This window comes from Salvia splendens, chromosome 19 (assembly GCF_004379255.2).
Source record: "Salvia splendens isolate huo1 chromosome 19, SspV2, whole genome shotgun sequence".
NCBI classification, from domain to species: Eukaryota; Viridiplantae; Streptophyta; class Magnoliopsida; order Lamiales; family Lamiaceae; genus Salvia; species Salvia splendens.
The window spans coordinates 657,092-724,638 of NC_056050.1; the positions used below are offsets into that span (position 1 = coordinate 657,092).

The 67,547-nt window shown below is 36.2% G+C and overlaps 7 protein-coding genes, 1 long non-coding RNA gene and 3 pseudogenes across 8 annotated transcripts; 5 read left to right on the plus strand and 6 right to left on the minus strand.

The window, feature by feature from the left end:
* Positions 1–1,717: 1,717 nt before the first annotated feature.
* LOC121778310 lies at positions 1,718–6,193 on the plus strand (annotated as a pseudogene).
* On the minus strand, positions 6,160–8,075 carry LOC121778311 (annotated as a pseudogene).
* Positions 8,076–9,996: 1,921 nt separating this feature from the next.
* Positions 9,997–11,940, minus strand: LOC121778439 (F-box protein At5g49610-like). Its single transcript, XM_042175792.1, has 2 exons — positions 11,816–11,940; positions 9,997–11,308 (listed from the first exon to the last, which is right to left on the minus strand). The coding sequence occupies exon 2, from the start codon at positions 11,304–11,306 to the stop codon at positions 10,044–10,046; it is 1,263 nt and encodes a 420-aa protein (XP_042031726.1). The 5' UTR covers positions 11,307–11,308; positions 11,816–11,940; the 3' UTR covers positions 9,997–10,043.
* Positions 11,941–13,174: 1,234 nt separating this feature from the next.
* LOC121779629 (tRNA nucleotidyltransferase cca2-like) lies at positions 13,175–17,933 on the minus strand. The gene is made up of 15 exons (XM_042176978.1): positions 17,347–17,933; positions 16,913–17,043; positions 16,500–16,617; positions 16,368–16,420; positions 16,209–16,258; positions 15,847–15,945; positions 15,656–15,765; positions 15,442–15,569; positions 14,990–15,056; positions 14,762–14,845; positions 14,613–14,675; positions 14,388–14,532; positions 14,075–14,242; positions 13,872–13,969; positions 13,175–13,562 (listed from the first exon to the last, which is right to left on the minus strand). The coding sequence occupies exons 1-15, from the start codon at positions 17,686–17,688 to the stop codon at positions 13,458–13,460; spliced, it is 1,761 nt and encodes a 586-aa protein (XP_042032912.1). The 5' UTR covers positions 17,689–17,933; the 3' UTR covers positions 13,175–13,457.
* Positions 17,934–19,369, plus strand: LOC121779630. Its single transcript, XR_006045862.1, has 4 exons — positions 17,934–17,961; positions 18,403–18,512; positions 19,058–19,154; positions 19,310–19,369. It is a non-coding gene; the product is annotated as an uncharacterized LOC121779630 (long non-coding RNA).
* LOC121779628 lies at positions 19,364–22,202 on the plus strand. The gene is made up of 2 exons (XM_042176977.1): positions 19,364–21,944; positions 22,040–22,202. Exon 1 carries the CDS (start codon positions 19,711–19,713, stop codon positions 21,904–21,906), a length of 2,196 nt encoding a protein of 731 aa, XP_042032911.1. The 5' UTR covers positions 19,364–19,710; the 3' UTR covers positions 21,907–21,944; positions 22,040–22,202.
* Positions 22,203–22,637: 435 nt separating this feature from the next.
* LOC121780078 (protein MAIN-LIKE 1-like) lies at positions 22,638–25,303 on the minus strand. Its single transcript, XM_042177601.1, has 4 exons — positions 24,114–25,303; positions 23,959–24,046; positions 23,432–23,878; positions 22,638–23,351 (listed from the first exon to the last, which is right to left on the minus strand). The coding sequence occupies exons 1-4, from the start codon at positions 24,968–24,970 to the stop codon at positions 22,638–22,640; spliced, it is 2,106 nt and encodes a 701-aa protein (XP_042033535.1). The 5' UTR covers positions 24,971–25,303.
* Positions 25,304–28,291: 2,988 nt separating this feature from the next.
* On the plus strand, positions 28,292–31,641 carry LOC121778284 (protein disulfide isomerase-like 5-2). The gene is made up of 5 exons (XM_042175602.1): positions 28,292–28,582; positions 29,546–29,649; positions 29,780–30,150; positions 30,566–30,873; positions 31,104–31,641. Exons 1-5 carry the CDS (start codon positions 28,352–28,354, stop codon positions 31,416–31,418), a joined length of 1,329 nt encoding a protein of 442 aa, XP_042031536.1. The 5' UTR covers positions 28,292–28,351; the 3' UTR covers positions 31,419–31,641.
* Positions 31,642–31,987: 346 nt separating this feature from the next.
* Positions 31,988–34,902, minus strand: LOC121779913 (receptor homology region, transmembrane domain- and RING domain-containing protein 2-like). Its single transcript, XM_042177379.1, has 4 exons — positions 34,519–34,902; positions 33,653–33,883; positions 32,825–33,229; positions 31,988–32,738 (listed from the first exon to the last, which is right to left on the minus strand). Exons 1-4 carry the CDS (start codon positions 34,649–34,651, stop codon positions 32,134–32,136), a joined length of 1,374 nt encoding a protein of 457 aa, XP_042033313.1. The 5' UTR covers positions 34,652–34,902; the 3' UTR covers positions 31,988–32,133.
* Positions 34,903–36,628: 1,726 nt separating this feature from the next.
* Positions 36,629–41,789, minus strand: LOC121779965. Its single transcript, XM_042177456.1, has 13 exons — positions 41,374–41,789; positions 40,616–40,693; positions 39,790–39,947; positions 39,279–39,354; positions 39,075–39,139; positions 38,674–38,929; positions 38,376–38,474; positions 38,181–38,287; positions 38,044–38,097; positions 37,865–37,948; positions 37,456–37,619; positions 37,080–37,228; positions 36,629–36,895 (listed from the first exon to the last, which is right to left on the minus strand). The coding sequence occupies exons 1-12, from the start codon at positions 41,666–41,668 to the stop codon at positions 37,081–37,083; spliced, it is 1,584 nt and encodes a 527-aa protein (XP_042033390.1). The 5' UTR covers positions 41,669–41,789; the 3' UTR covers positions 36,629–36,895; position 37,080.
* Positions 41,790–42,901: 1,112 nt separating this feature from the next.
* Positions 42,902–44,696, plus strand: LOC121778564 (annotated as a pseudogene).
* Positions 44,697–67,547: the final 22,851 nt, after the last annotated feature.

The following is a 67,547-nucleotide window of genomic DNA, read 5'->3' on the forward strand; positions in this document are numbered from 1 at the left end:
GACGAGTCGGTGATTCATCGATTTAGTCGCTCGATTATTCTGTAAGCGGTTATTTTGTGATTATGATTGTTGGAAATGTTGTAAAATCTACTGGAAATTCGATTGGAATACGAAGATTTGATTTGATTTGATTGATTATTGCATCTAATGGGAAAATTTGGAGGCGATTGCTCTGTTAATTAGGGTTTACTGTTTGGATGAATTTCAAAGTTTAGTATGATCTCACAGCTCAATTGATGAATTTCCTATGTGTTATTTTTCCATTTAATGCCCTCAACATTGATCTCTGCTGCTAAATTGATGAATTTCAAGGTTTAGGACTTGAGTGATTGTTTTAGGATAATGAGAATTGAAAATGAGCAGTAGTTTGCTGGGGAAAATAGGTTGGAACATAGCTGAGGTTGCTTTTCGAGTTTTCGACTCCCTATGGTTTCTGCACATGCTCGATTAATATGCTGCCTTTAAATTTAGTTTTTGATTCTTGAGAAGCTCTGTTCCTGCTTGCCACAGCCACCGGGCCAGATTAATCTCGTGTGGCCAAATTGTATCGAGTATCTTGAGTTAGCATAGGGAATATAACCTTCTTAGTATTAGTACATAAAGTTGGAACTTGAACTGATATGAAGATGATGAACTGATACCCTACAGCATAAGATGATGATGTTTGGGGGTTGTAGAAGAAAACCGAATCTCTGAAACTTGTGTGAATGAATTTTGTGAATTGTTTAGTAAGAAAATCATATCACACAAAAAATCATATCTGATCATAGTGAGTGTTGTTGGTATGTGGATATAAGTTTGGTTTCCCTAAGAAATCAGATTTTTGTTATAATTTGTTGACTCGAATACTAGCACTGTCAAAAAATCTGAAATAAACGGCAGTAGTGAGTGTTTGAAGTTCGATTAGTATTAGTATGAAGCAACATAAGTGGTGATGATGTAGCTGGAAAAGAATTGAAGTAGCTCGTATGTACCTTGTGATTTTGATGGTCTTTCTCCATCTGCTGTGAGATAAAGTTGTTGCACGGGAGTGTGGTGTTGGGGCGCCGTGAGCCTCTTTATCTCCCTCTCAGCCCACTCTATCACATCATGTATTTGTTTTGATTTAAAGTTTTATTTTGATGAATTGTTTCCAAATTTGTTCCTTGTCGGCAGAAGCAACCCCAACAACTTTGCCGTTGGCCGTAGGATTAGATGTCGAAGGCAGCTGCATATGGTTAGGGAGACGCCGGGTGGCTGTGTAGGGTTAGGGGGGGAGAGAGGAGTTATGAAGATGAATATGAATATGTTCCACTTTTTAGGTTTAGGGTAGGGAGATGTTGGTGGTAGCTTGCATAGGGATTGAAGGAGGAAGGAGGATCAGTACGTGCCATTTTTTCCGTAAAATCATCAAACGATGCCATTTAGTTTACGTTCGTGCCCCTTAGTCAGCCATATCATCTAAAGTGATGCATGTATGCGTTATCTCATTAATACTAACAGCAAAATTTTGTTGTTGGACTATTGTGAAAACGGGAACTTCGTGATTTTAAGTTCTATTATAAAAAGTTGTGGGACTGACCAGAAATCGAGACAACTAATTGATTTAAGCGACGATTTTCCCATAGGAACCATGTTTGATGATTTTGATTTCTTTAGCTCTATGATTGATCCTATATTTAGATGAAATCCATGTGATTTTCTAGACCCTAATAAACATTACAAAAACACTAACGAGTTATAGCTACTATGTACATGTTTCAAGTATTATGTGAAGGTTAATTAATGTACCTAACCATATTGATTGCATGTTTGAGGAAATAAATGGACCCAAATACATATCCCTTGGCTATAAATACATATGGAGTATGCATGTGAAACCACAACTTGCACAAGCAAGAGCCAAATTCGTGGTGAAGATTGTGGCATCTATCAAAATGGAGAAAAATGAGAGCAAAAGCAAAATCCTCATAGTTGGAGGGAGTGGTTATGTAGGGGGTTACATTGTAAGAGCAAGCCTCAAATTAGGGCACCCTACTTACGTTTTTCTCAAGGCCTAATTCCTCCAAAACAAACCTCCTCACCCACTTCCAATCCTTGGGAGCAATCATTGTCAAGGTCTCCCTCTCTCCCTCTCTCTCGATCGAAACTTAGAATGTGTTTGCAGGTAGTGACGGATTCAGGAACCAGAAAAAAAATCCGTTGGCCAAGGAGGTGCTAGGTTGTCCCCTTTAAGCACCCCTAATCGCCGTCGGGAAAAACTTGATTTAATTAGTAGAGTTGAAAATAATTTTCTGCGTCCACCCCTTTTGTAGGGAATGCTTGACGAGCATGAGAAGCTTGTTTCAGTGATAAAGGAGGTTGATGTTGTGATATCTGCAGTTGCATATCCTCAAATTCTTGACCAGCTCAAGATTTTGGAGGCTATCAAGCTTGCTGGAAATATTAAGGTATTTCGTGTGTGTGTGTGTAAACTCGAGATGATGATCATCGAGTTAGATCATGTACTTGCTACGAACTTAATCCACATAATGCGTATAATGAAATAATCTACTTGACACTTGGATCATGAACATTATCCAATAATCAGACGTGGATAAGGTTGATTTTGTGGGATTTTGGAAGAATTATTTCCTTTTCTTTACAAAAATATCTTTATATGTATGTGTGGATAGAGTTTATCGGCCAGCTTGATTTTTTTTTATTTCATGACAAATAAACGTTGGACTTTGATAAATAGAGAGAAAATACACGAGGTAATTATTGTTGTATTATCTTAAAAAAATATGGCTGATATCAGTCGACATAGACTGTCTGTAGGGATATGTCGGTACATATGTTTTACTCCCTCTGTAGCATAGAAATAGGCCATTTGAATTTGGCACGAGTTTTAACGTGTAATTAGTAAAGTAAGAGAGAAGGAGAAAAAATTATTGAAATTGTGTAGTTGATGGTGGGGCTCATAAATGATAAAGTAAAAGAGAATGAGAAAAAGATTACCATTAATGGATATGGACTATTTGTATGGGACGGGCGAAAACGGAAATATGACCTATTTCTATGGGACGAATGGAATATATACTTTAATTCGTAAAAAAATTAATAAAATTTCATATAAAAATCATATACAATGATGGACCTTAGAGTCAATATTTGAGGCAAGTTTTTATTTTTAAGTACTACTCCTCCGTCCACAAAAGAAAATGTATTTTAGGTTCGGCACAGATTTTAATGTAAAAAATTGGTAAAGTAAGAGAGATGTAGAGAAAAAAAAGGTATTAAAGTATTTATTGGGAAATAGGTTCCATCTCATTAGAGAGGAAAAAAAGTTTTCAAAATTGGAAAATGCATATTCTTGTGGGACGGACTAAAAATGAAAGAGTGCATATTTTTAAAGGACGGAGGGAGTATTAAGTTATAATCATTATTACTATGGTTTTGCAATTTTCAATGTTTTAATCACGGTTAAATTAAACTAGACCCTCAATGAATACTTAATTTAGTTAAACTAATACTGATAGATAGTTAAAAAAAATTAAATTTCTTACTATATGTGTATAGGTAGATAGTGCTAAAGAATTTTATTGTTTTAAATGTAGTACTATAAAATTTAATTATACTTTTCAGATTTTCATGTGAGATTTGCGTCATGCCATGATGACATTCAATAGTCGACAAATGATATAAGGCCATCCACAATAGGAATAGCCCAGCAATAGCCCAGCCATAGCCTAGCCACTGCCACATCATCAGCACTAAAAATCCTTCTGCCACATCATAAATAGCCCAGCCATAGCCTAGCCACATCATAAATAGCCCAGCCACATCAATAGCCACATCACTAATAACAATTATATAAAATGACATAATTAACAATCACACAATATACGGAATTTAATTTACGAGACATATACGGGAAACATTAATAATACTATCCACATCACTATTAACAAATATATACAAAATGAAATAATTAACAATCACACAATATGCGAAATTTAATTTACGACACATACACGGGAAAAGTTTAATAATACTATTAAAATTTAAAAAAGTACAATAATTTAAGATAGAGAGAGTACTCGTTAAAACAAGTGGTGCGAATGAAAATGACGAGCAAAGCGAGTATATATAGTGTTTCGGAAAAAAAAAATTAATTTTCGCGCTAGGCGGTGCGCTGGGCGATCCGGGCGCTGCAATAGCGTCGAACGGACCGCCCAGCGCCACATAACCGCCCAGCGCTGCGCGGTTTCTCTCTCCACTCAGCCGCTGGGCGGCTGCAATAGACCGCCCAGCGAACCGCCCAGCGCCGGCGCTCGGCTGGGCGGTCGCTGGGCGCCTATTGTGGATGGTCTAACCATATGGAATATTCTTTGCAAAAATTAGATAGGTTACTAGTTGTACTACTAGAGATGCCCCAAGGTTTTCGGTTCCGGCAGTTAACCGCGGAACCGTAACCGCCGGTTCCGGTTTCGAACCGGAACCGTGATTTTTTTATTAAATCAGAACCACCATATTTTGAACCGCGGACCGGTTCCGGTTCCAAATTTTACGAACCGAAGAATTTGAATCAAGTAAAATCATAAATTTACTTAAAAGAGAGTAATCCATAAATTAAATCAAGTAAAATCATAAATTTACTTAAACGTCATCAAATGAATAACATTTCTTACAACCTAAGAATTTGAAGATTTAATTCAATAATTCTTTTGGACTAAAAATATGTTCCGGCTTCATTGATTTATTTGTGTTTAATGTAAAAAAAAATGTATGTTATCATTAATCAAATAGTTATCAATCCTAGATAGTAGATACATTAGTCTAACAATCAAAATTACACATGACACACATAAATTTATAACCTTTTGTACTTATTTCATCTCAATTTTACTATACATACAATCAATAATATATACTATATTTTTAATTTGGTAGAGATTTGTGCCGTCCGGTTATGGGGTGGATGAAGATAAAGAAGTTAGTGTATTGCCGGCATTCGAATCAGTGCTTGAGAAGAAGAGGAGAATCAGAAGAGCCATTGAAGAAGCAAAAATTCCTTATACTTATGTGTGTGTGAATTGCTGTGGAGCTTACTTCATCAACTATTTGCTCCACCCTTACCATCCCAACAACCAGGAGATGGAGATCACTGTCTATGGCGACGGCGAAGCTAAATGTAAGAACTCGTGCTGCTTAATCCCATCCCGTTTTGTGTCCCCAATTTTGAGTGTTTTTTCTGAAAAATATCTTCGTCTTATCTTATGTATTTTTCCTTTTAAGACCCACAATTTTGCAAAATATTTATTTATATATGCTTTAACATATTTTTACATTAACTGAGTCAGCTCGCTAGATTCTTAGATGGATTATAGTTGAGCAGGGGTAAAAAGAAATTTGGGTTGATCCACCTAAGAATATGACTGAGTTAACTTATAACTGAAGCCAGATATAAATAAAACATTTTACAAAGTTTTAACAATTTTTTTACGAGTACATTGAAAGTTGGTGTGTTTTTTTCTCACCTTTTTTTTGCTGTGCTAGTTGTGATGACCTATGAAGACGACATCGGGCTTTGCACGATCAAAGCTGCGAACGATCCAAGAGCGTGCAACCGCACCTTGATATACAAACCTCCAACAAACATACTAACACAAATGGAATTAATTTCAATGTGGGAGAAGAAATCAGGAAGGAATTTCAAAAAGATTCACATCCATGAAGAAGAAGTCGTGGCCCTTTCACAAAGTAAGCCTATTAATAAATGAATTAATCGTCGTGTTGCTTTGAGTATTTTGGTGGCATGCACATATCAAAAACAAAAAAAAAAATAGGCTTAATGTGATACGTTTTCTCTGTTACATTTACTGCAGAGCTGCCGGAACCTGAGAACATACCGGTGGCCATCCTTCACGGCATCTTCATAAAAGGCGCGACGACAAGCCATGATTTTGCAGAGAATGACGCGGAGGCTTCCGCACTATATCCAGACATGAAATTCACTACGGTCGATGAGCTTCTCGACATTTTTATCGAAGGCGATGCGCCCAAGCCGGCCTCAGCTGCATTTTAATGAATGAGAAGGCCACATTTGATTCTTGATTGCCGTTTGTTTTGAATAAATTGTCCAATTATAATTAATGTTATTTTTCGATTCAGAATTTTCATTGTTGTAAATCAAGATTTATGTGTGAAATTTTAGCAACTCGATATTAAAGCTCGTGTTTCACTTCATCAATACACATTTTACACCCGAACACGTGCGGATGGTGGGATTCGAACACGTGCCACTCAGTCATGAGTTCGTCACTCCAATTTTGTTTTCGTCTTGTAAGATCTTCCAAGAGACGAGACTATTCACATGAGGAAAATAGCAGCCGGGCTGGGGAGACACGAATCCAAGACTCCCACCTATTTCAAGAACGCGATCGTGAATCCCACCGGTGCTGGGGAGAGGTATCTTGACAAACTTCTCATCCTTCAACGGCATCGACACGATGTGCTCGTTATGATCAACATTGGGCAGAGCTCCTGTGGCGGAAACCGGGGGATATCCTAACCAGCCCATGAATCCATGAGGGGGTCCTTCGACGACTCTCCATGTCCTGCTCCGAATGTGCATAATCTCACACCCGATGCACTGTGAGGCATCCTGAAACAGGTGCACGAGTTTATACCTGCTCGACTCACGGTGAGGGTCACACATAGTCCCCAAAGGAACCTCTTCCACCTCCCTCGTGACAGGGTTCATCACGATTAGCCCTCTTCCCTTCACAACCTTTTCAAGAATGATCAAGCCATTGCACGTCGCCTTGATGTGGCCAGTGCAAGTCACGTTGTACTCCTTTATCGTGCTTTTGTCACCTCCGATCTCCAAATACTTGATCTGAAACCGTGTACGTGGGCTGAAAAGGTGCCAGTGAAGTACAGCAACAGAGTCTAACCCTAGAACATTGGCATCGACATTAAACTCATTTTTTTTCACGGCTGATGAGCTCCCAACATTAGAAGACGAGGCAACCCTCGCAGCCGGGGTCAAATATATCAATCCAACGCTTGATCGCTGAAGATGGGGAATCAACAAAATCAGGACGATTGACAATCCGGTACCAGGCCTTACAAACAAACCTCGATGATAGTAGCGATTCAAGAGGAAGCCGGACAATGATGTGGAAAATGCAGTCATCAGGGAGATAAGGCACAGCAACCAGACTACTATCTCGTGGCTCCTTGCTCGTCTGCTGCTTTCTCTTCTCTTCTTCAAGCTCCGGTTTCAACTTCATTCTTTCTTCCGCCCACTTCAGCAAGCTAGTCTTTTCGCCCGTGGCGGATTTCTTCATCGTGTCACTTTAACTGACAGAAGAAACTAAACATCACTATATAAGCATAACAATGTAACAATCTAAGATGAAGGAGAAACCATCTTTTAATAAGCTTAGATTACACTCTACTTTGCTATTTCTTGATTTATGACTTCATCTTTTGATTCTGACAAAATAAATTTTAAAAATAAATAAAGATGAGATCATATTAAACAATACCAAAATCAAGGTCATACATAGATTCATTATTCGTAGACAATCAACTAGAACTAGGCCACCAAAATAGGCATATTTATGAAGTAGAAGTAGAGTAGTATTCCACTTTCTAAATTCAGCTCAAAATAAATGAAGAAAATACGACATAACAAAACATATCTTTTGATCGCAGCAGATACATCTGTGACCTAATTTCGGTTCACTATCAGAATTGGGGGGAAAAGGAAAAGAAGACAACTGATGAAAATTCAAGCTAAGCAAATGAGATCAAGCTTAAAAGAAAACATTATATCGCCATAATCATCGGATAAAACTGAAGTAACTGAAGGCCCAATTTCCGAAATCGTCTCAGTTAATGAAAAGCAAAAAATTTCATAGCCGATTACGAACAAAATTTACCTGTTTAAAGTAAATTGGAGCTCAGTGAGTTGTATGAAACTATCGATGTAATTCACTCTCCTCGATCGACCGCCGGTGAGAGTAAATCACCGGCTTTGATTTCTCAGAGGCGTAATGGCGATTGCTTATGAACGAAGATCGCTACAACATTGTTGACTTGAGACGTCAATTTTATGGTCTTATTATACTCTTTATTTTTCTCCATTTGGAGTTAGGGATGCCAATGCGGTCGGCCAGACGTGCTTCGGGTCACCCCTATTCGGGTTACGATTATTCGGCTGGGGACTAATTGAGTTGTAATTTTTTTAAGGATTACAAGCGTTTAACCCTAAATATATTTTGATGCAATCTCTATGATCTATTTTAAGGGCATCCACAGTGGTGCAGATATCCCGGCGGGCATCTAAAAAACACATCATGTCACGTCATAAGGACATCCCACTGCACTGTCACGTCATAAGGACATCCCACTGCACAGTGGCGGACATCCCCAATGACATCCCGACGGACTTCCCACAAAAAAAATTCATAAATTCACCAAATTAAACAATTTACGGAAATTAAAATTTTGACACGAATACGGAGAAAATGCAAACATTTTATTTATAAAAAAATTACATAATTTGTAAAAAAATACATAGTTAAAACAAAAATATATAGTTCAACGAGCCGTATATATTGTTGGTTATTTCAGTGTAATTGGATTAACTTGATTGATCAATATTGTCATAATGAGACATCATGTAAGTTTGGAAGTGCGGAGTGCACGCTTGTTTGAATTCATTATGATTAGACGGGGGTTCGGGGGCAGCGCCCCCGAGTAGCAGGGTCCAAGGGGCGGGAGCCTCTGAAATTTTTATTTTCCATTAAAGTTGTTGTGTAGAAAATTCATCCGGAAATATAATTTCTGATAGTCGAAGGACTGATTTACAATGTTCAAAACTTCTTAAAAATATCCCTAACATATATAGAGTTTTTTAAAAAATAAAAAAAAATAAAATAAAAATCAGGACGTCCGGGCTGATGTCCCCGGAACACCGCGGAACTCCGGTGTCCGCAACGGACGTCCGTATCCGTCCCTCCCTCGCCTAATGGCGGACGTCCCGCGCGGACGTCTAGCACGCCGGTCAGACGTCCGCCGGGACGGCCGCCATTGTAGATGCTCTAGCAACACGAGTGTTTATTTTAACTTAAGATTAGTGTTTGTTTGCATATTTAAACACAGGATGTCCACAAAGATGACTGAAATGCCCTTAGTAAATTTTTAATTTTACAATTGTATCCTATTCAAAACCCTACATTAGAGTGTCCGGTGTCCCGTCGTGTAACTAACACTAATGTTTTAGGAAGAACTTAGCCGATTAATTGAATTTGTTTTGATGTTAGGTGGGGCAATATTTTGATAGGATGTTATCACATAATTTAGGATATCAATATGAGTTTATCAATATTTCGATGAGGGTATTTTCGACCAAAAAAAATTCCAAATATTGAAAAAGTAATTCATAATTTATATAAATTATGATATTAAATCGAAGTTAAAAGACCTCAGATGATATTTTTAAACATTTAGTTCGTGAGTTGATACCAATCCATTGTTTTTTACTAAAAAGATGTTTTCTTCAAAGGAAAATATGATATCTACTTTGGAACGTAAGAAGTACTCAACGGTAGTAATTTGTAACTAAGAGTGTTTAGGGTAGTGAATCACGACAAAAGAAATAAGCACAACTTAGTGTATTCTTGGTAGAATTATAAAAAGGATTATAATGACTAAATTGTAATTTTGCAATTATAAAAAAAATAATGCTACTTTTTTCTTTTAGTTAGTTAACCTTTTTATCTTTTCTTTTCACAAGTAAAGAGAATTTTAAAGAGTATATTTAGGTGGATTCGACTCTATATCTTTGGCCTTGATCATTAAACACTTTACTGTTAGATCAACTCACAAACTGTTTTTACATTTGTTCAATTGTTATATAATAATATTGGATAGTTTTAGTGATTTAATATGTCATGGTATAATAATATAGGATAGTTTTAGTGATTTTATAACTATAAAATCGATTTTGACACCCCTATCTAGAATAAAAAGAATAACATTAAAACTATTGATACATATTTACAGAATTAGGTGATCACACTTTGATCACCACATGATACAAGAGTGTTCCAATGAGGAATATAACGCCTATTTATCTTCCCAAACCATGGCTCTTCACCACCACCATCACCACCGCAACCATCGGATGATCCCGAACTCACGAGCCTCAATTCTTCCCTACCAAAGTCGTAAACACACAAGCGACCCTTCACGCACTCAAGCACAATCTCCTTCCCGTCTCTCCGGCTACAAACCGGGACGCAGTGGACAAAATCCACCCTCAAATCGATCCTGCATCTCTTAATCCAACATTCCCCTCCCAACTCACTCAGAATCCACACTTCCAACGCATTAACCTCTGCACGGCTCACAAATCCAAGACCCCCCGCGATCTCAACCAACCTATCTCCCCACGCCCTCTTCACGGGCAATTGCTTGGTGACAAACTTCTCGTCACACACATCCAAGGAAACGAAGCAATCACGCCCCCGCCTAGCTCCTAGCCAGTGCAGTGATCCCCCCACAGATACCGGGTTTTGCCTAATCCGAACCAATTCAAGTGGCTCCTCGATTCTCCTCCATTTCCTCGTCTCAACGCTCAAGATCTCGCAACCAACACCACCCAACACCTCACGGAACAAGTGCACGACTTTGTACGTTTTCGCCTCACTACAAAAGGCAATACCAAATGATTCACATAGATGATGACACGAAACAGCTAACGGAAGATCAACATACTTCCCGGTTATAGGATTCATGAGCACCAATCTCTTCCTCCTCGAATTAAATCCGAGAATCAAGCCATCATAGCTTGCTCGAACGCTACCTAAATCATCCACGCTCGACTCCACAAAACTACTCCTCAAACCATCCAAACTCAAGAAATGGAAGTAGGCCTTTGGCATCCCCACACACCCTCTAGGCCAAAAGGCCATCTGCTGAGATACCAAGACCGTCTCCGACTTCCGAGCATGACTCGACACAAAAACCGAGCTATTGATCACACCAAACCACTGCTTGCACACAAACTGCAGCCTAAAGAGGGATTCAGCAGGGAGCAACATGAAAATCTGGTAGAGCAAATCATGTGAAAGATTTGCTTGAATCTCAACCTCTATGTTCGGATCCCGAGACGCGGTCTCTCCTCGAGCATCAGCCTGCTTCGAGGAAGCGTTTCTCCGGAGAAACTCAGCCACGAGGCGGCTTTGCTTCCGGGCTAAGGCTTCTCTCCAGGTGGCGCCTCGTAGGCGCGGCCTGGGGAGCCGTCGGCGCCCCGTGTCAGCATCCATTGCTGTGAGTAATGCTTTGAAGTATCAAACAACACATGTATAGATAGCTAGAGGTGATGGAAACAGAGTTTCTTGTTGGTGTTTGGACAAGAAAATATGAGTATATGCTTTTGCAATTGTCCTAAACTCTGTCATCGATGTAATGACAATAGCAATTGACCATTTTGGTGAATTTTAGTCAAAATTTATCACAAAAATAACCTTTTCTCCAAAACAAACACCCAATCAAGAATCATCATGAGATATCCATCGAGAATTTTGGATTTTGGTGGGAGAACAGTATCAAGATTCAACATTTTCCCTTTGCTGTGTGTGAACAGAAGAAATGAATTTAAATGGATAAATCAATATAATTCCGAATTTGACATATAAAGCGATAATCGGCAAAGATGGAAAAACAGTCATTTCTTGATTTACATCCAATTATATGCAATAAATTTTAAACAGCAGTTGTAATAAAATAGAGAGATTACGGCATCCCCCTATTTTTGGAAGCTTGTAAATAATACCTGAGAATTAATCTTGAAAAGCAGAACTTCTCGAGCTGGAAATTTATGAAAGTGTGATTGGAGATGGAGAAAAGAAGAAAAAGTAAATTCAATTGTGCCATTTGACAAAAAAAATTGAGTGTTCCATTTGGAATGATATTATAAAAATAGGTACTTGGACTTTTAATTAACGTTTTTTATGAGGTTGCTTGAAAGGACATTACGTGTTCGATGATACTCCCTCCGTCTCAGTTTAAGAGTCACATTTTACCATTTAAGTCTGTTTCAGTTTAAGAGTCACATTTAAAATTTATCATATTTGAACATAAAATTTAACCTCATGTTGCATCAAATTTACACTCAAATATCATTACTTTCATAAAAATAAAATAAAACAAAATTCTAAACATACAAAAAGTCAAAAGGGTCATACTTTCCACTATCTCACTCCAATTATTACACACTCCAACAACCACTACCTCACTTCAATTATTACAAACTCTAACAATTTCTTAAAATTTGTGTTATAATGATAGCATATGAAAAATGATAGAGGGAGTATGTCTTAATGTGAAAATGATAGCATATGAAAAATGAAACCACTCCCATGATAAAACCATATTATCTCGATGACTATTTCATGCCAACAATACCTCTTTCTCTCTTACTCAATGTAAAGAAAAGGAGAGAAGAAATCTGCAGTATGTCATTCTTACAAAAATATGATGAATATACTTTTACCTGGTAGTACTTATATTCAATATCAAACCTTAAGGTATACATTTTTGTTTCTCGTGGGTATAAATTTATAGTTCATTCTAAAATTTTAAAACCAATCAAAAAAATCATAGAGTTTGGATTTGTGCACTACTATTCAAAGACAAAAATATTTGATTGTCTACGTGTAATATATTGCTAGTGTTTTTTTAAATAAACGATATCATTTTCTTCATTCGTGTGTTTATTGTGGAGAAAAGATTATTTTATGATTAATTTCAAATAAAATTCACTAAAAGTTTTAGGTTTGAGTCCATCATGATATGTCCTAGATTTATGTTTATTTGCCTAGTAGTAGAGTGGTTAATATTCAAAGCCGAAGGTTCTGAAGACATCTCTCAATGTGTGTGTGTGTGTGTGTGTTGAACCTAGTTGAGTGAATGCCGAAAGCCAAAGGCAGTCCAAGTCAATTATGACACGACCTTTAAGAATGACTCCCTCAGTTCCATTCCAAGGTTGATGGCACACTTTATTTTTTAGTTTTCCAAGTCATAGGATCCATTTATTTGTTGAACTATTTACTCCATTGCATACATGACACTTCTAACGGAGGGACAGTCAATTTTGGAAAAGTTTATTGTCAACCTCTGTCACACATGAATCTATCAAATTCAGAAGAGAAAAACTTGCATCAATATCACAATTTCTCAGATCATCTCCACATAATACACAATTTCCAATTTCCGTCAAGAAAGGAAATAAAATGTCACTTCCAAAATTCCCCTGTTTCATAGGTTCTATCTAATCTAGATTTGTCATATTGATAATTTATCTAAAACAGTTAGTTACTGTCTTCTTCAGCCAACCTTCTATACATAAACTCTAATACCATCTGCTTCATTTAAAAAAATGCATGCTTTAAACTCTAAGGTAATCGCATAACGAGTTACTCTGTTCTTGCACGCTTCGATTGGGCTTCCTTCATCCAATCCACACATTCTTCTGTAGATCCGGAAGGATGTGCGAGCTGCCACTGGAGCAGTTTTTGTTGCTGACGAGAAGGGAACATGAAAAAAAGAGTCATTAACTTGTATCATATGCCGCAAGGAATTGGATAAAAAAAATCAATTTTAAACTAAACTAGGAAACATTTCAGTCCTTAGATCGTGAAAGATCATCTTCAATAATGAATTCACCACTTCGCTGAATGAATTCGTGGTATTGGGTTCAATATCTCATAGGGGAGGAAAATCCATATTCTTGAGTTCTATCATTTTCCGTAGCGAAGTCATCGTGTTTCACAGTTTGTAGTTATACTGACTTAACAAATCAAAAAACAAAGGTGCAAAGGCGTTTTTACCCATTCTTTAATGATAGGCCCTCCCGATTTTATCTGCAATATATCCATGATTCGTTTACCATCCACTAGTGGCTTCAGCTCCCAAACTTTGTCGAGTCCTGCATCGAAAGATGAAAAAAATTGAGAATAATTCCAACTTTTTCAATGAAGGGACGAAAAATTTATCAACGAATGGATAAAATAGTTTGAAGAAAAGAATTTACCCATGTCAAGAATTGCATTCTCAACCCTGCTATATAGTGCCCTTCTATCGTTCAATTCTGCATCCTTGTTTGAAGAATTTTCAATCAAACCGATATCTTGGGGGTGTAAGAGCAACGAAAGCACCAGAGAAGGACGCCAAAATTCCTTGATCTCGCGAAGTAGCAACCCTATGCATCATAAATTTGATCATGTGATTGAAATCCACATAATTAGATGCTTATCCCTCCATTTGGATTATTTCAAACACATGCACCATGGATAAATCTAGAGAATGAAAAAAACGAGGCTTAAAAATGAGAGAGATCATCTCACCGGTCAATATCCTGCGTTTTGATGGGAGTGGAACGTTGATAGTAACGCTTTTCTTGTCTCCTTCAAGAGTTTGTAAATTCTCATCAGATATGATCAAAGGGATCAAGGACAAGAAATTTTCTGCTGCGAGATGCATGCTCAAAACCTGCATCGAGACGATTTCTATTCATGTAATGTTGAAAATCTTTAAATGATTCAAAATAATTAAAGAAAAAAACACCATACCGTTTCCGCATCACTAGCCTTCAGCTTGAGAGAACTGCGAAAAATGTAGCTAACAACGGGAATCTGTTTAAAAGAGGGAAAATTTATTAGATATACAGCACCCAACCCAATTAAGAAGCAAGTTATACACACTAGTTAACTTATTTTACCTTCTTCCCTTTCTTTTCCTCGTAAACAGCCTTTCTCAATGGCAGAAGCAATGCAGCATACAAGCACAGCCGCAACTGGTTGTCCTAAAACATTATAAAAAGACATCAAATACATAAGGGGAAAATGATTAATTGTTTGACTATCATCCCTCACTTCTTAGAAGCTTAGCAGTTCCAACAAATTTTAACAATAATGTAAATTCATCTTCTTATAAATTGGATACTTACAATGATCGAAGAGGGCCCTATTAATTGCAAAAGCCTCCACGCCGAATCCATGTAATCAACACAAAGCCTAGTCATGTAACATAAACCAATAAATACAAGTCCAAGGGATAATAAATCATAAATGAATAACATGTACGATGCCCCACCACAAAATTAATAATTTTATAACTTAATTACGATATAATCTATCATAATTCGACAAAGTTTGAATTTTATACAATAATAATGTACTCTAATTTTTAATTTATCAATCCTAATAATCAACTTTTATAATAATAAAAGTGGCATTAAATTCTAAAAATAATCCTTGATAATAAGTAGTACAAAATTCAACCAAACAAAATTGAAACTAAAGAAAAAAATTTTTAATTAATATATGAAAAAAATGAAAGTTGTATAGGAGTGGGACACAAAAAGTGGAGCACTTAGAAGGCTGTGATTAAGGAGATTACCTCTCGCATCCTTCTGGGGCCGGAGGCTCCGCTTTAAGCGGAAGACTAAACACAGCCCAAAACAGCTGCAGCTCGGAAATATGGAGCATCGCCTTCAGAGGTTCGTTGCCAGACATCATGAGATCAATCTGTGTAATGCGAAAGAAGAGAGACAATAATAGAGCTTTAGTTCTGAACTTCTGATAAGCAATAAAAGATGCATGTTAAAGTATACCTCATGGCCAACTCGCTCTCGGCTAATTTTGTCAGCAATGGCAGCTATGACATCATCGTCTGCAGCAGCTTTTTTCAGTTCTTCATCGAGCAAGAATCCAAACCGTGCACCTAAAATCAGGGCAAATCCTGACATATTAAGTGCTGATAATGTAAGAAAGAGGAGATGAGCAGAAGTTTTCTTTGGCCTACCAAACCGTATAGCTCGTAGAACTCGTAGGGGATCATCTAAAAACGTTTGCTTTGGAGGCAACGGGGTTACTATCTTCCCAGATTTCAAGTGTTCGATGCCTACAAATGGTAAATGAAAGAAACACTTAATCAACGAGACATCAGTGATAGCAGTCATACTAACAACATCAGGTTGGAAGAATATATTCGTACGCTCCAATATAACTTTTGGGCACACATATTAAGGAAATAGTGTTTTGCATGTAAAATAGTATGGTACACTAGATCCAAGTAACTTTTTTGTGTGTAACAAAGTTTCCTTTTTAGAATGAGCTATTTTTAGTGGGACGGACTAAAAGGCCAAACATAACTTGTAGTATTACCTTTCTCCGTAAAATCTTCAACCGAACTTGTATTGATGTTGTAGAACAAGCTGTTATATAGAAGGTCGGGAAACCAAAAAAATCAAGAGGGAAACATTATACAGATATCATAGGAATACACACGAGATGCAATTGAAATGGGAGTGTTTGGACAAGTACCTATTGATCGTTAAATCCCTGCGATAAGCATCCTCTTTAGCACTGCCAAACCTCTGTAAGAACAATACGATTTATTTACAAATTTCATCTTTGATACTACACTAAACACCTCCCTACAGATAAAGCACGTACCATTGTTGGGATACGGCTATTCTCACTGTAGTCTTCAGCTCTCAAGTTGACAAAGTCGATCCACACATCAAAAAGACGCATCCTTGCTGTTTCCAAATGTTTCGACTGATCAGGATTGCTGCCATTATCGTGGAAATACAACATTAGGCTAACTTGCGCAATACCAAACTTTTTCATGTGGGGGTTTCGATGTGAAAGAAAAGGAAAAAGGTTTTGAGCCATATGATTGCGTATTCCAAGTATCATATGAACAAATGAGTTCTAAATTAATCATCCAATCAAATTAAATGGCAGATTAGCCAATATTATTTCTATCTATCATGTTAGTCAATGTAGACACTCCATTTACACATAAAATCGAAATTAAGCGAATGTGTGAAGAACTTAGCAAGATGAAAAGCAGAGAAATTTACCATTGAATCACACCAATTCCATGAGTCTCTACGCCTTCAGACGACAAGTACTCGTTCACTTTTTCACAAAACTCACGCCCCAGCATATCATCCAATGCAATATCAATATCATAGCAATCTTTCCCCAAGAGCTACATCATCACAAAAAAAAAGACTCATTGAAGCATAAATCAAACATAAAGCGAGCAAAAAACCCAAAAGTCGCCTTTTCACATTCTTAATGGAAATTATCAGAATTGCAGCTGCAATTTCTTTCTCACTGACGATCAATCCGCTCATAGACTAACTAACAAGTAATCACACAAAAACAAATTATCGATTCATCTCCCTCATATTTCACCAACGCGAAGAAACTGTGACAGCGTCCAACCCTAGCAATATAAAGGGAAACAAAAATAGGAAAAGAAATAAGTGAAATCGAGTGACTGAGAGACCTTATCGCGAACCCAGCCGCCGGCGACGCGGAGCTGGGTTTGTAGTTTGAAGTGGCGGAGGACCTGCAGGAGACGGTCGAATATCTCCCTCTCCTTCGGTGTCAGATCAATTCGGTCCTTCACGTGAACGGACGGCGGCGATGTGCACATTGTTGCTGCTCCCGCGCTCCTCGAGGAGCTTAGAGTAACGCGGAATTGACTAAGACGCAGCTGCTGGAGCTGTGGATTAGGGCGCCGGAGCAGGGAATGGGCGAAGAGAGGCGGGAATTTGAAGCGGTTTAAGGAGAGAGAGAAAAGGGCTGCGGAAGAGGAATTGAGAAAACGGGGGTTTAGCAGTTTCATTGCATTCGAATAAATATATTGTCTTTTTATTCTTCTTCACTCAAATAAACTGTACTCTCTTCTCTTTCTCTCTCTAAAACAGAAAAAAATCTCCATAAATTGATCCACGTCTCGGATTCGGAATCAAAGCTCCAATTTTAAAATTCGATCAAATTAGCATCCAGTTCATTTGGAATCTGGTGTTATAGGTTAATTTTTGGGATCGATCGAGGTTGAAGAAAAGCGATAAGCAGATTCCAGGGAAGTGCTCAAATTGATTGGATCGAATTGCAGGTGATTTCACTCTCTCTTTTTCTTAATCATCGTGACTGAATACCCTTAGTGATAGTTGAATCATCTGTTGAATTAGTTAAATTGATGAGGGAAATAATTGAGGCTTTGTTAAGCTGTTTTGTTTTGAAGATCATTGTGTTGCGCCCACATGTTTGTAAATTTTCCTCTGTGAGGAAATTGGCAGATTTTGTAATCTACTTTGAATTTCTCCTGTTTTTGTTGACAAACTGCAAAATGCTGAGATTGTTTAGCAAATTAAGCATATATTAGTCACCAGTTGAACACCAGATTTGGATTTGCTACTTGAAAATTCGTCAAATTTCTATGTAGTTTGTTTGTACAAATTGTTGTTCAAAAGGCTCTACCATCGAACTGTTAAACTAGCATATCGAACGGTGTGCATCGCATATATAACAAAATTGCACTATCATTTTGTCTTAGGTTTGAAGAGGCTATGATGGGAGTAGTGAACAAGTTTGTGATTGCATCAATGTGCATGTTTGCAGCTCCTCTCGCGATTCTATATGGATTCAAACACAATTTCTTACCCGGTAAGGCTCCCTTACTCGCTACTTGTATCATTGTTACATGCTGCAGTTGTAATTGTTATAGGCCTAAAGTTGTGAATATAATCATACTATCGGTTAGCATTTATCTTCTATAGATTCATATTCCTGAAGTTCCAGTTTTACCATGGTTGTAAATTGATGACAACAATGTTTGATAGTTACAGTTAAGCAGTTGGTGTATATTGGTATGGGTTTTTTCTATTTTTGTTCTAATATAGAACTTAGATTCCTCGTTTGTTCTAGCGTTTTTTTTTGTTCCGGATTTGGGAGAGACGCATGACCCTCATGCGTCTCTTTTTAATGAGACGCATGATCGTCATGCGTCTTTCATAGAGACGCATGAGGGTCATGCGTCTCTATTTTTTTTCGTTTTTTTTTAACGACGCATGAGGGACATGCGTCTTAGGTATAGACGCATCTCCCTCATGCGTCTGTTGTTTTTTAAAATATAATAGACGACGCATGAGCGTCATGCGTCTTAGGTAGAGACGCATGAGCCTCATGCGTTTCTAACTTGCTTAAATCAGTTCCCACGGCAGAATAGGCAGAATACGCGAGAGAAAGAGAGGAAGACAACCCGTGCGATTTCCTTGGCGATTTCTTGGCGATTCCCTTCATATTTCGGTAAGTTTCCTTCAATTTTTCAACATTGTTCTCGTATTTGTTGTTTATTTGCATATTATTAGGGTTTTGATAAATCTTTTGTATACTTACTATATTAGGGTTTAATGAAAAAAATTGTCTTTAATTGTTGTTGGTTTGTATATATATTTTTGCAGAAATCATGCAAGTATACGTGAGTTTATATTGGGGTGGTAGAATATATCAACTTCCTCAAGTGGGTATTTGTTATGATCCTCCTCGTGCGAGAGCTTCCATCGTATTGGATTCATGTGTCTCATTATCTGAATTAGTTGCAATGATATGTGTTAAGATAAGAATAGATTCAAACCAACACTTCATCGAAATATCTTGGAGGCATTGTTTCTTGGGTACCGGTACGAGTTATGTATGTACTGCGGTTGACAGTGATCAAAGTGTGTTTTATATGTTCAATGCGGCTCTAAATTCTACTCGGCATATTGAATTATTTGTTTAGTATTCGTATGTTGGAAATGCCTTCATCCCACCAATTGTTGATCATGGTGTTTGATCATCTACGAGGTTTGAACCTTTGAGCATGGATTGCGGTATGAATGAGCAAACAGATGTTGCAGATGCTGCTGATGTTGGATTGAATACTCAAGAGAATGTAGAAGAGCATGATGATGTTCATGTTGTACGAAGAGACCTTGATGATCCAGAATTGTCGTCATCCTCGTCTGATGAGATTTTAAGTGATGATTCTGGTGCTGACTCTAGTGATGAGGAGGTAGTGTATAAACCCGTCGTGCAAGGTGAACAACCACTTCCAGAATACGTTCACACCGGGTTGAAATATTTTCGCAGACTGCCTAGTGGTCCTTCTGAGGTACCTGAAGTTGGTAATGAACGCAGTACCATGTACTGGGATGAAGAACACCCATATCGGATTAATGCGGGAACAAAATTTGATAGCAAACTGCATGTGAAGACTGCTATTACTATGTGGAGTCTGAGGCAACACCGGCAATTTAGGGTGGTTGAGAGCAAAGTAAGAAGGTGGCATGCCGTGTGCAAATATCCAGCAGGGAGGACAGAAGATGGGACAGCTATTATCAGCGAGACCGACGCTGATAAAGCGAATGAATGTCGGTGGAAAGTTTCTGTTACACACATGGCCCATGATGATATGTGGGAGATTAGGAAGTGGTGTGGACGACATAGTTGTGAAGGCCATCGTAATGATAGAGGACATGCTAACTTTTCATCACCAATGATTGCTTTGTGTATTCGACATCAGTTGCTTAAAAATGCCGAGTTCAGTGCCGCAGCCGTAAGAAATTTTGTTCATGACAAATTTCATGTGGTAATCAGTTATAAGAAGGCATGGTATGCACGGAGAAGGGCTTTAGAGATTGTATTTGGTGGATGGGAGGAGTCATTTAGGGATTTGCCAGGCTACATGCTTGAACTGCAGTATAGGAATCCAGGCACAATCGTTGAGTGGAGGCACAACGAGTTGTTGAGCCAGGGCCGTACTAAAGTCTTCTATTATGTGTTCTGGGCACTTGGGCCTGCTATACATGCTTTCCAGGAGTGTCAACCCGTTTTAACAATAGACGGGACTCACCTTCGAGGAAGATTTAAAGGTAAGCTTCTTGTTGCTTGTGGTGTTGATGCTAACAAGAGATGTCTGCCTGTTGCATATGCTGTTGTCGATGAAGAAACTGGCGACAGCTGGGAGTGGTTTTTGGATCATGTCAGAATCCATGTGGTGAAGTACGAAAGGGAGGTGTGCATCATTTCGGATAGGCATAAAGGAATCCTAAAGGCTATGCGTTCTGATGAATGGAAAAAGCCGCCGATATGTCACCACAAATTTTGTTTGATCCATGTGAGGAAAAATATCTTGACTAAACTTAAGGGTAAGGGAGGTAAAGCGAAAGGCATGATATGGGCATTGGGTGTCACAACTCAAGTACGCAAGTACGTGCGACGGCGACGTGCACTACGGGAGGAAAGTCTTGTTGCGATACACGAGCTCAACAAAGCCAAACAAGAGAACTGGTCTCTTTGTTACGATGATGAACTGGGATGGGGGGTGCCCTCAACAAACATGTCAGAGAGCTACAACAACGTGTTGAGAGGTATAAGAGAGCTACCTATTAGAGCTTTGGTTGATCTGACATTTTGGAGAACAGTGGAATGGTGGGCAGAGAGAAAGACAGAAATACAACATACCGAAGGTCGGTTGACCCCGTGGGCGAGGGACAAACTTGCTGCGTATGATGCAAAGGGGCAAATGCATTACTGTTCAGTACTTGACCGAGAAAAAGGTCATTACCAAGTTCGAAGTCGGCCCCGTGTTGAAAAGGGACAGGCAAAGGGCAATAACAGACAAGACGTCGAGTTTATGGATTCAAAGTGCAGTTGTGGGAAGTGGCAGATGTGGAGAGTTCCTTGTTCCCATGCGTGCACCGTTGCCAGAGATCGAGATAACTCTATGTTTGAACTCATTGATAAACACAACCACAAAGCTACGTGGGAAGCACAGTACTATGGTGTCTCATTTCAAGCACCAAGACACGAAGACTATTGGGCAAATCCTGGATGGAAATTACGTATCACACTAGAGCAGTTGCTTCCGCGAAAGCGTGGACGAGGCAGAACAAGGAAGATTCCTAATCAAATGGATGTCCGCGAGGAAGATGAACCGAGAGCTCCCCGCAAGTGCAGGAATTGCGGTGTAGAGGGCCATGACCGTAGAAATTGCACAGTTGGTCGTGTTATGTAGGATCCTCACCGACTAAATTGTTGACATTTGCAGTGCAGGTATTTTTCCTTCTCAATTATTGATTTTATATATTTAATTTACCTTTGTATGCATGGAGTAAGAAGATACCTTTCTTTGTTTTTATTTTGTTTAGGACCTTGAGACAAAGAGGACTTAGCAGGAGAAGAGATGTGTTATGATGAATTGTAGTTTGTTCTATATGTCACTAGCACTGTAGTTAATTTGTTTTGTGTAGTTTCTATGAAACGTTGTTTCTGTGTATCTGCCAATTAAATCTAAACTTGTGTTTCGGACTATTGGAAAATGGAAATTATTTGTCTCAACTCCACTGAATAATTAAAGTAGGTAAATGTGAAAATAATCCGAAAACGCCCGATCGGGCGAAATTAGTAAAATAGAATCGCCCGAGCGGGCGAACTCTCTGTATTCTGCCAGCCTGCAAGTTAGAGACGCATGAGCCTCATGCATCAGACGCTCGGGCGATTCTATTTTACTAATTTCGCCCGATCGGGCGTTTTCGGATTATTTTCACATTTACCTACTTTAATTATATTTATAACACATAATTAAGACTTTTCAATAGAATAGAAACATGATTAATTCACCAACATAGAAACATTAACATGAATTTGAGCACCAAACAATAACGTAGATATCCAAATATCATATCATATGCAACAATGTTGCAATCAGTTCAATCAATCCGAGCAATTCTACCCTCATTCTTCATGCTACTTATACGACGACGGAGTGTACTTAGCCGGTTCAATCCCCTTGTTCTTCCTCGAAGATAGTCTCTTGTACACTTTGCTCACGAGCTTCCCAACCCCGCTGCGTGATGAACCCTCCGCAGCTGGACGAGGTTGGCCATGGATGCTATGAACAACGTCTTCTTCCTCATGTGCCTCGACAATGTTGTCATCTTCTTCTTCATCATCGTCTTCTTCTTCAGCTTGTACAGGAGGCATGACCTGATAATTCTGGAAGAATGAATCGACCGACGCTCGGGCCCCACTCCATTGCGACATGTCTTGGCTTTGTGAATATGGGCGACGATTCCAATCGGGCTCAGGCTGGCTTGGAGAATGCAGTGGACGGTCCCACTGCGACTGAGACTCATGCGTCGGGTGTGAATACCACTGGGGTGGGTCATGCTCTTGATACTGCGCCTCTGGTGCTACATAATCGGGAGGCGCCTGAGACATCCTAAACTGCTTTGTGTAACCGTGTCCCCCAGTCCGAACACCACACGCTCCACGACGCCGTGGAACTACTTCTTCTTGGTACGGCATGACCACATCCTGATGATGAGAAGCGGGGTACTCCATGACATCACCGTTGTTCGTATCTTCGAGGGTAGTCCTAACAATTTCTCGAATCTGGCGCACTCGGGGGTCCATTTCGTCTTCCGTAGTTAAATGGAAAACCCTCTGAAAAGCCTCAACCTAGACAAAAAATGATACCAATATCAATAAGAAACAATCTATATCACATGAAAGCATATAGTTTAATATAACAAACTTACAAATAGTCGCATCGAAGCAGCCGACTCATTCATCCCAGCAGTGGCCCGTGCCCCAGGCCGAGTCATGTACGTCACTGTAATTCTGTTATACCACGCCATATAACCCGGGCTCATGGGAATATCCAAAGACATTGGTGCGGCGTATTCGGCAGCTTGGAACCTTTCGTACCTCATGTCCCACTCCCCAATGTAGAACTGATGCGTGGTTGCCCAGTTGTTGCCCTTCTTACCACGCCGATCATTTTTGCCTAAATGATCGGCGTTCCTTAGCATCCTGTCTACATTCTGCGGTATATTCTGGTACCGATTGAACTGTCGTCGCACTCGTCCAGGCTCATGGGCCTCGACATAGGCCCAACATACCAAGTAGGTCTCGCACAGAGAGCATCCAGTCACATCATTGCAGTAGTCAGGCAGTATGCAATGTGCGTATGGCGTCCAGATAAACTACAAAACAGCAATGCAAATGCCACTGAATAATTCCGTAATAAGTTCATAAATGAAGTCTAAACCGAAATAATACTCACCTGGCCAGGTCTAATCAGAGATATTTGGTCACGATAATGCTCAACCGAATGTCTAGGAGCATTTCCTATCTGCGTTGTTCCTTTCCACCTGTACATATATTTGATGTAAGCAAATAATCCAATATAAATTAATAAATAAATATTTAGACATATACCTGGCGCCACATGGTGTATATGGCTCGTGTACAACTGGTCCAATGAACGCAGGCCTCAATGTGGGCATTCTTTCCCACGCCCATAGCTGCAGAAGCATCATAGGCCCGCCCAACTCTTTTCTCTTATCCATGGAAGCCTCGCACAGATAATGATAAAGGTAGGCCAATGCCGCACTTCCCCAACTAATATTCTTCACATCTTCTGGATCCCCAAGCCCATTCAACCACATAAATGGCACCTTACACCCCGTGGTGTCCGGTAGAATGAGACCTCCTAATAAAATTAGGGCATGGATACGTGCCCTTTGGATGTATACGTACATAGGTAGGTCATCACCCAGAGGCATCCTTGTCTGGTTGATCAGTGCGGTCATCAGCAAACCGCCTTGCTTTGTCTCTGTGGAAGTATCTGGTATCCATCCCAACAGATCGCGGCACTTGCTGGTCCAGTCTGAAAAGTTGTCATGATAGTCACGCCCTGTGAAAACGCGACCATCCGCCCTCAAGCCCCAAATGGCTTGCACATCTTCCAAGGTGATCGTCGCCTCACCGATCGGTAGATGGAAAGTGTGCGTCTCCGGTCTCCAACGCTCAATCAACGCCGTGATCAGCTCGTTGTCCACCTTCATGGGCTTCCCACAATCGATCACGCCTTTGAAACCAAAGACGTCAAGCCAATATCTAACATTCTCGTGAATTTCGACGTCCCAAGTCTTGCTTTCTGTCCTTCGGACTTTAAATACTTGGGTTGTGCCCTCTTTCATGAGTTTATGTGAAATGTGATGTTTCTGTAAATTTAGCAAGGACGGGTCTTCGGGTCCATATAATAATTGCTCACTAGAACTTGAAGTCTCCATCTAATCTAAGTACAAATTCACGAAACAACAATTACAAATTACAACACAAATTACATATCCATTCAAATTCATCTTCAAAATAACAACAAATCATAAATCAAATGATTGATTCACTCCAATTCAACACCATTCATGCTTTATAAGGCCTAATTTACATATAGCTACTAAATTAGAAGGTTAAATTAAAATATGCAATTCAACCTATACTTTATTCTTCAATATCAACCAAAATCACAACACCAAGCATCTCTAATATATGAATAACTATACAATAGAATGAATTTAGCCACTAAAATCCATTACAATTAACTAAACACCAAAAAATCGGACAAAATTGAGCAATTTGTTATAAACCCTAATTTACAAAAATTAGGGGAAATCTAAACAAACTATGCAAATTAACAACAAATAAGGAAGGAATGTTGAAGGATTGAATGAAACTTACCGAAAAACGAGAGGAAATCGTCGGATTCGCCAAGAAATCGCCAAGGAATCGCCGGAAGTCGCCTATCAGAATTCTCTCTCGCGTGTATTCTGCCTTCTGTCTCTCGCGGAACTGATTTAATTCGAAATAGAGACGCATGAGCCTCATGCGTCTCTACCTAAGACGCATGACGCTCATGCGTCGTCTATTATATTTTAAAAAACAACAGACGCATGAGAGAGATGCGTCTATACCTAAGACGCATGACCTTCATGAGTCGTTAAAAAAAACGAAAAAAAAATAAAGACGCATGACCCTCATGCGTCTCTATGAAAGACGCATGATCGTCATGCGTCTCATTAAAAAGAGACGCATGAGGGTCATGCGTCTCTCCCAAATCCGGAACAAAAAAAAACGCTAGAACAAACGAGGAATCTAAGTTCTATTTTAGAACAAAAATAGAAAAAACCCATATTGGTATAAAATCCTTGATTTCAAGTTGTAGAAGGAGCTAGCATTTGCGCGTAATTAGGATTTCGGGCTGCGTTGTGCAACTACATTCCTTGCATTAAACATTTGAAGAGAAAGATTGTGTGAGATTATCTCATGGGATCAAAATTAGATTACTTTTGCTGAATTAGGAGACCTAATCGGTCAATTTCATCGTATGTGGTGGATAATCTTGTCGTATTATCTTTTATCTACCTAAGCTATACCTTCGAATCCCATCTCGTGTCAAGACATCCAAAGCGTGCATCCAACCTAGCGCATGAAAAATGCCTCATATTTACTTGCTGCAAAATCTGCAGGATCGACTCACATAAGCATAATATTTCTTCATTACATGGATGAATTTACAAGTAGATGAGTTTATTATCACTTTCATGGTTGTTACTGATGTAAATATCTGCCTGTGCACACAGGTTCTACTGAGCTCCCCTCGGAGTCTGTGACTCTGTGGAGCGGAATCCTCGCTGTCTTCTTCCTCAACGTGGTTATAGCATTCTACATCTACATGGCCCTAAAAGAGCCCTCAAGCAAACCCGAGCCAGATCTTAAGTTTGTTGCAGAGGCGGAGGCCAGCATGAAGCAATCGCAACCAAGCGAAGCATCAGATCGTTCCAAACACGAGTAGCCTGTCTTAGTCGGGGTTGGCCGCATAGTTTCTAGAAGCTTCCATGTCAATTTTGTTACTGAATTTTTAGGTCTTAATTATTGTGAATTTTAGGGTATCAATTAGGTCAATGTAATACACTCTTTGTCCCACTATAGTTGATTTGTATTCCTTTTTGAGTTGTTTTACTCTAGTTAAGTCGTTTCATTTTTTGCCAAAACACTATCACATCTCCTCTCTATTCATCTCTCTACTTTATTCTGTCATCCACTTATCTCATTAACACTATTTTCCTTAAATCTCATGCTCATAAGAATCTCTCTACTATAGAGGAACTAGAGAGTAGATTAAATGTTAAAGCTATAAAAAACTAGTACTCCCTCCGTCTCATAATAGATGGCACACTTGGGGAATGACACGAAATTTTAGGAGATATTGTTTTGTGTGTTGAGTGGAAAGAGAAAATAGTATTTCCTCCGTCCCACTTTAGGAGCCCCGGTCACTTTTGCACACCCGTTTTGTAAAAATCATAATAAATAGTTAAAGTGGAGAAATGATAAAGTAAGTGAGAGAATAATGTAGAGAAAACTATTTATTAATTTTTACAAAACGGGTGTGCTAAAGTGATCGGGACTCCTAAAGTGGGACGGAGGGAGTATATTTTTATTAATGTGAGAGAAAAAATTTTCTAAAAAAGGAAATGTAACATCTTTTATGGGACAAACTAAAAAGGAAAGTGTGACATCTATTATGGGACGGAGTGAGTACTTCCTAAGTTGGATGTCACACTTTCTATATTAGTTTGTTTTCAGAAAAGATTTCACATTTCCGTTTTTAGAAACAAGTCTTTCATATTAATGTATAAAAATACTCCCTACGTCCCACAAAGATTGTCTCATTTTGACCGGGCATGAGTTTTAAGAAATGTAATGAAAAGTAAGTTGAAAAAATTAGTGAAATGTGAGTATGAATGAGTTAGTGGAATATGAGGTCTACACCAAAAATGGTAAAAAAGTAAAATGGGACAAATTTTGTGGGACGGACGGAAATGGAAAAATGGGACAATCTTTGTGGGACGGAGGGGAGGGAGTATATTTTTTTTATCCACGTACACACAAAATAACATCTTCTAAAATTTTGTATCATCGCTCAACTATAACATCTACCTTGGTACAGAAGGGATTACATAAAAATGGTAAATTCATTGTTTAAAAGGTTTAGAACTTAAAACGAAGCAAAATAGATTGAGAAATCAAAACTTGAAAGTAATGCAGTAAAGGGAAGAACTACTTCTAATTTGTTGTGGTAGCTACTATCATGTTTTCAATTTACTTACTCATTGAGTTTGTGAGTTATTAGGGATATCACGTTGTTTTACGCTCTCCTTGGCTTTAGTCACTAATCTATTATCCCCTCTAAGTAGCGCAATAAACATACAATTAGCTTCTAACCCGATTCAATGATCCAACTATAACCTCTTACACTTCCACTTCTTAAAGATTCCAAACTACATTATGCTCCTAAATTTATGTTAAATCTTGCTTAATAACATAGATTAAATCAAGCTTAATAAAATGAAAATAACTCATGAAAAACTTAATCATTCAATAAATAAAAACATGTTTTAAGCTACTTAACAACAAATTATAAGTTATTAATAGTAGTAATTATTTACTTATTTATATAACGCGACCCTCATAAATTAAACATAATTGAAATTATAAATAAGAAATTTTTAAAAATAGGAAAAATAGATAGTGCTAAGAGCTTGACTTTTATTCGTGAAAATAATCCCTACAAAAACCAAAGCTAATCACCATTTCCAAATCCATCAAACTCTTGAATGGCGTCTTCTCCTCTAACGATCTACTCTTCTCTCCAACTACTCTCTCTTTTCTCCATAGCTCTACTCTCTTCGGAGATCGGCGGCGCATCGGCAAATCAGTTCAAGTTGGACGGCAAAGTATTGGAGCTCACCGACTCCAATTTCGATGCGGCAATTTCGAATTTCGATTACGTTTTCGTCGATTTCTACGCTCCTTGGTGCGGCCACTGCAAGCGTCTCGCGCCTGAGGTTCTCACTATTCAATGTCGCTTGCTTTTTGCTACTGTTTTTTCATGGATCGTATGTGATTTGTTTTGTGGTTTCAAATTTTTTGAAAAATAATGACTAGTTTGAGCTGCAAGTATCGATTTTGTGACTGTAGCTCACGGTTATGAAGACTGTGACTGTGACTGGAGTTGATGGAGTACGGCAAGTTTATTTACTTGGGTAGAGTGTGATTTTTTGCCTTATTGTATGAATTAAATTTCAATAGCATGGAAAAAAATGGTGCTGAAGCATAAATTTGCATCTTTTTCCTTTTTTAGGAAGTTACAGATAGTTTTCAGATTTAATGATGTGTGTGTTTATTGTTCTTGCATATTTTTCAATATCTAGCATTAGTAAATTCTGGTTTCATTTGCTGTAATGTAAGGATGCATTCAGTTTTATTGCATTCTTTGAAATCGCAATCGAGTCGATAGTCTATACAGCTGATTTCGTTTTCATCCTTGCTTGGTGGTGCATTATGGCCCTTGGAAATTACTCCTATTAAATAGGAATTGGGGAGAATTAGAACCCAAAAATTAGGCTTAAGTATGTGGATTGAGTTGAGGAATAATGAATCTTTTACTGGTGGATCTGGAGAGCTGTAGATTAGACGCTGGGATAGCAGTGTTTTCCTATTATGAGTAGAACTTATTGATTTCATTGGCAGTACTAGAGATTTTTTTTTAAGAAATTATGAATCTTGTTCATGTCAGATAGAAGTTTTATAGGACCTTGAATAGTTCTTTTTTCACTTGGGACATCATCGAGTTGGAGCAAGAAGGCTTTGCAGATTAGAGGGAGCAATTTACATCCTTTATATCCAGTTTCTGAGTGAATGTTGGTCGATTCCTACAGTAGTGCAAGCCTCATTCACCATTTATTTAGGACTCATCCCCAATACTCTATATAGTAATTGGACTGACAAATTTGAATGCTGCATTGCAGTTAGATAAAGCAGCCCGTGTTCTAGCTGGATTGAAGCCTCCCGTGGTTGTAGCAAAGGTAGATGCTGACAAGTACAGAAAGCTTGGATCTAAGCATGACGTTGAGTATGTTGTCTCATTCTCCTGGAATAGTAGTGTTTTGGGCAGTCTAAACCTGCTTCCGTTGTTTCCTGTCGATGAGGTGTATATAATATGCATGGTTAGTAACCACTAAACTTTCTTGTTATTGATGCAGCGGATACCCGACTCTAAAGGTTTTCATACATGGAGTTCCTACCGAATATTTTGGACCACGGAAAGCAGATTTGCTTGTTCAACATTTGACAAAATTTGTTGCTCCTGATGTTACTTCTCTTAATTCCGACTCTGCCATTAGAGACTTTATTAAGGAAGCGGGCACAAATTTTCCTATTTTTATAGGCTTTGGATTGAATGAGTCTTCTATATCAGAAATCGCTATCAAGTATAAGAAGAAAGCATGGTTTTCTGTGGCCAAAGACTTCTCAGAGGATATCATGTCCTTTTACGATTTTGATAAGGAGCCTGCTTTGGTTGCGATTCATCCAGCCTACAATGAGAAGAGCATTTCCTATGGACCATTTGAAGGTTAGCTTGTTACTGATTGTCATTACAGTATCTTGTTGTTAACTTGAACACACACATAGCACATCCACAGATATGTGTGCACGTGTTTGTAGTTTCAAAAGTAGCTAGTGAAGCAGAGCTTACCATCTATGATTATCAAACAGTTCTGTGTTCAGTTATTTCTCAATCAGCTCAACTACAGTCAGAATCTGTTTTACATGAAGATTTCTCAAGGCTGATATTCATTTACTTTATTTTGATCTCAATCAATTCTGATTGTGTTAACAGTAGCCCAAAGATATGGTGTTCGACAAGATATTAGCCTATATTTATATTTTCTGAAGGAGCTTTCCATCAACCAGAACTGTTAAAATGGTTAACCACTTCTCATTTTCCGTCTTATATATGTTTTCTATTTTATTGCCCTGAATTGCAGAAGGTTTTGTTGAAGAATACGTAAAACAAAGTATGATCCCTTTGATATTGCCGATAAACCAAGATTCATTGAAGTCGCTCAGAGATGATGATAGGAAAGTTGTTTTAACAATCTTGGAGAATGAAGTAGACGACAAGTCCAAGGAAGTAATAAAAGTTTTAAAGGCTGCTGCTTCTGCTAATCGTGATCTTGTCTTTGGTTACGTTGGGCTGAAGCAGTGGGGGGATTTTGTTGAATCGTTTGAAGTTTACAAGAAAACCCCACTTCCTAAGATGGTCGTCTGGGATGGCGACGAGGAGTACTATACTGTAAGTGATGGTTTTACTTTCTCAACAAATTTTCGACAACTGTTACTGCTCATGTTTAATCTAAAGGGGTCCAATTACATTTACGAGTTAGAATCTTTGTGTGTATTATTAAGTTCCATTGTTCGATCATCTAGGTTAATCCCCTTGCTGACTCCTTATTTTCTCTCTACTTTTATTACTTGTTTATTCCGAATGATGTTCGCCAATGGTACATCTTTCGTGTTGAACAGGTTGTTGGTTCAGAAAGCTTGGATGACACCAATTTGGGCAACCAAGTCTCGAAATTTCTTGAAGGCTATAGAGAAGGAAGCGTCATACAAAAGAGCATCAACGGTCCATCCTTGGCGGGATTCATAAAATCACAGATTGGAGTCAGACTGTTCCTCATGATATTATTTGTGATTTTGGTAGTCGTGTTGATCTTGATGATGGCCAAAGAAGAACCTCTTACCGTTGGCACTCGAGACCACGCCACTGGCGAAAGAAGCTCTGCCTCTCAGCCAGAAACCAGAGAATCGCGTCGGGATGCTGTCAAGGAAGATTGATTTCTTGCTCTACTGACTGCAGATTCTACGAAAAACTCATCTCGAATTCATATTTGACAACGGATAAAAGGTTAGAAGATCTTCGAAACTTATGCACTAGTTTGGGGAAGATGTTGTATTCTCAGAGTCGTCACGTTTGTCTCAGTTGTTGTTTCGCAAATTAAACTAAGTCAAATGATACACCTATTTATTTTTTGTATAGGATGGTTATGGTGTACTGCTATGAGGGGTCTTTGCTTATCTTGCACTTGATATGCTTGATTTTCCGAGCTCGTTATTTCAAATCTCGAGTTTCGTTCTAGTTTTCGATGTAGCCTGCATATCACGTTGAATAAAATACGAGATTGAAACACCAGATGGTTCAGTTGAAAGTGAGTTTCTTCGTGATCTTGATTTTTCAAGCTCGTCAAATCTCGACTTTTGAAGCTCGATCTTTCAAATTTTGAATTTTGTATCTACGAACGTGAAATAAAATACGAGATTGAAACATGAAATCAGTTGAACTCACTCTCCAATTGGAAATAAAACCAACAAACCTGAATATACAAGCCAAGATCAAAACCCACAAATTAAAAAATAAAATCGAAATAATTGAAAAAAGGCACATGCTTTTTTACAAAATGAAGCACCAAAAACCTTAGCAAATAAAGATCTTCGACTTAAATAGCAAAATTTATCAGTAAAATTTCAAACTGTGGCAAATTTACAAGCTTCGCTAACAATCCGGCAGCGACTGCGCCGAGGTGAACGGCGAGAAGCTCGTGGCTGACTCGCTATAGCGCAAAAGGTTAGCTTGACGGCTCGAAGACCCCTCATGGAAGCTCGTGGTCGACTCGCTATAATGCAGCAGGTTAACATGACGGCTCGAGGAGCCGACGCCAGGGCTCGGGATGTAAGGGGAGATGTATCTTGAGTTGAGAGATGACAAGGAGGGGTAACCTAACGAGTGGGGTGAGACTAAATAAGCTCCGAGAGATCGCTGCGACGACATGTTCCGGAGGTCGGCCGAGCTCCGGCTAGAGTTCAGGTGGGGGGATTGGTTATGGGAGACGAGCGAATGCGGGTTGTAAGGGGTCGAGGAAATGGACTGGGCCCGAGAAGAAGGTCGACCTATTTGGATGGCCGATGACGATGCTAGCGATGACCGAAAAGACGACAAGAGCGAGGAGGTGGTGGCGAAGGAACCTGGGGCGGACGAGAGAAGTGGCGTGGATTCGTTCGCTGGTGGTTCGCCGTTGCTGGTCCTGGCATCGCGCTTGCATACCGGGCAGAACGTTCTCCACGACGTCAGCCACGCATCGACGCACATCGTGTGGAACTCTGCGAGAAGGACACGAAATTCATCAACGAGAGTGCAATTTATACATTAGAACGACTGCTATAAGCCGAAAGAGAGGAACGCTTACTATGTCGACACGGAAGTATCCGTAGCTTCTCGCCCATGGTGTAGTCTTCAAGACATATGGCGCACGTTGCAGAAGTGCAGTTGTCCTCGAGAACGGCCGTGAAAACAAGGGATGGCATGGCTTTCACCAGGCGGCTGCTCATCCCGTGGAATTCTCGTACATGTGGAGCTAGAGGCTGTTCTCTTCTAATCCGATGCCTTCGGATGAAGAAGCAGGTGGCCAACACAGCAGACATGGCGAGCAACGAGATGAAGGAGATAGCCATTATAGCCCACACCGAGTCTTCAAAGCTCGGAACTATCCACACCTCCATATCGCTAGCATTGGCATGCTTCTTTAGCGTCTCGCCAGCGGCTTTGCTAACGAACACAGCATGAATCTTTATACCCACAGAATTTCCAGCCACTGTGTTTTCATACATCGAAAACTAATGCTCTTTAGCGCATAATCAAATCGAAGAGACATGAATTAAACACTACAAATAAGCAATGAATATTTCATAAGGATGCAAGTATATCATGTTTGATAAAATAGAAAGAGACCATTTCCATTTCGAAGCTAAAAGTAGCAAACATGGAGGGACCAACGACGAGGCAATATATATGATCGAGTATTTGAATTGAATGATTACATGATCAAACAAGCTCTAAATTGTCCGATCCATCAAAATACAACGTATATTAAGGGATGCATAAATGCTTATATGATCGTTATAGCATTATGCTCGGCCCTAAAGGTAAAACTTTGAGAACGAACATATTCAGTATACGAAGCAATGCATCTAAGAACTCAGAGGTATGAAGCTGAGGCAGACAAAAGAAGACATACTTGCCGTCAAATCACCAAATTTGTCATCATAGACAATGGCCGCACTAAACCCTGCAGCCTGCGCTCTTCTGACTTTCTCGTCAAAGCTACACCCTCCTCGGACAATCAACACAAACGGAGACGTGGTGTTACTCACTGCTGGAACGACTTTATTAGTCAGTGGCGAGCAGGCATCCAAAGGCTCGGCCATATAAACTATCCCACATATCCCAGGTTCTTTAACAGACGGAGCTGAAATCACCACAAACTACATCAGTGAGAGACCATCGATAGATATCAACAAAAAAAAAACACTAGATTTTTCCAAGTAATTGAGTTTCACTAAATAAACTAGAGGGGGCTTAAGCCCCCACTATTTCTTTTTCTATATTTTATTTTAAAATCATTGTACAAGAGCTCCCATCATCGTTTCAAATACTAAAAAAATTGTCTTTTCGAAATCTCAAACTCGAAATTCAGAAAATTTAGCCCCGACTGGAGATTTTTCTGCGCCTGCCCCATTTTCTAAACAGTCCATCACAGTTTTACACAAACAAGACAACAACCAATAACCATTGAAATTAGCTAACAAATTAGATTTCAAACACTAAATTGACTCAATCAACTCTACTAACAAATCTATAGCACCAGTTATAGATTCATAAACCTCTGTTTGATGTTAATATTTAAAAAAGATCAGATTTTTCCACCTAAAAATACTTCAAAAAAAGGTTTCAAACACTGCAGAAGCTAAACACCATTCAAGCACTTCATCAAACAGTAAATAATCATAACCTATTCAAAATCAATTCCTAAAAGGGAACACAAATTCAATCAAACAAAAATCACACAGCCCCAGAAATAAATAAATAAATGAATAAACTCACCAAAACTAGCTCCAATGTCTTCAAACGAGAGAGTAACATTGTTGCCTATCAAAACCACATTGCCATAAGCCGCGAAAGGGCCCATTAAACAAAAAAAGCAGCAGATTAATACCCAGGAATCAGACATCTTCATCCAACCGTAAAAATCCAAACTTGATCCGATATCACACAAAACACTCTTCTTGTTTTCTTGATCAATAAATCTATCAAAAAGCGGTTTCAAACTATGGTGATATCAATACATCAGCTTCCATGCTGCAGTGGGCTTTTGGGATTAATCGCGTTATAATTGAGGTCAAATTTATTTGAGAGATAGAGATTTGTATCAATCAAAAGTCGATTTGCTATTTTTGTGGGTGTGCTGTAATAATAATGAATATCATCTCAATTAATTTATCAGTATATGTAATTTAGTGGTTTTTTTGTAAGTTGGCCCTCCAAAATGAAACTAATTGTATTACTTACATGCTAGATTTAAGGTAATTTATATGTAAAATTTTAAACTTTCCAACATATTCTGATTTTATATAGTATTAAATTTTAAAATTTATTTATAAATTATTAAACTATTTATACTAATAGATTTTGCATTCAATAAGATTTTAACGCCTTACGTAGTTTAATGACTTATGAGTCATTATCAAATACTATCAGTTAAAAAAACATTATTAGGTAGTGAATTAACACCATAATATATCAAACGAAATAATTTAATTTGTTGAATTAGGATTTATATTAAGTCAAAGTACTTGAATGAGTATGCTAAATCAGAATTTGACTAAAGTTTTCTAGTTTTTTTTTATAACTATTCATGATTTATCTTGTAATCGTGATGACTTGAATTTTCAATCCATTAGGTCCTCTACTTTCTCAAAAATATTGTTCGTGAAATGGGGATACAGAATAAATAAATTTATATATTTATTTTAGTATAATCTCGAAATATAGGCAATTTTTAGTATGTAAATTCAAGAAATGGCAGACTATTTAATATAATCGAATACATACACACTATTAGTACTAATATTCTTAATCTGAACCTGCCCAACATTTCGTCAACTATAGCGTTTACTAATATTTTAAAATAAAGTATTTACAAAATTTAAATAAGAAAAGCAGAGTATAATCTAGATAATATCGATGCATAATAAAAGAGAATTAATTCACGTAGTTATAATAATAATAATAATAACAATAATATAATAATAATAATAATAATAATAATAATAATAATAATAATAATAATAATAATAATAATAATAATAATAATAATAATAATAATAATAATAATAATAATAATAATAATAATAATAATAATTTTCACCTAGTACACTATTCCTACCGTGATGATGACATGTTACAACATTTGAAGATATTGTGAACTAACAACAAACAAAAATATAGAGCAAGTTAATTGGATTGATTGAGATATCATATATTATCATCATCCATCAACTCCAAAAGGTAGTAGATTAATCTAATCAATCGAAACTACAAGACAATAATTAAATAAGCAATTTTCAAATATTAATATGACAAGGTGTTCCAAGTGGGGGGTGGGTTGGCACAAGATATTCATCGACTTCCAAACAATTAATTGGGCAAATGGTATTGTCAAAATACAATGAATTAAAAACTCACAATACAATTAACAATTGTAAGTTGTGGGCTGTTTCTTCTGTAATGAGTGAACAAGATAGCAACTTCAAACCGTGGGCCCGTCAAGTGTTTAAATTTGGTGTGATCTTGATTTTTTTTTTGTCCAACAAATGATTAGAGTATGTTTATTAAATAAAGTAGTGAGCATAGATGTAACAATCTTGTGTGGACCAATTTCAACCTAATAAGTTACTATCTCCGTCCCACATTAAACGACACATTTAGTGTAAGCACGGATTTTAAAAAATGCAAAGAAGAGTGGATTGAATAAGTTAATGGATTATTGATTTTGTAATAAAATATGAGTAGAATTAGTTATTAGAATATGAGGTCTACTTACCATTTATGGTAAAAGTGAAATGTGACTTTTACTGTTTGACAGACTGAAATGACAAAACTTATTACAAAAGCAAGGAATATTTAAAGGATATACTGGAAAGAAAATGCAGCATAACAACAGAAAAAAAAATCTAAAATAATATAGTTGCAGAAGGAGACAATGTATAACATTCTGTCGTTTTCAGGCGTGTGAAATTACTACATACTTATATCTAAAAGGGGGCAGCTCAAGAACTCATTTACTCAGGGAGTGAGAAAGCAGAAACATTGGATCAAACATTATATTTTAAGGTCCTATTATGATCTTTTGAAGAACACAATCGCAGAAGAAAAAACTCCACTATTTTCGATGTTTGAATGCAGAACAAAAGCATCCCACCTGCAAAATTGTTCAAACGCAGCATCGAGTAAATATTTCAAAGAAGGAATATGTGTCAGGATTCGTGATGCTTATCTAAATTCTCATAAAGCTCAATTTTCACTGATACGAGAGCGTGTGTGCGTGCAAGCAATGATCTCCTATAAAGGACTGGGGGAAAAAAATAGACCAAATATCAGTTTACCTCATGTCCGAACCCACAAGGGGTCCAAAGTGACAGCCCTCTCGTTTCTGTTTTGCGCTGATGCTGTTCGTGAGGGAGGTGCATGCACAGTAATTGGAAGAATCCACTCACATTTATCCCTCCCCTCTATCATAAGAGGATGCTCGTACCTAACCATGAATAATGCAGAATTGATCGAGACACCATAAAGTGTGATTAGAAACTTGTCATCATGTCAAGGTCGAAATGAAGACAAATGTTGATTCGTGTCAAACTTAATAATAGGATATGTAAAGTGGTGCAAATCGAAAAGAGACCGTAGCGATCCAAGATGATGTTTACGTTCAACCTGGATATTTCCAGGTCTGATCAACTCTCATCGGTAAAAGAATTGTACCTTGTCAAGTCCACATTCTTAGGATTTGTAAGAAATTCAAATCGCAGAGCCCATTGCACAGAGACATAGCGGGTGGTAAAAGTCATGGGCCCATCCACTGGAACGGAAAAGAGAAAGCTTGTCTGGACCAAATCAGCCACAACCTCATGGTGATCGCTAAAAACCTGCAGCATACAAGGTAGAGACAGCGGCTGTCAGTTGTTGCTATTAAACATGAAATCGTGATTCTTATTTTCATAATCACTGTACTATTGTTTATTATTACTACACCGTGCGTGTCAGAAATAATGCCTTTCTGTCGCCACATTTAGAAAATACTGCACTAGAATATTATAAAAAATTTGGGTAGTAATGTAAAATCTCGAAAGAGAACAATGTTATGCAATCAATTAGCAAAATAAGTATGCACCTTGGTTATTGTGGGAGTATGCCTTCGAGAATGATGTACATAATTCCGACTTATAGTTTCTGTCATCTCCAGGGATACTGAGAGCTAAAAGTGGCATAAAAATTCCCAGTAAACTTCATAATCGATAAATATTAACTAAAGGCTGTTTACACTCTATATTACTGAAAATGTACCAATACCTCAAGGCATTTTCTAGCCCCTTCCTCATGAAAGAAAGTAAGGGTTCCACCGATCTGCACATTACAGAGGGAGACGGTGATGACTAAAGAATGAAGAGTGCAATTTGGAGAAGGAAAACAATTCTCTCACGCTTTACCATATCACAGAAGTAGTAAGTTGACTCGGAGTTCTTAGGTGAAAATCTCAGCAATACTTGATCATCCAGTCTGATATTATACGACCTCCCTCTAACAAAACCTTCTGCTGCAGAAAATGTTAACAGAAAAATTAGTCTTAAATAATCAACGTCTTACTCACATATAAGGAAATAGGAATGCCGAGAACAAAATACATGTTCCAGAAGCAGATGGCGCGGTTGAGTCATCTTCTGCAGAAAAAGCTTTAAGATGTCTTGGCGGTTGACTGGGAGATAAAGTGGTCGGAGACCTGTCTGGCAACAGTATCCAAATTAATCAACACCTAAAAGTGAAAACAACACAAATAACTGCCTAGTACTGGGAACTTTCGCACAGGTAACAGTTCAGAATTTGTTATAGGTGGCTAAACTATCAGGTTTAGTATATCCATCACAATCATTAACATGCATAATAGTAAGCAATAAAAATGCAAATGAGCGAGAGAGCATTTACCAGAAGCTGGATCATTTAAGACCTCAGCTACAGACAGCCTAGGAGGTCCTACATTTGAGGCTATGCTAGCACGTCCCTCAGCATAGAGAGAACCTCGATTTGAAGACCTCCCAGAAAATGACTGCAGTGATAATGAACTTCCAAAAGTTCTGCTTAAATCTTCCTTCATAGGGTTATAGGAAGAGACGGATAAGATTTCATCTCTTGAACTTTCATACCCCTCTTCAACTTCATCAGAAGACTCAGCCGCTTTAACCTATAAAGAAAGAAGAAAACAATCCATAATGATGATATCGGAGCTGGAGTTAATAACTGCCTAGTTCTCTGAGGATTACGGAGAACAGATTTTAACAGTTAAGTCAAGGAACGGACATATGTGGAAGAGAGGGAGTAGTTTTTACCCACTCATCACCACCAAGTTCTTTCCAGTATACGTCCAAGAGAGCTGGCATTACAGGAACTATTCCTGACAAAGTTAAACAACGTAAAACAAAACTATTTCATTAAAGGAAAGAGAAATACTATCTGAAGCCAAATGGTATGAGTCGAAGACAATTTGTTTAGTGCAATTAAGCTCTTAGAATAGGAAACGAGAGAAACATTACCATCAGTGTGACCTTCGTCACCGACCATGCCATTGGATTTCTGAGTAACCCATATTTGAAGGGGTAGACGTTCGTCCTGATTCAAAAGGTATCAAAACATGACCAAAGTAGTTAAAACAAGAAATGGAAGACATCAGTTAGAAGGAAACAGCATGATATGGTATTACCAAGAGCCCAATGTCAACAAATTAAACCAAGTTCGGTTAATGGAGAAAATGATAACTACAGTCTACAATATACATGAACCATAAGACCTTAAGAAGACAGCATTTTGGTTTCTTAATGTGCAGTCTGAGTAAGGGTGAACAAATCAGTTAGTGAGTTAAATGTAGCATACAGGACAAAACAATAAAGGAGGGTCCAATTAACAACATATGTCAAAAAGGACTTATGGCTACATTATGCAAGAACTGACAGCATAAACATCCACCAGAAAATTTGCAGTAAATGCCAGTACAATAGAGCAACTAGTTCAGTAGCAAGCATAAATGGTGTGAAATAAGAAACTAACCAGTTCAGGAACTTCTTGTCTTGACTCTACTCGAGAGGTTCCATTTTCAAAAACCAGATATTGACCAGTCAATGAAGCCTTAATGTAGTACAAATAACGTATTGTTGCACCTCTGTATGATGGAGGTATAAGGCTTGGTAGAAGGGTCCGTACCACATCTACGAGTAAAAAAACAAACATTATAGCAAGCTAGAACTAAGAACTACAATCAGATATGATACCAACAGGAACATCGTACATGATTACACCACAAGCCTTGCAATAAATTTAAAGCATGCATTTAGCTGCTCTGACAAAGTACGAAAATAAATGTAGAAGAAAGTAATTTCTAGATATAATCTAGTAATTGATTTGAATGAAAGATTGTTAAACCTAGGTCAAGCCACAAACAGTAAACCCTTGACTAAGTGGAGTTGATGGGTAGTTTTGCACAAACGAGTATATCATGAAGCATAATATCTTGATTTGAGATTGGCATCACCAATGGATTCTTTAACTGGTTGCCTAATAACCGGAGAAGCACCAAATACATAATTTAACAAGGCCTCTGATGTTGCCTAATATGGACAACAGATGATGAGTTTTTATGTTTATTACAAACCACAGTTAGCATACATGTATTACTGGAAGTCTGAAAGTGTGAAACAATGACAATATCATATAAGTTTACAATACACTGAGAAGCATACATCAATACAAGTGGAGCAGTGTGGAAGCAAATCAAATCCAGTTTACAAATTCTGAATGCGTTGAAGCTCAATTTCTAGGATTCTATCAATGCAAATAAGTAATATACAACATGACTATTAATTTTAATCAGACTTACAAGTTCTGGTCGCCCCGCTGGATATGATTTGATTTGAAACTATAGTTGGGCTTGAGCTATCCATGAATGCATACTCACCTGATGAGAAAAGGATAACAAAGAATTACACATAAAAGAGAATAACGCACTGGAAGTGGTTTTCCCATCTCTCTCCTCTTCTTCTTTGGATTTTTCCGTTTTATTCATGTAAAATTCATTTAGTCTCATCTATTTTTGGAAAGAAGAAATGCAACATTGAGCATTACATATCAAGTTCGGCATGTAACTGAATTAGGCATTTGAGTAAACATTCTACTTGATAAACAGAATCATCTGCAGCTTGTATACTGATTAAAGCTCCATGATCACAATGATCACCCCCCCCCCCACCCCACACACACACACACACTGTCATTTATACTCTTCTCTCCAATCCTCACATTTCTGACTTACTTGCATTTCCCTCATATCTTCTTTGGATTTTCCCCTTTTATTAATGTAAATTTATTCAGTCTCATCTCATTTTAGAAAGAAGAAATGCAATATTCAGCATCATAGCAAGTTCCACGTGTAATTGAATCAGGCATTGAGTAAACATTTCACTAAATAGAATCATTACAATTTTATACTCTTCTCTTCATTCGTCACAGTCCTAACTTGCATTTCTCTCTACCAATCCTAATTCTTACGCATCATTACACCTACATTTCAAAGCTGAAAAAAAAATCACACACACATCAATGAGAAGATAAATTGAATTGAAAAAAGAAAATAATTACCTCGGCGCTGCCTAGAATCAGGAGTAGGCTTCGGAGTCGTGAACCACTGCGTATCCAATTTTTCGATCCCTTTGATTTCAAAGTAGAGCTTCTCGATCAAAAGCGACCAGGAACTGCTGACATTTTTAATCTCGATATTGACGGTGATCAAATCGCCGGGTCTGTACACTTCCTTGTCCGCTTCCAACTTCAACTGCGGTACCTTCACATTCGCGTCGCCGCTGAGGGCGGAGTAGGCGGTCGAATTGAGGCCGAAGAATGAGAATCTACGAGCAGGTTTACCAGGTGGCGGCATCTCTGGAAGAAATTCGATTTCAGTTCATCAATCTAACGAGGATCGATGGGCTTGAGTGCGTGTTTGGAATTGGGAGAGAGAGATCAGATCTCATATTTTTCCAAAGCTTCTGAAATAATTATATTCCCTTTATTATTAATCTGTGGGTTTTAGACTTATAGCTTGGGTAAAAGAGATCAAATTTTTTTATTAGTGTACTAAAATTTTCGGTAAAAATAAGTATTAGTACTCTTCCTATAATTTCATTTCATGTTCAATAACACACTCAGTCATTTTTACCTTTACTAATATTTAAAATTGTTTTCTTCTAGACCAATTTACCCAATTGATCTCAAATATAAAAAAAGTATATTCAATTTAAGTATTATTAGGAGAATCTAGATTCATTTTTTACATGCTATATAATGGATAAAACTAGTTTTTATTTGTTTGAGGTCAATTAGATAGTAGTATAAAATTGTGGAAAAAATACAATTTTAAAAACATTTATTAGAGTAAAAAGATAAAAGAAAGTTTAATAATTACTAGACTCGAGGTGTGATCCGTTGCTAACTCATTACTGCATTGTATTAAAAATATCAAACGGTGACATTGAAATGTCAACATAAACTTAGTTGATATGGGTTGACATTAATATTTAAAATATCAACACAAATTTGTGTTGATATTTTAATGTGATCGTGTTATATTTTTAATACAATGCGCTGATGAGTTAACAAATTAGCAATTTAAGAATGTTGGCATTATAACACACTCCGACTACTATACTCTCTCTACTTTATTGGTGAAACCAATAATTACGATCGTGGTTACGGTTAAACTGTCAACGAGCATTCCCAAAATCTAAATCTCACAATTTCCAATTTTTGCATCTCACGAGATAAGGGGAAAAAGTTCAAAATTTTAAAATCACTCTCCGACCCAAAATAAGCGAGAGTGATTTATTTTTATGTTACTCCTACGATATAAAAAAAAATGTCATTATATCACAAAATTTTTCTGTCGTCACTTAACCATTTGAAGATCATTTTCTTCATTCTCATATCTAATTAATTAACTTATAACACATGCATTATTATCTCCACATAAAAATAATTTCATTTTTCAATTTCTGAGTATTTTTTATGGACGGATTATCAAACAAACAGCGTCCAATTAGTCAGCACTGTAGAGTTTCTTTCCTATTTAAATAGTCAAACTAGTGTATACATCATTCTTGTCCATTCCCTTTTCTCTCTAAAATGGAAGCCACAAAATCAAAGATAGTAGTCCACGACGTCCCACCCTACCTCCGCGTCTACCACGACGGCACCATCGAGCGCCTCCTCGGCACCGGCTTCGCCCCCGCATCCCTCCACCCCGAAACCAGCCTCTCCGCCCGCCTTTACCTCCCCACCACCAAACTCCCCCTCGTCCTCTACTTCCACGGCGGCGCCTTCTGCATCTCCTCCTCCGCCGACCCCTTATATCACTCAATGCTCAACTCCCTCGTCTCCGTCGACTACCGCCTCGCCCCCTCCCCGCCGCCTACCTCGACTCCTGGTCCGCCCTCCTCTCCCTCTCCTCCTCCCCCGACCCCTGGATCGCCCAACACGCCGACTTCGATAGAGTGTTTTTGGCCGGAGACAGCGCCGGCGCCAACATCGCCCACCACCTCGCGATCAGGGCCGGTAGTACGGATATCTTTTCCACTTCATCTAATTTTCTCCCAAATATATTATTTTTATTACTCCATCTTTTAAAAGTAGAAACTTTATACTCTCAGTCCCACTTTAGCAGTCTCCTTGACTTTTTAGCACTCGTTTTATAAAAATAATAGGAGTAATAAATAGTTAAAGTGGATAAATGGTAAAGTAAGAGAGAGGTAGAGAGAAAAAAATAAATAAAGTATTGTTAGTGGAGAATAGGTTTCATCTCATTAGAGAGAAAAGAGTTCCAAAATTAGAAAGTGCATATTCACGTGGGATGGACTAAAAAGAAAAGAGTGCATATTCTTATGGGACGAAGGAGTACATGTTAAGAGACATGATTAGTTACTAACTAGCTTAATTTGGTAACTTTTGCTAACTTGTTAATGCTGAATATTATAAATATCAACACGATGTCATTAGCATGTCAACATAAATTTAGTTAATATAATTAAATTTGTATTGACATATTTAATGTCATCGTGTTGACAAAATTAATAAACAGAGTTGAAAAGTTAGCAGCCTAATAGGACCCTACATATTAATTCCTGACCATTATTTATCAGCGGGTCGGGAGCTGGGCTTCGGGATCAGCGGGGTGCTGATGGTGCAGCCGTACTTCTGGGGGGAGGAGGCGATCGGGGCGGAGAGGGAGAATCCGATGTTCAAGGCGGTGGTGGACGGGTGGTGGAGGTTCGTGTGCCCGTCCGACAAAGGGTGCGACGACCCGATGATCAACCCGTTCGTGGACGAGGCACCAGGGATGGACGGGTCGGGTTGCGGGGGGTGCTAGTGTGCGTGGCGGGGAATGGTATTTTGAGGGAGAGAGGGAGGCTTTATTACAAGGCGTTGTGCGAGAGCAAAAGGGAGGGGAAGGCGGAGTTGTTTGAGACGGAATGGGAGGATCATGTGTTTCATATATCGACCCCACGTCGAAAAATTCGACAGATTTGTTGCAGAGATGTGCGGAATTCATCAACCAATAATGATTTTTGATTTTTGTGTTTTTGCTCTTTGTTGTTGCGTGAAATATTGAAATGAGAATGTAATTAAATGCAAACTTTAAATATTGTACAAATTTCAAATTATGATCTGGACCGCTAGAAAATGTCAACATATGAGAAAATAATAGCAACAAAAATGTCAGCACTGTGTCAACAGTTGATGTTGTGTTGCTATTATGTTGACATTTTCTATTACTACTATTTTATCATCTGTTGATATTTTTTAACGGTACAGATCAAAGTTTGGAGTTTGTACAATATATTAATTTGCATTTTATCACTGACCGATTGAAATAAGTAAGTCTGATGGGGTTGACTAAAGCAAAGTTTTTTTAATGACGAGTTGTGAAAATTGAATATATTAATTGGTTTTATAAAAATGTACTAAAAGAAGGGATAATAGTTTAATTACGAGTTGAGATATTAAATCAAATTTTCTCAATTGTTTTATTTTTATATATACAAAACTATGTCTTTTGAAATGCTTTAAATACACGTTTGGTAAAAATTAGAAATTTAAAAGAAGAGATATTTATTCAATGAAAAATGTTGTTTTGACTTTTGAGTATTGCCGAAAGGCATCTAGCAATGGAGGCTTAAAAATGTAAGAAAATGCAAAAATTTGGTTCAAAGGTACTTTGTGGTCTAAAGTAGCATTAGTGCTTATCTTTTTTTTTTAATGACATATGCAATGAATAGGAATTATTAATATTGTAAAACTTGAAAAGTGAAATATAACAAGCTAAAAATAATAATATGGAGTAATTAACAAAATAAATTAAGAGCATAAATTATTGAGTTGATAAAAATTGAGAGAAAACAATGGTAGTTCACATAAATGACACTGCATCAACGAGAGGGAAAAAAAATTCTGCATTTTATTGGATATTGCATATTGGTCCCAAATTAGTATTTGGATTTTAATTTATCGAGTGGTCTAATATTTCGTACCAAAATGATAATCATGTAAATGTATGAAAACTATCCTCTGATAGATTTTGAAACAAACATTATAATTTCGTAAATATTGAGAAATTGACCCTTTTTTAGTTTTAAAGGACCCAATTGATTTGCTGATTATTAGTAATATATTCACCTAATTAAAGAGTTGTTTGATTATTAATTTATAGTAATATTATTTGTAGGTCCACGGATTGTAATGTCTGTAGTTTTAAAAGAAAGTGCATTCTTCGAGCACGGCTAGATAGCAATAATAATAATAATAATAATTATTATTATTATTACTATTATTATTATTATTATTTATGTGTTACACACAAAAATACATGGAACAAAATCTTAGAATAAAATAAAAAAAGTCAAATATTTAATCAAAAGAAAATTGAATTAGAAGGGCAAGAATATTTGCTAACACTGCTACGGTTAATTGGGCTTAAGTCAATCTTGAACAAGAAATTAAGTAAACCAAAGTTGGCCTATTTTAAAGAAGTAATTCTACAAGGTCCAGCCCAAATGGCTCATCTATATCTTCACTCACAATTATAATAGGAGTATAAAATATTTATCCTTATAAATCAAATTGTTTATTATATACATAAAATGGGGAAAGTTCTCAAGAGAACAAGTCTAAACTTTGTGATGTTTTTAGCTAATTTTCAAATTTACGAAACTGACCAAAAATTGATCACACTTCATGATTTTTCCAATAATTTGTTCTAAATAAAGTTATCAATACATAAATGTACTTAATTGTATAAGCATTGCGAAGTTTAGATTATTAGCAAGCATTTGGTTTGAGTGTTTTTTCTTTTTAAAAAATATTACAAAATTTTAAATATCCGTGATTTCAAATTAATTATTATCGTGAATAATTAATTCCGACCTTAAATATATACTAGTTAAGGCCATCCACAATGGGGCGGACGATAGCGCGTCCGATGCATCGGGTGCGCTATCGTCCGCCACTGTAGCTCCGCGGACGACGGACGATGCGTCGTCCGTGGACGAAGCGCGGATGATAGGGCATCGTCCGCTTCATCTTCCGCCCACTGTGGGAGGCGCGGACGATGCAACGCGTTTTTATTTTGTTTTATTTTATTTTTAATTCGAAATTTGTCTATTTAAACCTCGATTGTCATTCCATTTTTCATACGAACATTTCTCGCATCAATTCTCTCATATCTCCAAATCTCACAAGCCAAAATTAACCACGACGACGACCGGAGTTCCTCGGAGGACGGTAGTCCTACCTTGACTCGAGCCTTAAATGCAGCCGTGCACGACGCAATGGCAGAATGCTTAGCCATAATTCAACACGATGAGGCATCAATGCGCAACCAACACGACCATGCGCAGCTCATGAACGACATGATTGAAGAAGTGTGGGCCCGTAACCGCTGTCGCTGAGTTTGCATATTTTTTTATAATCTGTATTGTAATGTATTAATTTTATAAATGAAATGAAGATTTTTCCCAATTTTTGTAATTATTTAAATTATTTAAATATTTAAATAGAAGAAAATGCTTATGACGCCACATTACAGGTGGAAGAGCATGGGGATAAAATACAGACGTGGCAGTGCATAGGGTGGGCTTTAGGGCATGCCTTAGGACGCTCCATTGTAAATGGCCTAATAAGTCCCCACCGCTTTGAAGTGCCGCACCAAACAATTAATGTATTATTAAAAGGTTGCTTTCACAGCCAAAAAACAGAAGCAATTAAAAGTCAACAAGAATCTGGAATATAGGTGAGGCATTATATTCTGGAAATGACATTGAAAGAGATTATTTGAATAATATTGCATGTTGTCAAATTCAGACTATTTTTATTATCTCGTCTTATATTTTTTGATGTATAAGTTATAATAACTTCTTTGCACTAATTACAATAGTTTTAATTGATTAACTTTTTATATGATGCATAAATAGTCCAATTTCTACATATTCATGACTTTTGAAACATTTGTTGGATCTGCCTCATCCTATATTTATTTGATGTATTTGTCAATTGTAATTAATCTATAAATAGAAATGAAATAGGTGCATGTGCATTATTGATATGTTAGAGCATCTCCAATGCACGGATGTCCCACTCGGACATCCACTAGGACTTTTCAAAAACACCTCATGCCACGTCACTAGGACTTCTCATTCCACTGCCACGTCACTAGGACTTCCCCTTCACAATCCGCCCTTCCCACTAGGACTTCCCGCAATAAAAAAAATCACAAATTCACAAATAAAGCAATTTACGTTTACGGAAATAAAATTTCAACAAGTGGTGCGAATGAAATGAAGTTCAACGAGCCGTATATATAGAGTTTTAAAAAAAATTAAATACCCGACGTCCGACCCGGACGTCCGACCCACGCCACAATGTCGGACGTCCGCCCGCCCGTCGCCCGCATGTCCGAGGACATCCGACGTCCTTACGGGACGTCCGTATACGAGTTGAAACACCACAATGGCGGACGTCCCGGTCGCCCGTCGCGGATGTCCGACCGGACGTCCGCCATTGGAGATGCTCTTATGTCTGTTAAATCTATACATTTGTAAAAAGCTAAATTATTACTATAAATAGTTTGTTGTCTAGACCTATTCCTATTAATAGTAATAATAACTTTTTATCTTTTTTCTTAGTCTAGAGAATAATTAGGTACAGAGATTTTTTTACATTTATTCAATTAAAAAACTTTATTTAGGTGTTTTTCACTTTTGTGATTATATTTATTTTGTTAGCTTTCTTATAGTATGCAATATATTCTGTATATATATATATTTTATTATATACATATATATTTAATTTAACATATAATTAAAATTATGGTACATAATTTAATTAAATTTTAATTTTAATTATATTAACTCAATTAAATACTTATTATTTGCATGTCAGGGAAGACAAAGCTAGTACAGTAATACGCAAAATCACGAATCTGTTACACAATAAATATTTATATATATATTTTTGAAAATGGAGATCTTGAATAAAAATTAGAGAACTTGATTAGCATAATAACCAGAACAATATATTTGGCACCGACGTATATATTTTCCTTTGAATATTCGCCAACCAATTTACTTCAGAAAAAAGTTATGATCAATATTCTAAGATAGAACAAGCATTAAATATGAAATGACACTATGGAGCTAAAATTGTGGATCCTTGTCACCAAAAAACCATTTTGATTTAATTCCAAATTCCCAGTCATTTTAATTTTAATTCAATATTTTATTAAATTAGTAAACATGGATATTAAACTAAATGATTTGAAGCTCAATCCGTGATCACTACTCAAACATTAATTTGAACATTGTTTGGTAAATAAGTTTGTTATGAGCGATCATTTATTTATAATCATATTTAGACTACACATCTTAATTTTATGCACGACTTCCCGAATTCTATGTTGTTTGTTAGTTAATTTTTGTTAATTTATATGTTTTTGGTATTATTTTGTTACTGTTTCTGTGAATTGTTACCGCTCTTGAGTCCTGATGAATTTTGTGGATTAGCATCTAATTTGGAGCATTTTTAGATTCATCGCAAAAATTACTCATTTATTCTCAAGTTACTATAATTAATTGCGGTAAAAGTAGATGAGTCTCATATTTCGTATATACTATCTTCAAATATTTTAATTATGTTCAAATTTCATGAAATTTCTTTTTATCAAGTAGAAATATCAAAGTTAAACTAAATAAGAATAGTATTTACAAAAATCTAAGACATTAATGCATGGAACATCATTCACTAGTTGTCTAGTTCAGTGCCTTCCGACCTAACAATCATAAATTATTTCTCTCTTACTTGTATTTCTGTTTAACATCTAATGAGATATTTTTCTTTTTTTTCTGGATGCATCTTATAATCATTTTGAATTAAAAAAAAGAATTCTTTTAATGTTCATCGAAAATTATAATTTATTTGGAAATGTTTTATATTTCCCTTTTTATTGCTTTATAGGAGTACATTACTCCATTAAAACAAGATTATTTTAGTAAAAGAAAATTTAAAAATAGATAAAATTATAAATGAATTATGATTAGGACATTTTGAAAAGAATAATGACTAGTTTAATGGGATGGATAGACTACATGATTAATTAACCATAATTCGTTGTTAGTTTGTACAATTAAACCCCACTACCTCATAATTCGTTATTATAGTAGTTATGTCTTATTCCAATAGACAAAATTTCCCAAACTCACAAGTTACAAAAACCTCTTTTTAGTTACCAAGAAAAGTCAAAACCTAGAAGCTTGGGTTAAAGCGAATAGGGGGAGTACGATAACCTTGACTTTCACAAAACAAACATTAATTAATTTAATCCCAACTGAATATTATGCACAAAACTCACCTAATTCCTACTAATAGTGCCCTTATGAAAAGAGTTGCATAATTGCTATGTTATATTAAATACTAATTAATGTAAGTAATAATGGATCTGTGGTCCAGTTTTCACATGCAACTTATATCTTCTAAATATCCTCCACATGCGTTCCAGAAAGGATGACATAATTTCCAATAAATTTGCAATTTAGCATAACATTTACAAATAAGACAAACATTTAATTAAATTAAAAATTAAAATACTAAGTAATGTTCAAAACGATAAATAAGTTACTAATTCTTTTTTACTACTACATCATATATGTATGATCTAGGACAAGTGGGAGTGTACTTGTCCTTAATCAATTTAACATACAAGAAATTAAACATTTCGATCAAATAAAGAGAGATTTGAACATGACTTATCTACGGTCGATAAAGTAATGAGCTTTGTCTAGGCAGATTGACGATCGATTCCGAAACCGCACATGTTTTCTTGCAAGAAGAAGTGTACATATTTATCAATCCAAAACGATCACTCAAAGTCCTAGTGATTTTGGAGCTTCCCTTCCCAATGGCGCCGGAATTCAAGCAACGATCGTCGTCGTTGTCGTCGCCATTGCCACCGTCTTTCGAGCATTCAACGAGGGCCGCGAAGAACGGATCATCACTTTGGAACCTATTGCTTTTCTTGGGAGAAATTTCCTCTTGTTTTTTGACGGCGGCGGAGGTGGCGGCTCCGGCGGGAGGGAGGGGGAGGAGGTGGCCGGAGGAGTCCTTCTTCTTTGAGGAATGGTGTTTAGGGATTCCCGGAATTTGCTCCCAAGAAAATGGGACACCTTTGAATTTGATTAAAGGAGTGCTAATTGGGCTAAATGTGGGGGAATCATCATTGAAGGAGAATGAGGATGATCTAAAGGAGGAGTCGAAGGAGCCCGAGGGCGACGACGACGAGAACGAGGGCGTTCGCCTCCCCGTCCACCGGAACGCCGGGGTGGAATGCGGCGGCTCCGCCTCCTTAGGGAGGAGTGGGGTGGGGTGGGCATTGGGACAAGTTGGAGAGGTGGGCATATTTTTGGATAGGGAGAAGTGTGAGTACTAATTTGGTGTGGCTAGCTAAGATATATGAATAATTGTTATTTTTAAATTTTAATACTATCATACACTAATGAATTTAAGAGTTTTAAATAGTGGGACTTGGGTGTATGGATGAGAAAATGATGTGTACAAGAGTAGTGAAATGACAAAAAGGGCATCAACTCATTGTGATGTGTGGAAGGGACGAAATGGGAATTTAAATAATAAGAAGTGGGTATGATGTGGATATTTCATTATTGGCCATATTATGAATGGTTATTGGATAAATTATTATTTATGTTGAGTGGTTGTGATGCATTATATGGACATGGCATAGGGTGGTCAAATTTTTTCCACTAATAATAATGTATAAGCATCATTCTTTAGTTCTACTATTTTTTGATCAAGAAAGAAAAAACTTGTAGAATGATTGATGACTTGGGGATATGAGGAGATGGTTAGAACTCAAAGATTTTGATGACATGGTGGTCATTGCAATGTGGGTATATGTGTGTCCGTCTCTACTTTTTTTTGGGTGTTTGGGCTATAACTGATTCGACCTTATAAATTATATAATACGAATTGTGGACTTATTTTGTTTTTGGCTTTCTCGTTGTTTAGTGTTGTAGAATATTATGTTTTGTGTGCGATGGTGTGTAGTATTGCGGAGTACTCATGCTCACCATTTATTACTTATGCATTTATTTTAAGCGAAACAAGTAATTAACTTGTAAATTTGACTAGATTTACTATAAGATGAAATATACTAGTACTAATGGAAGATGAGAATGAGGAATGTAATACGATTATAAAGTTGGAAGTATTGCTTGATCTCTACTATACTTAGTAGTGACTTCTAAGTCCAAGTACGTCTCTACAAGTATAGTGTACGTATTTTATTAGTTGATGTTTAATATTCAAGGTCCACCTAGATTATTTATTGAGTTGAAATTTTGAGTTAAGTTTGGTAAGATTGATGTTTTCAAGAAAAACAATTTCAAAAAATTGTTTCATTTAATTAATACTTAAGACACTTTTAATGGTATTATTATTATTATTATTATTATTATTATTATAATTATATGTATAGAGCATGTTAATAGGCATATACAGTATTTGATAGTCAACATGTGACATTTAAAAATAGTAGCATTACTATTTCACAATATTATAGTATGTTCACAAATAATTCAGTAATTTACAACATTAATTTACTAGTGACTCAATATACAGCTAGTAGTTATTTTAAACTGTACATGCACATGCAACCGATAATGATTGATAAAATAAAAATAAGATTCAAATACTGTACGTATGAGAGTGACATTATTTGCTCAAATTGTGTTTTAAGTACCAAAATTATAACCATTAATATATACATGTCCAAAATAAGATTGAGATTTCAATTTTTTAAATAGTTAAACAGACTACTTTGTTATAGCAAATAAAAATAAGTTCCCTCTGCATACAACAAAGGGTAAGAAAAATTTTAGGCACTAAATTCTTGATTTTTACTATACTAAATTATGAGTAGCTTCTAAGACTGGTATCATATTTGTTTAATAATTTTATCCCACTGTAATAAGAGTATAGTTTAAGACTTTAATCTGTGGTCGTGATGCATGCCAGTTAGGTTACTTTGTCCAATTTTTTTCATCTTAAAAATTAAACAGTCAATCTTCTATTATAATTCCCACAATATTCTAATGATGATTAATTCATTGAGTTGGGGGACTATTTTATTAATAATTTATTATTAGGTGAATCTTGAGACATGTCTAGCACATTCATTTTATACGTCTCTTAATTTATTAATTTTTTATTGAATCATGTAGTAGTATATACTAATAATAGAGGTAGGTATGTCGAATCTCTTTTTGTAAATTGTTTCTGACCATGCAACGCAGAAATAAGTTTTTTAAGAGCTACATATATTCCAAAATTTTGTGTTTCAAGTTTTAAATATAAAAAATTTCATATGTTTTTATGATATATATATACCACGATTTACACAAAATACCAATCATTCAACAATGCTATATCTATGTGATTAATAAATGAAAATTTTCAGCGATTTAGCTCTCTATCTGCTCCCATTTGTATCTGCCAATGAAAATACTACTATTCATTTTGTTTTATTTGCGCATGGTAAAATCATTTATATTTTTATTATGAAAATACGATGTGATTATTAGCATTTGCATATGCAGTTGTTGTTATGATAATATTGTAAAGCAATTGATGAATTAAATACATAAATTCCTTATATTATAAATGGCCCACAAAAATATTAATATCACAAGGCCCTGTTATGCAAATAATAGTATTTTATAAAAATAACAATATAATGATAAAAATCTTAACAATTCATAAGATATTTTGCATTGACCTTTGTTGTCTGTTTGGTCTGTGCTCACATGTATGATAATAATCTTACTATAGTTATTTCAAAAAGCACCTTCCATTCCATAATAATCTTACTATAGTTATTTCAAAAAATATAGTTCTACAATAGTTTCATCAAATCAAACTAATTTTAGTGAAGTGATAATATCATGAGTTGGAATCCTAAAAATGGGAGTATATTTAAGAGCATTAGCAATGGGGCGCCCTAAGGCGCGCCTTATGGCGCGCCACGTCAGCAATTTTATCCTCCTACCTCCCCACCTGCAGTGGGGCGCCCTAAGGCGCGCCCTAAGGTGCGCCCTATGGCGCGCCACATCATCATTTTATTGTTTTGTTTAATTAATTTAACTGTTTTCAAATAACAAGTAACGAGTAAATAAAAAACGGTCTAAATAACAAACGACGCAGTTTTAATAAAAAAAAGTTACATCATTGAACTAATAAAAAAAAAACTAAGTCGGACCAATTCCCAACTTCTGACGCAGCTCATCGAGTAATGCCCGGAGATATTCGGCTTCGTCGGGGTCGGTACACTTCTTGAGGGCCCTGTGCGTCTGCAACATCGTCCTTGCCATCGACGCTGTTGCTAACGACTCAAACGCGGTGGCCGTCTGGGTCGGGAGCTCTACCGGGACCGGAGCTTGGGTTGCAGCGGTCGGCGATGAGATCGCGGTTCGCCTTCCCCTTGGCCTTCGCAGCCTTGACGTCGGGAGGACGCCGGACGGACACCGGTGTGCCGGAACTCCCTTCATCCACGTACGTCCGGTTGAGGTCAACAGGGTGATTGCCGCTGCCGCTGCTCGTGTAATCACCAGCTTCAGTGGTTTTCGTCCTCTTCGGCATACCAGTGTGCAGAATTCCACCTTGGAACTTCTGCTTGTCCCTCAAGAGCGCCCAGATGGCCTCGTGCTTGAAGTCGCCGTACATCGACCGGTACGACAACAGCGCTATAGCGCGCACGTCGCTCAAGCTCTCACCGCTCCCCTGTGACCGCGTGAACTTCTCGAACTCCGCCGCGTACAAGTTCACTTGCTTCTTAACTTGATCCCAGTGCTTGCGGAGTTGCTCACGCTTGCGCTTGTACGAGGTCGACGGCTTGACCGAATTGTAGAGGTCCGCGATGCGTTCCCAGTACGCGATCTGTCGCTGGTTGTTCGCGAATATCGGATCTTCCGATATATCTACCCAACACCGGGCCAAAGTGAGAGTTTCGTCGTCGTTGTAGTTCGTACGGCCGGGGGCGTACTCATCGCAATCACCGAGAGGCGGCAACTTCTGCGCCCGCTGCCGGTTCCGCTTCTTTCTGGCTGGGGCGGAAGCGGTCGCGGCGGGGTCGGGATCGGCCGCTGCGGTTGGGGGGTGCGGAGACGGCTCCATGTCAGACAACCCATACGATTCCGTACTGAAATCGGGATCGTAATGGGTGTTGGTGTCGAACGAACGATAATCGCCGGGTTCTGTACCCGGCCAATGCGCCCCTGCGCTAAACGTAGGACTATTGGGGCTTGAATTCATTTCGTAGTAATTATGTAAATGTAAGTTTCGAAAATGAAATCGAGTGAAATGAAATGTTACAAATGAACGGTATTTATAAAAAAATGAAACCGCGTGCCATCGTCCGCGATTGATCGTCCGCGGCCATCGTCCGCGACAGCCGCAATGAGGCGCGACTATCGTCCGCGCCCTATGGCGCGCACCCGCAATGGGTGCGGACGATGGATGGCGCGGACGCGCCATCGGGCGTGTCATCGTCCGCCCATTGCGGATGCCCTAAGTTTCTATTGAATGAGAAATGGGTACTAAATTTTCATAATAAATGCCCGGCCTACTTATATTTTATTATCCAATCTTTAATTAAATAGAGTTACAAAATGATGACATTCTTATGGAAATTCTTATGTTAACATTTTGAATACGAAATTTAGAAAATATCCAATCTATTGATTACGATAAAATCTTGTAAAAGCGATGGGCATGTGAGGGTTTGAGTGAACTAAAAACAGATTGGACCCTCATGTTGTTGCAGATGATGTGATTGAACTGAAGCTGTAATAATGTTTTTGCAGTTGGAAATTAGGTTGTCATTTTCTGCGTTTCAGTTATCAAATCTTTTTTTTAATTTTTTCGGAGAGCAGATGATGATAGTGCCAAAAACATGAGTTCTCTACTTCACGAAATTTTCTATTCCTGTATATGTGAATATTCTCGTGATCATCAATTGCAGAGCTTAATCATTTCTTTTAGTATTAAAGAAATGGGTATAAATTGATATAGCGGTAATTTTTCCGTATGTTTAACAATATGTCACTTGATCAATTCGTCCGTTCGATTTTAAAGATTACTTCCTTTGTCATTGTCCCATTTTTTCATTTCTCATCAAATTTATCCCATTTCACTTTTTATCATTTTTAATAGCGAACCTCATATTCCACTAACTCATTCATACTCACATTTTATTATAAAACTAATACTCCATCCGTCCATAAAAAATAGGGCACATTTACCATTTTTGGCCCTCCATAAAAAATAGAGCACATTCATTTATGGAAAGTTTTCAGCAAAATAATAACCCTACACATCATTTTATTTACCACTTATGCCATTAGAATTAAAGTCTTACACTAACACTACTTCTCTCTTACTTTAACAATTCTATTTTTTTCCCTTCTCTCTTACTTTACCAATTCTACATTAAAACTCGTGTCATACACCAATTGTCCTATTTTTTGTGGACAGAGAGAGTATATAAAAGTAGAATCCGCATTTCACTAACTTTTTCAACTCACTTTTCATTACATTTCTTAAAACCCGTGCCCGATCAAAGTGAGACAATCTTTATAGGATGGAGGGAGTATATATTATTAATTGAATAGATATATGTTTGGTTTATCAGATTGAATTTAATAATTTAATTTTAAATAGATAATTATTTAATGATAACTCATTTCAATTAAAATAATTATATAATTTAATTTATATAAATAATAATATGATAATGAGTTATAGCTACTGAAAATACTTATTTATTATAATTTGCAAATAGGAACAAACAATGTTAAAATAATCCACATTAAACAAAAAGACTCGATTACTAAAACTTGCAATATCAAATTCCAAATTCGACATTAATTCTAGATATAAAGTCACATATATAGGATGGTTGCATAAAGATTGGAAGTTGAATTGCAAGAATTGTATTTTCTAATTATCATGATTTTTTTTAAGAATAGGATGCTTGTGATATTGCAATTTTTTATAACAATAATATTGGGTTGGAAATTTAGAAAATCAACTATAGTACTCCTACTACTTAAATTGTGGGCTATATTTGGGCCTGTTAAAAGTTTTAAATAGTTTGGGTCAATCAAAATAATGTTGGGCCCAGATGATCAATATCGTGGGCTTTTAAATTTGGACTTGTAATGAATATGCTTAAATTCAATCAATACTATCTAACTCGAGCTATATTGGGGTTCCAATCACGAATATCGACCAAGTGAAAATTAAATGAAGGAATGAAATAAAATAAATTGAAAAAGTGCTTCAAAATTCTCTTTTTTGAATGAGCTTTCCAATTTTCTTTTGTTGACCACGAAATGCACCTCAAAAAAAAAAAAAAACAACTCAATTGGTTAGACATTTCCTTTCTAAGAAAATACTTTTATGTATGGTTAAATATTTTCATTGTTTTTGGGTATTGTAGAATAACATGATTTGACGTAAATAAAAGTATGAAATCAAAAGTGACTTTTATAGTAGGAGTGACAAATTCAAATTCTGGTTTAGATTGAAATTTTTATGCGTGAAACTAATAACAATGGCGGGTATTTCTGAAAAAGATATTTAAACGAATTCAATACATTTTTCTAGCTAATTTATATTATAATTGTTGGGTCCCCGATGCTGCGCACCCGAACTCCACATTAGTATGATATTGTCCGCTTTGAGCAAAAGCCTCATGATTTTGCTCTTGGGGTACTCCCAAAAGGGCTCATACTAATGGAGTTGGGGTAGCCCATTTATATGCTTGCAACTCTTATCCATTCTCCGATGTGGGATATGATTTGCTTCACCACAATAATCCCCTCAAACCAAGACCCACCAGACCAAGACCATTATCTCTTGCAACTCTTGTCCATTCTCCGATGTGGGATATGGTTTATTTCACCACAATCCTCCCCTCAAACCAAGACCACCAGACCAAGACCAGGATCTCATACAGGTCACAGGCCCAACCCAGGGCCACCGGACCAAGATCACACACAGGTCACCCCAGGTCTTGGTCAAGCTCACACACCACATCGGAGAACTTGCAAGCGCAACCCACCGAACCCCGAGCCACATAGGCCTAGCCCCTGAACCAGGGCTCTGATACCACTGTTGGGTCCCCGGTGGTGCACACTCGAACTCCACATTAGTATGATATTGTCCGCTTTGGGCAAAGCCCTCACGGTTTTGCTATTGGGATACTCCCCAAAAGGCCTCATACTAATGGAGTTGGGGTAGCCCATTTATATGCTTGCAACTCTTGTCCATTCTCTGATGTGGGATATGGTTTACTTCACCACAATAATCCTTATTATTTTTAATGTGCAATATTGCATCATTTACATTTATCGAATATACATAGTGCGACTTTTGGATTCATCCATGATATAATTATTTTTTATAATTAAGAAACAAAATTCGTGCAAGCCAAGATCCAAAATTAAGATAGAAATCAAATTTATGATCTTTGCATTAAACTCGATTATTCTCGGAATCTTGGCCATCCAATGGGTAAACCTTCTTCTTCTTTTTTTTTTCTTATCATTTGTTAAAAATAGATGTAATTAAATAATTGCCAACGTGTAGTCACATCAAATATCTATGTTTACAAAAAAAAAATAGCAAGAAAAAAACCAACGAACTAAGTTTTGCCACTCCATTAACCATAACATTGGTGGCGTTTACCAATTTAACCGACAATTAGAATTTTATAATAATATATTTCACTCATTAAATATCATTCATTGTGACTTGTGAGTTTAATCATCACTCACGGACGAGTTATTTATAGTAAAAGAGAAAATAAATAGTCCTCTTTTTTCAAAGTGGTGGCAAATAACCACTTTTTAATTTTTTTTCAAAATCCTTTTTTGCTTTCAAAAAACTATGTTGGAGAAAATGATTGCGTATGCGGCATTTCCATTTTCTTGCTCAGAATATGATGAAATTTTACCTAACTTTGCTCAATTATTAATGAAGTTCAAACTCTGTATAGTGGAGTGAAGTGTCAAAAAGGTCAAGCCCCTAAAGACTACCAATTTTGACAACATATATCATGATATATAGGATCTCGAATATAATAATAACAATATTAACATTGAATATATTCTACGGATATTTTTGTGTTTTGCTCAACGTGGTGTCTAATTAATTATTACTAGTACTATTATTGTACAATATTTTAGTAGTGCAATCAGTCAAAATTGTTGATATATCGCTCTTATCGTATTAAAAAATATCGAAAAATTATCGAATTTTCGGTATATCGTAATTTTCGATACGATACTATATCGTATCGTAAGTTATCGATAAGATAGCGATATGAATTTCCTTATATCGCGATATATCGTTTTATATCGAATATACGATATATATCGATATTTTTGGTATATCGAATTATATCGAAAATCAATACATATTGAATTATCGATATATACCGTATATATCGAAACATATTGAAGTTTAAAATCATATATATATATATATATATGTTTAGGAAATATATATATGAAAGACTAATAGGAATTGGTGTTCATCAAGATCAAAGACAACTACTTAGTTTTTGCTAATTATTGTGATGGAGTTTGTTCAAATTTTATGGTGTTTTTTATACTTGGATGTCTTCTATTTTGATAATGGAGATGAGAACAATGTTTATTTTATTGTGGTGAAGTTTTATTAATTTTTGTGTTATTTTTCAGTTTTGAAATTATATTTTTCGATATACATGTATTTGAAACGGTATGATATTTCGATATTTCGTTCTGAACGATATATCGAATTTCGTCATGATATATCGAAATATCGATACTGGTAATGATATTGATATTATCCATATCGAAAGTTCGATATATCGAAATCGATATATCGAAACTTTCGATACGATAAAGATATGAAATTCTTTCATATTGATATTTTCGATACGATACACGATACAACGTTTCGATACGATATATCGTATCGACCCAACCATAGTCATACTTATTCTCTAGGGAATAGACTAAGAATTTTTTCTTAATCTATTGAATTGGTTAAGTTTGTTATTAGCTTATAACTTTATAGTTCCATTTTTTATAGTTCTGAATTATAATAGTATCAAATCCATAATATAGTTTTCAAGTTTTTTTTACATTAGCATGTTCCGACAATTGTAATACTATTATTTAAACATATGTATAGTCAACGATTTATAAGCCATATCGACATATTCGATCATCACATGCATAATAGTTTTATGTTTTACTATTGTTTAAAAACGGAAAGAGTTGTTACCGTATTCAACATGCTATTAGATTGGATGTACATAATCATCATATACTAAATAATGTTCCTTTCCTTTCTATATCAATAATTTTGAGAGTGAACGATACGAATTTTAGTATAAAATTAATAAACACATTAGAGATAGATTTAAAGCGTGGTTGAAATAATATTATTGGACACTGGAGAACATATATAACCATTTCATTAGAGAGATATGTATTATAAATAAAAGTTAGATTAATTTTTAGATGTATCAAAATAATAAACTATAGCTATTAGTTGTGGAGGAAGAAAATATAATACTTTTGTATATTTAGAATATATCAATTCAACCATTTTTTATACAAAAGAAATGCTCAGAAGAGTAAAAAATTATGAATACTAAAGTAATATTCCGCATAGATAAACAACACACTCCACAAAATCAGTAAAAAAGAAAAGTAATGGATGAATATAAGAAAACATAAAATCCTTGAAGCGGATAAATCAACACACATTCTAACATTAATAGTTGTGATCATCTAGCATAGGGATCTTACAACCACAAATAACAAAGAATTATAAAACAATCGAAACTATACAAAAATTAAACCATAATCTTGAACTGCAGCACTACTATCATATGTTGCATAGTTGAAAATCACCATGAAATTTAAAAGTTAAAGAGAATTTAACATGTTTGCCATAGTGATATCTAAGATCGATATACATTGTCATATCTGAGATGAGCACAAATTCACAACAATCAGCGTCGAATACAAATATTAAATACAATTAAAGAAAAAAATACCTCAAAGATAATACTACATAAAAAAATCAAACACAAGAAGCGGTCAAAAGATTAGATAAGTACAGATAGGAAGAAATAGAAAACCAACAAAATTAAATAAAAGATAAATCATAGTCTTGCACATTTTTTGTAAGTCACCCACATACAATATATCCTTTACATTTTTCTTTCAATCATTCAAAATGCAATACTTAAATACAAAGAATAAATATGATTAACATTGTTAATAATGGACAACAAAATCAGCAAACAATCGTAGTAAACATTACTAAAATATATTATCCTTTATCCCTAAGACTAATTGTATCAAATCAATTGATATAATAACGGTTAAACACCCAAAATCGAGGAAATTATCCAATCCTGTAGCGAAAACGCAGAGAGAGGCCGTGCAATAGACGCGCAGCAAAGTGCGCGTATGCGCCATGTAGGCCGAAAGAACAATCGTTAGTGGGGTGAGACTTTGCTGAGTGTGAAGCATGTGATCACCACACGCTGTCTCCCTCGCTTAACCGACACGCGTCAATGGCCTTTTTTCCCTCTCACCACTGTGGAATTGCCACGATACCATGATTCATGCCCCAATTATATGTTGTTGCTTGCAGTCTTCAAATTTTCTTCTTCACCTATCCACTAATTCATACTCCATTCAATAGTTTAATATTCACACTTTGTGTATTACATGGATTTTTATTTTTGAAAAGGGTTATTGAGTTGTATAATAAAGCTAAGTTATTTATGATATTGAATTTCAATTTACTCGATAATTAAAATATTTATCCTCCAAGGCTCATGTCACCGTATATAGTCAATTGAAAATTGGGATTAATCTAATATGTTTGGACTGTATCAGCAAATGCGACAAGCAATCGGCACGGGGCGACAACGAAAATAGAAATTGACTCACCAAAGGTTTTGGGAGTTTTAGGGTTTTGAGAGAAGAAAGAAAGTTGAGATAAGAGAGATATATCATAAATTTGTGCACTTATATATTATCAAAATAGTACTCCTTCTGTTTTCATATAGGAGTCTCATTCCTATACAGCACGGGTATTAAGAAATACTATAAAGAAAGTAGGTGGAAGAAAGTTAGTGGAATACGAGTCCCACTTATATATTAGTTTTAAATGAAATGTGAGTTAAGTAAGTTAGAGGAATGTCGAGCCTCTTTACCAATTATAGTAATTATGAACTGAAACTCCTATTCGCGGACAGACCAAAATGAAAAAAGGAGACTTCTATTCACGGGAGTACTACTAAAGAAAAAGAAAAATAGTACTCCTCCGTACTAATACTATTATTATAAAGAGGGAACATCATTTTTGGTCCACGAACTTTGCCAAAGTATCATTTTAGGTCCGTGAACTTTGAAAATATCATTTTAGGTCCGTGAACTTTGAGTTAGTATCATTTGAGGTACTTTTTACTATTTTCAAGTTTTTTTGGACGAATATATATCTTTACAAGTTTTTTTGTAAAGATATTTATAAAAAATTATGAGTATATGATAAATTTATTAAAAATATATACACTTTAAGGTATTGGGGGTATTTTCGTCTAAAAAACTTGGAAATAGTAAAAAGTAGCTCAAATGATACTAACTCAAAGTTCACGGACCTAAAATGATATTTTCAAAGTTCACGGATCTAAAATGATACTTTGGCAAAGTTCGTGGACCAAAAATGATGTTCCCTCTATTATAAAATTATAGTACTTCATAAATTTGTTCTCCAAATGAGATAATATTATTATTTTATAGTACATTTTTCAGTATAGTATTTTTTGTTAAACTTATTGTTAGGGAAGCATGATCACATGTGGCCTTATTTTATGGAAACAAACGTACAAGATCTCAATTACAAAACAAATAAAAACAAATTTTGTAAATGATAATAAAGCATATATAGGTGACATTAATCTGACACGTGAATTTGCATGCGGCCAATTGAAACGGACGAAAGTAGATATTAAAATCAAAATATGTTTGTTAAAATAAATATTAAGAATATATACATGTGAATCCGAACTAATCTGTTTTAAAAATACATATTAAGAATATATGTGTGTGTAGTAAGGCGTTTCACATATTAATTATATATATTAAGAATTTTACATAACCACTATTTGACAAATACTACATGGTAACCAATCACATGAGAGCTTCTTTAATTTGTATAACATGATAGTGTTGGTCAGTTCGTGTTGCCTAAGTTGTTGCATTTTCATAATTCAAATTTGAAAAAGTAATAAAGCTGAAATGAGAAGACATCTTTAATTTAATTGCCAATTATATATGGCCAATTAATTTCTACCTAGTGCATGAATATTATCATTGATGTTGCAATTTTAAGTTTAGCTGAGAATTTTAAATCATGCACTATTTGATTTTCAATTTAGTCATTGAGGAATTTAAATTAAACTAATAAAAAAATGTGGAATTTGAGAAAAATAAAATAAAATTGAATTGCGATTTGATTTGCTAATATTGTGAGATTTATGTGAAATAGTGAGGTGGCAATTGCAATGATAAATGACGTTATTGCAATGTGCATTAAACACTAATCAACCCATTAAATATGAAGTAAAAAAGATGGTCAAACAAAACAAGTAGAGTGCATTGAAAATAATTGACTAGTGACGACGGCAAAATTATTTGATTTTGAAATTTCATTGACTCGTGGGCCCGATTAACTCCTAGATTTATAATTCGTTAAATTCATCGATAAACTTGAGTTGTTTGGGCTTTTTCTCTGACTTAAGAAGGCCCAATTATTTGATTTTGAATATTTAGATTGTGTAGTATATTGGAGTATATTTTTTCAAATTATAATTGATTTGAATAAAATCACTTGTTTCCCATCATTGAAATTAAGAAAAACCGCCTTCACAACATAACTTATTTAGATTGTGTATATTGGACTTTTTTCAAATTGGAATTGAGTTGAATAAAATCACTTGTTTCCATCATTTAAATTTAAGAAAAGCTGCCTTCACAACATAACTAATTGAAAATGATGACAAAAATACAACTTAATTTTTAGCTTATGGTTTTCTCCTATCTAATAAGTTGATGGTTCAAGTCATCACAGTCTATGAAATATAAAAATGAAAAAACGAAGTGAAAATAAAAAAGGAAACAGTGCAAAAAGTTTGTCATTTTAATGGTTAATTGCTAAATAGTTCACTAAATTTTATCAATTGTTAATTATATACAATATTCATCAAGGGGTTACAATGATGGCAATTCTTTTGATTTGTGATGAAATAGAGAAATTTAAAATGTACCAATCATCCGGAAAATGTTGTTTTTAATGTATTTGTAAAACATGTTTGAAATTAAAGACAATTCTTTTTATGAACTTAATAATAATAATTTTATGAACTTAGCACACTTGTAATTTGTAAAGTTGCAACTTATGATCATTCTTTTTCATGAATTTTGTTTTGATCCAATAAACTTGATTCTACTATTTTCTATACTCTGTACATCTCTGACCATGTGAATGAATATGAATAATTTAATTACATATATTTATATAAAATGTATTATCCATAGGATCTCATTAATTATAAGTTGTTGGGATGTGATAGTACAAAAATCCATGGCACTGAATTCCCCAGTGCTCCATTTCAATAGCTCAAACTTGAAACTATTTATTATACTTTTTCCGGTCGACTCTAAAAATAGTTATTACATGAATGTTAATAAAAATATATTGAAATTGTAGAAGAAAAATACTACTATGAATCTTACCAAATAAATAATATTGTTAATAATTAAATAAATATGTTTTGAACGCAAAGTAAGTGGAAAATGAATCTCATCATAATGTAATATTGAACGTTTATTCTATTATAAGTTGTGGATTTAATGATTTGATAACATTTGATATAAATTAAATATTAAAACAAAAATAGTGAATTGGCTAGTTCTATTCATAAAAACTGGTTTCAATAAATGTCTCAATTTAGTTAATATATTAGAAACAGAGCAATTAATTAAGTCGTTCCTCATAAATTTTAGATATACATTGAATTTGTTAGACAAGTTGCCCCGCCTGTCTCATTGTCCGCGACAAGCACCAATTTTCGGCTATTATTCTATACCATATACTAAAACCAAGGTAAAAATTAAATGATTGAATATATTATACATGCAAATATTTCTCCACTATGTTTTATAGTGACCACCAATATTTAGCTCCATTATCTCATTTAATCCATGTTAATATTATTTAATTTATTTTGCAGTAGTATATTTATTTTAATTCTACCACTTCAAAATTTACCGGCTCATTAATTCTACAAATGATTTATAGTTTAAACTTCGGCTCACTTAATTTCCATGTGAGATCAAATAAAATAAAAACGCAAGTATTGTTTTTGATCTACTTAATATACTTTCGATAACAAATAATGTTACAAAGTAAAATAAATAGTGCAAAAAATATAAACTAAAAAAAGCTAAGCTCTAGAGAATGCTTGTTTTTAATTCGAATATTATAAATTTTATCATTAATTTTTAAAATTGAAGAATTTGTTTTATTTATTATATATAAACGTGTCACGGTCAACATCAATGGGCCGTAACCGTAGTTTCATCACTCTCATGTACTATTTTTCATAGAGAGATATTATATCGTAGAGAGTCTTAGAGCATCCACAACGCGTTTCTCCACCGGCTCGCGTTCCGGAGGAACGAAACCGCGGAGAAACGCGTTGCAGCCGCCGTTCCATTGCCAGCCCGTTCCCAACCCGTCCCGCGACCCGCCGTTACGCGACGCGGCACGAGACGTCTCGCCACGCGCTTAGGCGACGTGGCGAGCTCCCAGGCCATGTGTGACGCCCACTCGCCGTCCCGCGAGTGGGCGTCGTCACGATGACGCAATAAATATTTTTTTAAAAAAAATTCGAATTAAAAAAAATAAAAAAATAAAAATTTTTGTAAACGGTAATAGCCGTTTTGTAATTTTTTTTAATTTCTTTACTCTATTAATACTCATAATTCATACTCATTTTACTCACAAACACACATCTATTCCTCTCAAATCCTCTCTATTTCCACCCTAATTTTCATCTCAAATCAACTCTGTATTTCTTCTCCCCAATTTAATCAAACTAATGGATCATTTTGAACAATGCGTCAAATAATGGAACAATCACTTGAAGAAGATCGACGACGGAAGGCGGAGGAAGCCGCGCCGCCCCAACGACGCTCCCGTACGTACATCCATCGTAACCGGGAGGAAGCCGCCGCAAGGAAACTGGTAGGAAATGATTACATTAAGTTTTTTTTTACGAATTTTATGTTGTAAGTTTATTTTATTTAATGAAGTGTATTTTTTTTAATTGAATTTGGTTGGAAATAAAATTAAAAAATGAAATTGAATGAATAGTAATTCAAGGAACGGTTAAGAAACGAATAAGAAACGAAGGGTTGCAGGTTCCGTTCCTTAGTTAAGAAATGGAGTTAAAAAGTACAATGGGGCCCGCAAATAGTAGTTTAAGGAACGGTATAGCAACAGCGTTGTGGATGGCCTTAGGGTGAGTCATTGATATATTGTGTCTGTAAATTAAGATTAAAGAGAAAATAACTTTTTAAATCATGGATGAACGGAGTAATTCATATTTTTCAAAAATCAGATCACTAGTTCAATTCTTCTATTTTCCATCATTCATAAATATTACTAGTTACTACTTTCTATTTATAAGGTGCCTATATATCCATTAACAATAAATTACGTTTTTCTATTATTCTCCGTTTTATATTAAAATTTATGATGTACAGTATTTGATTATTAACAAGATTATCAGTAGTGGAGGAAGAAAATGGTAGAAAACTAAGAGGATAAAATTCACTAGCCTCTAGGTAACTAACAAACCCTAAAATATAGTATATGGAGTAGTATTATTACTCCAAATTTTGGAGATATGGATATGCATGTACTGAAAACCAAGCATCTCTCTCTTAATATCAACAGCTAAGCACTATTGCTACTTACTTTGAATGAGGTATATGAATACGTCATTCAATGTTTCCCATGATATTATCAACTCTCAAGCCAACCTAAAAATAGACACATATACCACACAATCACACACACATAAAACAATTCTAAGCTTCACAGAATTGGCATTGTGATAAAGTTTTCAGGTATCATAAAAAGAATATAGTCATTTATTACTCATCACCCATATTATTCAGCAGATAACAGCTATACACGTATGAAAGTTTGCACCTATTTCATCTTTGACTATTATAGAATTTTCTATTTTGATTCTCATTTTTAGAGTGTCCACAAATGGTGGCCTTCATATACACGTATGAAAGTTTGCACCTATTTCATCTTTGACTATTATAGAATTTTCTATTTTGATTCTCATTTTTAGAGTGTCCACAATGGTGGCCTTTGAAGGCCACCATTTGTGGCCCGGTCACCATTCGTGGCTCTCATGTGGCTTCCGTAATGGTAAAGTCAACAAAACTATCAAAAATAACAAGGGCCACCAAATGTGGCCCTCTTTAAAAAAAATTAATTTGTTTATTTTTTTAATATTATTTTTTAATTTAAGTCTAATAAATTTTATTAGTTTTAAATTTATGATATTTATAAATTTAATTAAAGTAAAATAATGTGGATTGTAAATTAGAAAATTCACAACCTAGAAAAAATGTAACAATAACTTCGTTGTATTATATTGAAATAGGAAAATTATACAACGAAAGTGACATAATTTAAAAACAACAAGCCGGAAACCCAAATCACTCTGCAGCGCCCCTTCTACGGTTCCAGGCCTCTTCAACCATATCAACCTGCAGTGAATCATGCGATATTTGGCTCCGCATATCGGTGTACCTCTGGATCAAGTATTCATTACTACGTGGTACACCCATCTGTATGGGCTCCATGGCAATACCCGAGCTCGTACTAGCACCTTCTTCGGGTGTCCATCGCTCTGCAGCAAATCCTTCGTCATCTATTATCATATTGTGCGACATCATTTTCGAAAATGGGAGTAAAATGGAGTTGGAAAATGGAGTGGAAATGTAGTATATTTATGCACAAAATTTCAAAAATTAAAAAAATAA

Coding starts and splice junctions, on each gene's coding strand:
- LOC121779913 (XM_042177379.1), bottom strand. CDS start 34,651: ATGAAGATGTCTGATTCCTGGGTATTAATCTGCTGCTTTTTTTGTTTA. Junction 33,884..34,518: donor AGACATTGGAGCTAGTTTTG/GTGAGTTTATTC, acceptor TGGTGATTTCAG/CTCCGTCTGTTAAAGAACCT. Junction 33,230..33,652: donor ATTTGGTGATTTGACGGCAA/GTATGTCTTCTT, acceptor ATGAAAACACAG/TGGCTGGAAATTCTGTGGGT.
- LOC121780078 (XM_042177601.1), bottom strand. CDS start 24,970: ATGGAGACTTCAAGTTCTAGTGAGCAATTATTATATGGACCCGAAGAC. Junction 24,047..24,113: donor TATACACCATGTGGCGCCAG/GTATATGTCTAA, acceptor ATATATGTACAG/GTGGAAAGGAACAACGCAGA. Junction 23,352..23,431: donor CTGCTTCGATGCGACTATTT/GTAAGTTTGTTA, acceptor TTTTTTGTCTAG/GTTGAGGCTTTTCAGAGGGT.
- LOC121778439 (XM_042175792.1), bottom strand. CDS start 11,306: ATGGATGCTGACACGGGGCGCCGACGGCTCCCCAGGCCGCGCCTACGA.
- LOC121779628 (XM_042176977.1), top strand. CDS start 19,711: ATGGATTGCGGTATGAATGAGCAAACAGATGTTGCAGATGCTGCTGAT.
- LOC121779965 (XM_042177456.1), bottom strand. CDS start 41,668: ATGCCGCCACCTGGTAAACCTGCTCGTAGATTCTCATTCTTCGGCCTC. Junction 40,694..41,373: donor TGATTCTAGGCAGCGCCGAG/GTAATTATTTTC, acceptor TTTTCTCATCAG/GTGAGTATGCATTCATGGAT. Junction 37,620..37,864: donor ATACTCCCACAATAACCAAG/GTGCATACTTAT, acceptor TGTATGCTGCAG/GTTTTTAGCGATCACCATGA.
- LOC121779629 (XM_042176978.1), bottom strand. CDS start 17,688: ATGAAACTGCTAAACCCCCGTTTTCTCAATTCCTCTTCCGCAGCCCTT. Junction 16,259..16,367: donor AGGGATTTAACGATCAATAG/GTACTTGTCCAA, acceptor TCTATATAACAG/CTTGTTCTACAACATCAATA. Junction 14,533..14,612: donor AGGCTAGTGATGCGGAAACG/GTATGGTGTTTT, acceptor GTCTCGATGCAG/GTTTTGAGCATGCATCTCGC.
- LOC121778284 (XM_042175602.1), top strand. CDS start 28,352: ATGGCGTCTTCTCCTCTAACGATCTACTCTTCTCTCCAACTACTCTCT. Junction 28,583..29,545: donor GCAAGCGTCTCGCGCCTGAG/GTTCTCACTATT, acceptor GCTGCATTGCAG/TTAGATAAAGCAGCCCGTGT. Junction 30,874..31,103: donor GCGACGAGGAGTACTATACT/GTAAGTGATGGT, acceptor CGTGTTGAACAG/GTTGTTGGTTCAGAAAGCTT.